The sequence below is a fragment of the Benincasa hispida genome, chromosome 2 (assembly GCF_027475165.1).
Source record: "Benincasa hispida cultivar pf3 chromosome 2, pf3_genome.v1.1, whole genome shotgun sequence".
NCBI lineage: Eukaryota > Viridiplantae > Streptophyta > Magnoliopsida > Cucurbitales > Cucurbitaceae > Benincasa > Benincasa hispida.
This window is the reverse complement of record NC_143479.1, coordinates 63,325,648-63,397,736: the sequence shown is the minus strand read 5'-3', so window position 1 is coordinate 63,397,736 and position 72,089 is coordinate 63,325,648. Positions and strand designations below refer to the sequence as shown.

The following is a 72,089-nucleotide window of genomic DNA, read 5'->3' as shown; positions in this document are numbered from 1 at the left end:
ATCCTAAAAACTCTCTGACGTGCGTTAGTGGGAAAGCCGCATCGGTTATCGTAACCGAAGAATAAAAATGAAAATTTGTTTCATTTTGTAGAGTTCGAAAAGTTCGGAAGGTTTTACATTGGTGTGGAAACGTAAACAATCGCTTAAGTCGAGAGCCTATACGATAGTCGTTCAACGCCTAAGCGATTGCATACCTCGTGCCTAAACGATCGCACGCTAAATTTCTAAACGATCGGATAGCTTTCCTAAACGATCGTGTAGTGTGCTGTGTTTGCTAAATGATCGCCTACCTTTTCCTAAATGATCATTCAGTAAAACCTACACGATCATGTAGTTTCTTCTAAGCGATAAACATCTAGCTATACGATAGCTTCATATTCTCTCCCAGTTGCTTACCGTCTACACGATCAGTTCTTTCTCCTACCTCTACCAAACTCACCAAAGACCACACTTTGGGTTCTCACTCCAAGAATACCTAGGGCTCATTTCTGGTGGTGTCGTCCCCGTTGCGTTCGTTTGTTTGCGGTTGTTCGTGCTATTGTAGTCGATGCATCTGCTGGCCGTTTGTTGATCGGGTAGAGGTCTTCCGCTGCATTAAGTTCCATAACCTGAAGAGTGTCTTCAACTGGTATGAGAACTCTTTCCCTTGTTAATTTTTGTTCAAAGCATGCCGTTAATTGTTGTTTGTTTGCATAACTATGCGTTTGAATATATATGGTGTATTTCGGTCACAGTGAAATTGGAGTGATCCGAACGCGCTCATGGAACTCTTCGTTAAGAGATCCTTCAGTATCAAATACATTTTGACAATTATATTATATATAATTAAAACAATTTAATTATATCATATATAATTAAATCCCTCTATTAATTTGAACAATTCAAATTAATCCAAAAAACTGATTCTCAACTAAATCCTTTTGAGCTACCAAGAGGACCTTATGGACCTGTAGCTTAAAGCTCTAATGGTACATGAATAATTAATTAAATTCTTTTATTATATTATTCACCATCCGTTAACTGTCGGGCATCCCACTAAAGACCGACAACTGCACTCTTCGCACTACAGATATATTTCTATGTCCATTAATCAACAGTACGATGACCTTTCACAAATTGCTCGTAAGTACAACTAGGCCAAATTATCGTTTTGTCCTTGTAGTTACATCTCACTTCTTAAGTACCATTGATCCCTCTAATGAACAATAGATCATAGTCCTACTATGACTAAATCCTTCTCGGACCAGAAGAGGGTGTGGCGCCACATTGTTCAAGACCCGGAATCAGCTCTTAAGGAAGCAATTTATCTACTTACCCCTACTTCAGGGAATGAGTAAATTACATCTTGTGTAGTTGTGTTCCCAGCTCCCCGATCAGACGAATCCCCAAAATGGTTAACTTGTTGAGTTGGCGATCTGGCCACTCTCACCCATACAAATCAAAGGACCGCCTTATAGATAAAAGTTCACAACTCATTCAGGATTCAGGTCATGTTACCTATGGTCATCTTGGTGAAATGTAAGTCTCTATTATTAACGGTGTTATATAATGACTAAACCTTTTCTGGTTCGTTCTTATACAAACTCCTTTATATAGAATATCCCAGCTCACATGTCTAATACATGAACGATCAAGATCAAATCATTTGTATCTGTTTACAATAGTTATAACACCTATAAAGGGGGTCATACTCGTAATATTGCCAGGATAAGATACACAGCCTTATCCATCTACTACAGACCATTTAGGATATCACTTAAACATGATCCACCCGTATGTCTCCACATACATGTTTAAGTTACAAAGATAACCTTGGATGCTAGTTTATTGGTTTGTGGTTAATGAAACTAAAATATCATATATTTTATAGACAAAGTGAATAAAATATCATATATTTTATTAATCAAATAAAGAGTTTGTTCATACAACGTTTACAAACTATAGAACCCTACAAGATTTAGGGCATCAACCCCAATAATCTACCATTTGAGGTGTCTTAGGATATTGTTCCTTCGAGGTGTCTTAGGACATTGTTCCTTAGACAATGTAACTTCGTGCCTGAAAGGCAATAAGCCCCTATTGGAGTTGTGCATCGAATATTTGACAAGCATTTTGTCAATATACAATGCTTGAGACAGTGCTAGCATTTTGTTCTTTCAATCTTAAAAGATCTGAATACCCAAAACAAACTGAGCCTTTCCTAAAGCTTTCATTTGGAATTGGGTCGTTAGCCAGTTCTTAACTGTAGTTAGTAAACCTACATCATTCCCAATGAGTAGGATATCATCTGCATACAACATTAGAAAAACTACTGAACTGTTGATTATCTTCTTGTATACACAAGGCTTATCAACGTTTTGATCAAAGTCATAATATTTGATCGCAGTATCAAACCTTATGTTCCAAGATTGAGATGCTTGTTTCAATCCATAAATGGACTAATTAAGCTTGCAAATCTTTTGCTTTTGACCTTGGGTTATGAATCCCTCAGGCTGCACCATATAAATGGTCTCCTCAAGATTGTCACTTAAAAAAGCAATCTTGACATCCATTTGCCAAATCTCATAGTCATAATATGAGATAATAGATAGGAGGATCCAGATAGACTTCAGCATGGCAACAGGTGAGAAAGTCTCCTCATAATTGACACCCTCTACCTGGGTATAACCCTTTGCCACCAATCTAGCCTTGAAGATTTGCACCTATCCATCAACACCCCATTTCCTCTTGTAGATCCATTTATAATCTATAGGTTTAATCCCATTAGGTTGATCTACAAGATCCCATACGAAATTGAAGTACATATACTCCATTTCAAGATCCATGGCTTTGATCCATTCATCTTTGTCAACATCCTCCATTACCTTCTTGTAAGACAATGGATCCCTAACTTCGCTATCAGCTACCATGACTAAGATTTCAGTTAAATCCATATAGCGAATAAGTGGATTCGCAACTCTCTCACTACGTCGAGGTTCCCTCAACACTTGAGGTGGATTTGACCTACTAGATGAACCTACTTCAACAACTCTTGTTGAGGTACTAGGTTCTTCAACAACTCTTGTTGAAGATTCAGTAGTTTCTTTCGAAATCTCATTCAATATAATTTTACTTCTAGGCCTATGCTCCCTTAAGTGGTCTTCCTCAAGAAAAGTAGCATTTGTCGATATAAATACTTTGTTTTCTTTAGGATTAAAGAAATAACCACCCCTCGTTCCCATGGGATAGTCTATAAATAGGCATAATCTTGAACGTGGTTCCAATTTCTTAGTATTAGCCTCAAGCACATGTGCTGGATAACCCCAGATTCTGAAATGACGTAAACTAACTTTACGACTATTCCATAACTCCAAAAGTGTTCTGGCAACATCCTTGGATGGAACGCAACTCAGGATGTACGTTGTAGTTTCCACTGCATAACCCCAAAACGAGTAAGGTAAGGAAATGTAACTCATCATAGACCAACCATGCCCATCAGGGTTCGATTTCTTCTTTCTGATACACCATTTTACTAAGATGTACCAGGTGCTGAGAGTTGGGATACAACTCCATGATCTATTATATAGTTCTGGAATGTTAAATCCATAAACTCTCCACCTCGATCAGATCAAAATGTTTTAATCGTTCTATTTAAGACATTTTCAACTTCAGCCTTGAATTCTTTGAACAGTTCAAAAGATTTAGACTTATGTTACATTAAATAAACATACCCATATCTTGAATAATCATCAATAAAAATAATGAAATATTCTTAACCTCCCCTAGCTTTTACATTCATCAGACCACAGAGGTTTGAATATACTAGCTCTAGAGGTTCTTTAGCCCTATAACCTTTTCCAGTAAAAGGTCTCTTAATCATCTTGCCTTCAAGACATGACTCACATACAGGTAAAAAAATCTTTTTCTAACTCGTTTAGAAGTCCATTCTTCACCAATTTCTCAATCCTATTGAGATTAATGTGTCCTAGTCTTAGGTGCCAAAGTTAGGCATTTTCCTTAGGAGAAATTCTAAGTTTTTTTATGTTGAATTACAACAGTTCTAAACATCTCTATGTTATGGAGGGTATTTTTTGTTAACGGTCTTAGCACATATAAATTATTTTCCAGTTTTGCAGAACATATATCAACACCTTTCTTTGTAATAAACACTTGGTTAAAAGAAAAGTTTAAATGATAATCTTGTTCTAACAAGCACTTTACAAAAACTAAGTTCCCTTTTAAATCAGGAACTACAAATACATCATTCAAAATGAGAAATCTGTTTTGTAAAGTCAATCGGAGACCTCTCATTGCCACAGTCGTCCGGTTCCAGCTTGCATCGTTATCTCACTAGTATCAAGTTGCCGTCAGGAACTAATTCCCTGAAATGAAGAACAAACATGGTTAGTGGCCCCAGAGTCAATAATCCTGGCAGAATCATCATTCTCCACTAAACAAGTTTACAAGACAAGTTAAATCATATTTACCTTATTTGACCTTCTTCTTTTTTGCCAAATATCTGGGGCAGTTTCTCTTCCAGTGCCCATCTTGGTTGCAATGGAAACACTTTCCTTTATCAACCCTGACAAGTTGTCTACCCCTTGGTGCAGCAACTCCTGGGTTAGTAGCAACCTTCCCCTTTCCACCCTTTTTCTTCTTCCACTTTTTTGGCGTTGGAGGAAGAAGGTACAGACTTAGATCTAGAGGTCGAAGCTTTGTGGAACTTTCTAGAAGATGAAACAACATTTGCTTCACCCTTCTTCTCCTTACTTTTCAACAAGTACTAGAATGTTTGTAGCTCGTTGAGCAGGGTAATCAGGTTGTAGTCAATCCTGTTCAGAATAACATTGCTACGAAAGTGCAAGAAACTTTCAGGTAAAAATTCAAATAGAATGTGTTCTCGAACAGATGCTTCCTCTTGCATATGGGCATTGAAGATGTACTTAAGAGCGTCTGAGCTATACAGACGGTTGTTCGAACATTCCCCTCAGGGACTCCATGATCTCACAGGCTGTGAGCATGGACTCATGCTTCTAGCCTTTTCGTTTGCCCTTGTCTAGCACTCATATGCTTCCTGTGAAGGAACTCTTGTGAAGAGAACTTTGAGCGGAAGCGGATTGACCAAATGCATTCATCTCCATTCATTCGAGTCAGCTCCAACGCGTTGGTTCTCTGTCTCAACTTCAATTAACTTGTTCGTACTTTAATCTGACCTCTCACTTTCTCACTTTCTCGCTCTCCAATTAACTTGTTTGTACTTTAATCTGACCTAGTTTCTGTGATGTTTTTGTAGGATGGGATTGTTTTCGCTCGACTTCACTAGCTGATTAGTTTATATAATTTGCTGAGACTGTTATTTGTATCTACGGAAATTCCCTTATCCAATCTCTATGTGCAGCATTTAAGATGTCAGCCACATTCCCCACATCATCCGTAGTTTCATCTTCTCATTCCAACGAATTTATTAAGGTTTTCTACTTGAAATCAAAAGGGAATGTTTCTTTCGATTCGCATTTCCGAGTTCCATGGAAATTTATGAGAAATATTCAGCCAAGCTTGGGTGATCCATGTATTAAGCTGAAATCAACTTCCATTAAGTGTGTGAAACCTACTTATCGATCCTTTTTTTTAAGACAATTCAATAATTACGGATTGGGAGAATCAAGAAGGGGATATTGAGGAGATGGGCTCACCTTGGGAAGGAGCAGTTGTTCACAAGAGGAATTCATCAGTTTCTCAGAGAGGCTTGGATTAGAGAAGCTTTCGACTGATGTGTCGAAATCTAGAGCATCGAAGATGGGTTACGCGTAACGAAGGCTGTGAAAGATTATCCCTTTGGAACGCCTGTTCAAATATCTGTTGACGTTGCAAGGAAAGGAAAAAAGTTGAGGCTTGACGGGATAGTTAAAACTGTCATCACTCTCAATTGTTATAGGTATTTTAATTACAAATTAGCTCCCTAGACAACATTTATATTTGTTTGCTTCCAGTCAACTAGAACATACTATATACTATACACTGAAATGCTAATCATTTTTGTTCTCTCAACAAGAATTTTAGTGAATAGGGAAGTTTCTTCTATTCTATGTTTTACATGGGTTTACTACTCACTTGCTGAACCCTTCCTTCCATAGCAGATTGTTGGTTGGATGGTTACTAAGCATTTTTTTCTGTATATGCCAAAAACAAGATATATCATTATGCACATCTTTTTTCCTTGACAATTTATGCTAAAAAAAAGACTACATTACAAAAAATACCCTTGAAATTTGCCATTTGTTTAAGAAAAATCCTTATTCTTTCAGAAGTTACAATATTATGCTACACCTTTCATCAACATTTCAAAACCATCTTTACAAGAGAAATCTTTTAAAATTTCACACAGAAGTTTGAGACCTAGGTCACTTCGTTTCAGGTCCCAACTTTTGTCCAAAATTTTATAAGATTTCTATTACAATAGTAGTTTTGAAACTTTGGAAAAGGTCAATGTTAATAGTGCAACTTTTAAATGAATTAAGGTATTTTTGAAACAAAGACAAGGTTTAAGGGTGTTTTTCCTACAATTTAACCTACAAAAAAAAAAAAAAAAGTAACCATACTACTACTCAATCTACTGAATGTCCGCGTTAGATTGCCTTCTAATCGATTTCAACAGTTCTGACTTGTCAATTACAAACAAGCCTGGTTTTGGTTGTTCTACCATCAACTGGGATGAAGTATTTGCTCTCTGTTTTCTCCTCTTACACCTCCACATCAATCTACTTCTTTGTTTAGCATGTTCATGTAGTTTATCATGGGAAAAATGAACAAAAAAGCACATCTGGTAAAAATGATGACTGTATGCTCATAAATTTGTTCTGTACCATTTATGCTATTATCAATGAGGTTTGTAATATGCTAATCACTTTGTGTTGCAGGTGTTGTGCACCTGATCCTGAATGTATTTTCTCAAATTCTCCATTATACTAAGTGAAGAACCAATCGAAGAACCTCATGTCATAAATATGGGAATCATTAGCGGGTAGGATATGTTCAAGACATGGTGGAAATAGTGATGAAGATGATGAAGAGTTAGTTGATTTGGATGATCAACTCTATTTTCCTCTCGTAGAGAAAGAAATATATATATTGAAGAACATCAGAGACATCTTATATCTGGAAATTACTATGAATGTGATATGTGATCCAGGATGCAAAGGTATGTGTCTGAATTGTGATATAAAATTGAATACTGGAAGCTGTAACTGTAGTAAGCAGGTTGTAAAGAAGAACAATTTTGGTCCTCTAAGAAATTTGACAAGGCAAATGCAGAAAAATTCCAGGACTTGAATCCAAGACCATGTGTTCCTTTTGATCAAACCCTTTCTTTCTAAAACATCTCTTATCTTGGTTGAGCTCTTTTACCAACCATCTTTTTTGTAAACTTACTCAGATTTTCATTTTTTAACCTTTGTTAAGTTAGAGCACCTGCAATGTAATACTGAAAAACTATGTCTGTTATTACTCAACCCATTTTCCTGAACCCCCCAAGTCTCCACTTTCTAATTGCAGTTTCTTAATTTTGATTGAATGGCATGAAGCAAATACTTATTTAATATTTGCCTTGAATTCCATCGGAATCAGCTTCAGCTTCACCTTCTCTTGTTTGTAAAGGTGAGGAAATACTATTGGAGTAATTTTGCTTCATTCCTTATATTCGTCAAGTTTTAAACTTCAAGTTTGTAGTCAACTATTTGTTTCAATGTTGTGTGACTTGCCTCAAATTTACTGATATTGAAAGATTAATGTAGAAAGAATTTTACTTTTGATTTTTTTGGTTGTGTTGGACTTGATTGTTAAACATAATTTTGAGTCTCTTTCACTGTCTCTGATGTCTCATGTCAAGTTGTGTACCTGATGAAATCAAAGCTTACACCAAAAAAGTTATATTGAAACAAAGATTTTAATTGTAGTTTGATTGAAAATTCTGGGTTGTAGGATATATTGGAGTTATTAGGTGTCTAGAACTTGATTTCAGGTCATAGTTTTAGAACCTTCAAGGTTCTGTATATAAAATGTCTATTTCATTTAATATTTTTAATTATTTAATAAAGGCTAAATTATACTACAATGTAACCTACGCCATAAGGAATTATTTAATTATTTGAGTTTATTTCTTTCTTTTGAACATTGATGATGGTGTTGAATGTCGGTTGAAACCGATATTGAGATAGAATTCAATGTTGGTTGAAAACTGATATGGAAGATAACTGACTGACATTGACATCTTGGTTATCTAAATCGACATTAAAGACAATCGCCATTGAAGATCTTTTATAACACGATCTTCAAAAATCGACATTGTACCTTTATAATGTCAGTTTTAAACCGACACTAAAGCCTAATTTTGTAGTAGTGTCTAAATTGATGGGGTTGACTGTTGAGTCTAGGGATGATCTATTCTTAGTTTGAGTGCCTAGTTAGCAAGACTATTGGGGAAGACATGCTTTTATTAGGAGGGTGCTTCAGGATCTCGTATTGGGATACAAAGTTCAATTGAATTTGTCATTTTAGTGCAGGTAATCGATTGAGGTGTAAGGACTGAAGAGTCAATTAGTGTATTGTTATATATCATATTTGGTGTGAACATAATATGTGTGTCCATAAGAACTACCTTGCGTCCTCCCAATAAGGCAGAGGTAATCAGTTTGGTTATTCGGTCTAAGGTTTAATTTTGTTGTTCTAATTGATTTGGAGTTGCTATGAGGGAACTCAATAAGGTTCTTCTTTACCTTTTTTCTTGAGTTGTGTGCTTTATTTTTTGTGTTTGGTGAATTTTTGTCATTATTTGTTTCCTTTCTAATTTGGTGGTATTTTGTTTGTGCCTTAACCTCTGCCAAATCTAATTCTTTTTTTAGCAATCCAATATCATTGTAAATAATTATAAAAAATCAAGAATAGTCATTGAAGCATAATTAAGTAGACTAATAACTAAAGTTTCATTTACTAAAACAATTTGCACCTATTTCCATAGATTCATATAATTTTTTCCTAAAATTATTATTAACATCGAACATTTCTGTGAAATTAAATCTTGACATTTTCTTCGATATCTACCTTTCAAACTTTGGTTATTAGATACTAAAAATTCACTTAACTCTTACGAAAATGTTCATAATATGAATTAAATTGTTAAAAAATCTAAAATATATAAACTAATTATTACATAGCAAATTTCAGAGATGAAGTTAGAGTTTTGAATGTACATAGTTTAAATTATTATAAAATAAAGTTTAAAAAATAAATTATTACTTTCACAAAAGTTCAAGTATCAAAAGTGTACTTTAACCATACTTTAACTGTTTTAACCAATTGAGCCATGATATTTTTTTAAAACAAAATGAGCAGCCAAAAACATTACAATATTTGTAAATCTTGTAATGTTTTTTTTAGATTTGCAAATTTAATAACAAATTTTCAGATATATGCAAATATAGGGAAAAAAAACTAATTTGGTTTTTGTTTTTAAAATATATCAAATTTACTTGTACTTGTGTGTCATCAATATATTTAATAGGAGGGGATTTCGAATACTAGAGAAATGTAGAGGTTAAAGTGAAGTATCATATACTCCATTTAGCTCCCATGAATGTTCTACCTAAGTTCATTAACTTAAAAAATCTGGCTACTGATTTTATCTCAGTGATTTTTTTAATTTGCTAAAAAAAAACACTTGTTTTTTTTTATGATTAAATAACTTTGATTCAAGTCTTATTAAACTCTTTAATAGACTTTCATCAATTTTGCATGCATGTAACAAATCTACCTAATTCACCTTTCCAGGTAGGTTTCTAGGTAGGGGTGCGACGTTCCCATCGACTTAAGTACCCCAACCTAACTAGAATAAGCCTTAGCTAAAAGAACCCTTATAGATACATTTGTTACATATTTAATCTTTTATTAGGAATCAATTTAATCCTATTAAACCGATTTAAAAGATTAAACTTAGATTTCTAATCTTATTAGAAATATGATTTTAGGTCTATCTGAATCAAATTTTAAAACACTTTTAAAAGATGATTAAAGTCTAAGGTGTTCATGCAACACTTTATTATTGATTTTAATTCTAATTTCATTAATTATAACACTTATAAGAAATGAAACAATTAAAACCAAACAACATTGCAAGCTAGACATACATAAGTTATTTGTAACAATTATAAATAAACCTAAGGTAGTGTCATGCTTCATGCAATGTTCATTCATTGCCAATATATAACTTTTATATAAATAAATAATGAACTAAAATATAGCATATATTTCATACAAACATTCAACCTTATATTGTAATATTTATAATATAAATGATGCATGAATATGCTATAATGCATGCATATTATAACTCTTATTCATATGATGCATGAGCATGCTTAAAGTAATTTAAATCATGCATACTAATATATTATAAAACTTATAATATAAAATGATGCAAGAAAAACAATGCATAATCTATGATGGGTTTTAAAACTATATGACATACATTATGACATATATAATAAACATACATCACATGAATATTAAACAATGTTGATGGACCAGGATAGTAAATCTCAAAACTGGAAAAATAAAGGCTAAACTATTACAAAAGTTGAGTCCACCGGTTCGAAACAATTGAACCGGGTCTTGAATCGCTCGCCTTGAAGGCTTGCAGCTTGATAGTGTAGCAAATCTCCTGATCATTGAGCAACGAGCGTCGAGTAAAAACGATTGTGTAACAATGATCCCGTAGCTTTGGACTATGCGATGAGCATGAAAGTCCACGCAACCGTGCAACGTGCTTCAGGTAGTGCATACCATGCAATCGTGTAGCAAAAGACTAAGCTATGAGCATGATAGTTTACACAATCGAGTAGTGTGCGTCGAGTATCGTATACTATGCGATCGTGTATTGATTATGCGATGAGCATGATATATACACAATCATTTAGTATGCACGCCTTAGTGTTGAGTATCAAATACCGCACGATCGTTTAACCCTCGAGTACCTTCGCGATCATGCAGCCAACGCAACACGATCGAGTAGACAACTTTACACGATCACGTAGCATTAGCTATGCAATCGTTTAGCAGATGCTACATGATTGTATAGAGAATTCTACACAAACGCATAACAAAATCTAAACGATCATTTAGCTCTAGCTACACGAAGCGACCACTGTTTCGTCTTCTCCATCAAAATGCACTGCAACCTTCATGTCTTTGGCTTCACAAACGACTCAAAACTAAAACGAATACATAATCGATTGCAAGAATTAATGCCAAAAAGTGCAGGGGCCCTTACAAATTTACTTTTATAACTTAAACAGAAAACCAAAATAGAGATTACTACCTCGAATCATCCATCAACAAGACATCCACATACATTTAACAATTAAACGCAATGCAGAACTTTAAACCCACCAAATTGTGAATGATTTCAATACAGAAGTGGTATTTGGAATTAGAACTACAACCTGGTTCTAGTACCAATTGAAGGAACTCATTTTATAGAGAACCTATAAACAGAAGCGGATCGTCTAAATCCCAGTTCGATTGAAAACAAATATTTACAGTAAAACATACAAATTATGCATCTTAACAAAAATTACACCATGCTTTTGAATAAGAAATAAAGTTCAAAGATTATACCTTTGAAGAAAAATTCTTCACATAAATCCCTCTAACAGTCACGAACTCTTCGAACAAACACGAACTCCTCGAACAACAACAAGAACACTCGACCAAACGTGAAGGACACTACCATTTGGTGACCTCGATATTCTCAGGGTGAGAACCCAGGAGTGGTGGGCTTTGACTATTTTGATTAGGGGGAGTTTGTGAGAATAGAGTAGGAAGATGATTGAGGAAGAACACACTATCGTATAGTAAGATTCTCCAATCGTGTAGAGTAAGGAGACTATCATGTAGGCTCTCAATCTATCGTATAGATCACTCACACATTGTGTAACTTAGATTTGGAATAATAATAATAAAAACGAACTAACGTCCCACTAAGGTGGTTAGAGAGAAAAAGAGATGAATTATCCAAATAATTAAATAAATATGATAACCAACTTATCATATTATATTTATAACCTATAGTTTTAATATTGCATCATATACAATATAAACTATAGTTCTTTTTCTCTATTTTATAGAATTTAATATAAATCATATTTATTTAATATAAATCATATTTATATTAAATTTAACAACTGTGAATCTCATTCATAGAAAATATATTTGAATTATATTCAAATATTTATTCCTTCAATTAAACTATAATGTATCAAATACATTATGTCAATTATATCATATATAATTGAATCAATTTAATTATATTATATATATAATTAAATTCCATCTTATTAATTTGAACAATTCAAATTAACCCAAAAACTGATTCTCAACTAAATCTTTTTGAGCTACCAAGGGGACCTTATGGATCTGTAGCTTGAAGCTCCAACGGTTCATGAATAATTAATTAAACTCTTTAATTACATTATCCACCATCCGTTAATTGTCAGGCATTCCACTAAAAACCGACAGTTGCACTCTTCGCACTACAAATATATTTCTGTGTCCATTGGATATAACCAATCAACAATACGATGACCCTTCACAAATTGCTCATAAGTACAGCTTCGCCAAATTACCATTTTGCCCCTGTAGTTACCTCTAACTCCTTAAGTACCATCGATTTCTCTAATAAACAATGTATCATAGTCCTACTATGACTAAACCCCTCTCAGGCCAGGAGAGGGTGTGGCACCATATTGTTCAAGACCCGGAATCAGCCCTTAAGGGAGCAATTTATTTACTTACCCCTGCTTCGGGAAAGGAGTGAATTCTATCTTGTGTAGCTAAGTTTCCAGCTCCCCAATCAGACGAATCCCCAAAATGGTAGGCTTATGAGTTGGCGATTGGGCCTTTCTCATCCATACAAATTAAAGAGCCGCCCTCATAGACAGGAATTCAGAACTCACTTAGGATTAAGGTCATGTTACCTATAGTCATCCTAGTGAAATGAAAGTCTTTATTAAGAACGGTGTTATATAATAAGACTAAAGATTTCGTGGTATGGTCTTATACAAACTCCTTTGTATAGAATATCTTTGCTTACATGTCTAATACATGAATGATCAGGATCAGGTCATTTGTAGCATTTTACAACATTTGTAAGATCTACAAAGCGAGCCATATTCATAGTGTCACCAGGATAAGGTACGCAGCCTTATCCATATACTCCAGACCATTTAGGTTATCACTTAAACATGATCCACCTGTATGTCTCCACATACATGTTTAAGTTACAATGATAACCGTGGATGTTAGTTTATTGGTTTGTAGTTAATGCAACTAAAATATCATATATTTCATAGACAAAGTGAATAGAATATCAAATATTATTCATCATATACAAGTTTGTTCATACAAGGTTTACAAACTAACTATAGGATTCTACGAGATTTAGGGCTTCAACCCCAACACGATCAAGGATCGAGTTCTGGACCGAATCGAGTTCTTCACAATGAGGATCGAGGGTTGAGTTTTGGACTGAATCAAGGATCGAGTTCTAGGATAAAATTTTTAGACTAGAGTTATAGAATCATCAACCATTAGAGGAAACAAAATACAATACATAATTGCATTCCATTTAGCTAGCTCAATCTCCTTCAAGTGTAGAAACTATAATCGAACAACAACTAAACACAAACAGTAATTAATTGTCAATGCAAAAACGTAAAAAGGAAAATCCAAAATCAAATAAAAAAAGAAAATAAAAATGGATCTAAGGATGAGTAAAGAGAGGAAAATCAGACTTACCAAAGTTGCTGCAACCGACGGAGACGATGGAAAATCATGTTGGATTTTATGTCCTAAAACTAGTAGTTTGTAATATCATATTCTTGTTCAATAAAACAGTTATTGAAAATCTTTAGTAAATTTAAATTATATATTCATGAATCTAATAAACTAAGGTTCTGAGGCTATTAAGTTTAATTTTGAACTTTATGTAATGACATAAATGTGGATCAAGTTCAAATATATATAACCAAAATGGTCTATAGTATATGAATAAGGTTGGACATCTTATTCTAGGGACATTATGGATGCGGCCCATTTTGTAGTTAGTACAAGCGATGTAATCCTAAGCCGTTCATGTGGAGACATGAAAATGGGGGCATCCTATATAAAGAGTTTACATAAGACTGAACCATGAAATAGTCACTTTTACGTTATAAATGTCGTTTAATGTATAAAACTAACTATTTCGTTAATTGATGACCTAGGTAACTTAACCTTAATCCTGAGCTAACTATGAACGCCTGTTCACTCGGAATTATCCTTAGATCTGCATAGGTGAGGACAGTTCATTATCGCTGACCTAATAAGCCTCCCATTTTAGGGGTAAGATCAGGTGGATAGCTAGAAACATAGGGTGCAAGATGGAATTCACTCCTACCGTTATAAGGATAGTAGATAGGATGTTTCCTTTAGTACTGAATCCAGGTCTTGAACAAGGGGCCCCACCCTCTCATTGGCCCGAGAGGGGTTCGGTTTATAGGTTGGACCTTAAACCAATTGTTCATTAGAGGATCAGTAGAACTTAAGGAATAAGATGTAGTCTCGGGGGTAAAACGGCTTTTATGACCTAGCTGAGATTACGAACAACTTATGAAGGATTAGCTTATTAATCATGGTTATATCAAATGGACAAAAATATATCTATAGTGAGGGGAGTGCAACTACGGGACTATAGTGGAATGACCCGTTAGTTAACGAATGTTGATTAGCTCCGTCTAAAGGGTTTAGCTAGCTAATCTCGGATCGTTGAAGCCCATGATCTATAGGTCCAATTATCAGCTACTAGCTCAAATGGAATAAACTTAGAACAGAATGATAGAATAATTCGAATTGTTCGAATTAGGTGAAGAGAGAGAAACCGACAAGTATATGTGATATAGTGGCTTGTTTTTCAATTTAGAAATACAACTTTAATATTTAAATGTGATTTAAATATCAAGAATATGAATACGTTCATATTCGGAAGCTCGAAAATAATAGAAATGGTTAAAGATGTAGAAAGTCAAAGAGTTGACTTTTGACTTTGAAAAGTCAAACTTTGACCGACCTTATATTCAAATGTGATTTGAATTTTGAGAAAATGAATGCGGATTCATGCTTAGGAGGTCAAAATTAGTCAACACAGAAAAAATCATAAAAAGTCAAAATGTTGACTTTTTGGTCAAAGTTTGACTTTGACCAAATGACTATTTTGCCCTTTGACTAAAGCTAGTGGGAAAATCCAAATTTTTTTTGGATAATTCCACTAACAAAATAGTGGGCTAGGTGTTGGCTTATAGTGGAGACATTAAGCCTACTACGATAGTGGATTCTAGGTTGGGATTTTATGAAATTATTTCATGCAATTTTGCATGACCCTTTTCTATAAATATGGGCTTGTGCTTTTGGATTAAAGACTTTTGGATTTTTGCCAAAATAGTTTTCTAAAATTGGGCTAAAAAAAAAAATCCAAACCCAACCAAAATCTTTTCTTCTATTTCCATCTTTTCTCTCTCTCGGGTTCTTCATCCATCGGGTCCCACAACCCGGTTCTGAGTCCAGAGAATAGTAGGTCAGCTCTAGTGGTGGTCCGTTCGTGTTCAAGTGGAGATAGACGAGTTTCGGGAGCTTCAAAAGTATTATTTCAAAATAACCCTAATTAATTCTTTTAGGGTTGCATGTTTATTTTGGGCAATTAGACTAAAATTGATTCTCATTTCCGCTGCGCATGCCGACTTTTTCATCAAATCAATTGCTGACGGTGGAATGCGGGCACACATTTTATGGCATCGCACGGAGTTGAGAATGATAAAGAGAGGAATGAGAACGATATGGGTTTCAAGTACTGAAAGTTGTGATTTGAAAAAATAAGGATTGAGATTTTAGAGAAAGAAGATTGGGATTTTGTGTGGAGAGACGTAGAAAAGAAAGAAGAGAAATATAGAAAAAAATAAGGGTTTCGTGTATTTGAAGAAGGGGTGAAGCACGCGTGCGTCCCCCAAAATTTTGCGTGTTTGGGCGAATAACTACAAAATTTTGAATGCACAACCAAAATTTGATTTTTAATATTTTTTCCACTTTTTTAGAGTTTTTATAGCCTATTTTTAAAAAAGCTATGTCCAAGAGCTATAATAAGTCATATTTGTTGAAGTGTTCCCACTGCTTGGGAGTAGGACACTGTAGACCTTAATTTTTTATGTTCATGATCTATTTCTTTTGGTGAATTCTCTACTGATAGTTTGAAATGTTGAGCAATGAGTGTGTTTACTATATTTGCTTCTTTCATATGAAAGTTTTGAATTAGTTTGTCATAGTAGTTGACTTAACTGATGTATAATTTTTGCACCTTTATGTTCCTTTCTATGTATATGCCAAGTATCCTTTTTGCATAGTCAATATCTTTCATTTCAAACTCTGACTTGAAGGAAACTGGTGAAGGTCCTTATGCGAAAGCGTGGGGATTGTTCCCAATTTTTAATTTTCACAAAATCACAAAATTATATAGAACAAAAGAAAATTATACATTATAAGATTAAATCACAGCATGCTAAAAATAACAGAATAAAAAAAGAAGAAGAACGCTTACACTTGAAGCCAATCTTCTTCGCAAATTCCCTCCATCCGTATCACAAACTCTTCGATCTAGATCTTGATCTTCAAAAACTGAAAACACAACAGAACACAACCACAAAAGAAACTCCTGCATTCGCAGAAAGCATGGGCGTTGCTATGGATTTTGGAAGAGGGAAGAAAATTTTGTAGAGAGAAAATCAGAGTTACTACTACAAAACTAGGCTTTGATGTCAATTTAAAACTGACCTTAAAGGGTACAATGTCGGTTGAAATCCGACATTGAAGATCGTGTTATGAAAGATCTTTAATGTCGGTTGTCTTTAATGTCAGTTTTAAACTGACATTATAGCTGATCAAAATTTCAATACCAATTATCTTCAATGTCGATTGAAAACCGACATTGTACATCATCTTCAATATTAGTTTAAAATCGACATTGTACACCGTCTTCAATGTTGGTTTTTTACTAAATTTTTTTCAATAATTGTCTGTTTTTTTAATGCCTTATTTTTTTAAATTTCCAAATCCATTTTTAATGTCGGTCAAAGACTTGAAAATGACATTAAATGTCTCATGTTAGGTCAAGAAATGTCCGTCATAGTATTTTTATTAAAAAAATATTGTTTATTGTGATATGTGTCTGTTATATTATGCGTGTTTGCTGTTCTGCATGGCAAGCCAACAAAACTAGCCCATTGTACAAGCATTTCTATAATATATGGACAACCACTTGTTCCTCTACAAACTACAATCTGTATCTAACTTAACTTCCATTATATTTGTAAACTAATATTTACATTCTATTAAGACAAAAAAAAAAAAAAATAAATAAATAAATTCAACCTTATACAAATCGCCCAACAAAACTAGCCCATTGTATTTGAATCTCATCGATCTCTTCTTGGGTATATGCATTTCTTCGATTTACTAGGAATATTGCATAACTGAATCTCGTCTTACCAACAAAAATCTGTCAATCTGAAAGTTTTATCTGCAAAAAACTAAATGAAACTAAATTAACAACAAAACAAATATTAAAACTAAAATATACTAATTATCCTATAGTTATCCTCATCATTTAGTAATAGGGCCATAGTACATGTGAAGATGAGGTATTTTCGGTAAAGATGACTACATTTCTAACAAACTTGCAAATGAATTAGTCCTTTCTAGAGAGAAGAAAAAAGGATACAATCCTGTTAGAAAAAAACGTGGAGGACAAATATGAAAATGAGAGAAATATTTTCCATTCAACTAAGCATGCCTTTATATAGGCTTACAAACATAACCATAGGATTGCCAATGGTTTAAAGCTATAAATGTCATCAAATGTTCATACTCACATAACTTCTATAACAAAAAAATCACTATTGGTTACAAAAAACTAAAAGTCAAAAAACCCAAAAGTCACACTAAATGCCATAAATAAAGTTTAATAATGACAACTTTTCGACACCCCTCTTTAAACTTGATTTTTTACACCAAGTAAACTCCTCATTTTGATAAAAGTCTCTAACTTGAGAGGCTTTGTGAAAATGTCCGCCACTTGGTCTTGTGACTTGATATATTTGAGTTCCACTTCTTTCTTCATAATGCAATCCCGAATGTAGTGAAATCGGGTATCAATGCGCTTGCTCCTCCCATGAAATATCAGATTTTTGGCTAAGGCAGTGGCCGATTTGTTGTCAACAAAAATTTCCATTGGACCTTCCATTTGAAACTTAAACTCCTCCACTAAATTTCTTAGCCAAATTGCATGACATACACATGAAGTTGTTGTGACGTACTCTACCTCGCATGTTGATAATGTGACTATGGGTTGCTTTTTTGACATTCATGTGAACGTCGTTTCACCAATAAAAAACACAAACCCTGTAGTGCTCTTTCAATAATCCAAATCACTATCACAATAACCAACAATATCAAAATTGCTAGAAGACATAGGAAAGACCATACCCAATCGTCCCTTTGATGTAGCGAAGTATTCTTTTTGCCATTTTGCAATGTGTTGCTGTTGGTTCCTCCATAAACCGACTAATAATTCCAACCGAATAAAGAATATCGGTCTTGTATATATCAAGTATCTCAAACTTCCAACCAATCTTTTGAAATATGTAGAATTTATCTTCTCTCCATCATGCTTGGTGATTTTGACTCCACATTTCATCGGTGTTCCAACTGGATTAGTATCATTCATATTGAACTTCTTGAGCACTTCTTTAGCATAGCCCTCTTGGGATATAAAAATCCCATCCTCACCTTGTTTGACCTCGATCCCAAGATAGTAACTCATGAGACCAATGTCCGTCATTTCAAACTTCTTTGCCATCTTTCTTTTGAACTCATCAAACATGCTAGGATTGTTTCCGATAAATACTAAATCATCAACATATAAACAAATGATTAGTATGCTTTCACCTTGCATTTTGATGTAGAGGGCATGCTCATAACACTTCATATACTTCTTCTCTTGAAAGTACTTGTCAATCTTCGAATTCCATGCTCTTGATGCTTGCTTTAAACCATAAAGTGCCTTCTTCAATCGAAGTACTTTATCTTCTTCATCCTTGATTTCATAACCCAATGATTGTTCCACATAGACCTCTTCCTCAAGAATTCTATTCAAGAATGCCGATTTGACATCCATTTTATGTATCTTCCAATGATTATGGGCTGCCAAAGCAATAATCAAACGAATAGTTTCAAGGCGAACAACAGGGGCAAATACCTCATCATAGTTGATGCCATGTCGTTGGCTATACCCTTTCACCACTAGTCTGGCCTTATGCCTCTCAACATCGCCATTGACTTTTCTGTTTGTCTTGTATAACCACTTCACTCCGATCGGTTTGTGCCCTTTTGGAAGCTTGGCCAACTCTCACGTGTCATTTTTCTCTATCGCTCGAATTTCTTCATCCATTGCATCCTTTCATTTCTTGCTTGTAATGGCTTCTTAGAAACTAATAGGCTCACAATCACCAAAAAGACAATAGAGAATTATGTCATTTTTATTTTCATTTACCTCATTAAGTTCCCATAAACTTCGAGTTCCTCTTGGGCCAATTTCGTTCTTCGAATCACTGGATGAACCTTCAGATGATGATCGATCGGTCAAATGAGGTGGCACTGGAATGGGCAAACCTTCACCCATTTCATCCCTGGTCGGCTCATTTTCATCATCTTCTTCAAAATATGGAAGGAAATCATACTCTTCCTCTTGTATATTCCAATCCCAAGAGGCTTCCTTATCAAAAACAACATCACGACTAATCATTACTTTCCTATTCAAAGGATTGTAAATATGATAACCCTTTGAACTTCAATCATAGCCAATGAAGATGAGTTTCTCGCTTTGATCATCGAACTTGGTCCTTTTTTCTTCCGAAACATGAGCATAGGCAATACTCCCAAACACCTTGAAGTGACCAATCCTAGGCTTTCTTCCGTTCCATGCTTTTTGAGGCCTCTTGTCAAGCACACTTTTGGTTGGTGCTCGATTTGTCAAATAAACCGCACAAGCTACAACCTCCGTCCAAAATTCCCTCGGCATCTTCTTTGTCTTTAGCATGCTTCTTGCCATGTTCAAGATTGTCCAATTCTTCCTCTCCACCACGCCATTTTGTTGCGGTGTTTTTGGGACTGTTAACGGACGTCGGATGCCTTTTTCATCACAAAATTGTTTGAACTCATTTGATGTGAATTCACCACCTCGATCGGTTCTCATGGCCTTGATTGTAAGGTTGTTTTCATTCTCCATACGTGCCTTAAATCTCTTGAAGATTTCAAATACTTCTGATTTTTTCTTCAAAAAGTACACCAATATTTTTCTAGAAAAAATCATCAATAAAGAGAAGAAAATATTTACTTTTACCATGAGACTCTGGTTTGATCATTCCACACACATTGACATGGATGAGTTCTAAAGGCTTCTTTGCTCTTGTCATAGACTCCTTCGGAAAACTACTTCGATGATGTTCGCCAAGCAAACACCCTTCACACACTTGGTTTGGCTTGTGAATGTGTGGTAAACCTCACACTATCTTCTTCTTCGACAAATCTTCTAGACTTCCAAAATTGAGGTGTCCTGAACCATAGATGTCATAGCCAAGAGAGATCTTCATAACACGTCTTCAAGCATTTTGGAACATCATTACATATATTCAAAGGAAACATTCGGTTTTTTGTCATGGAGACTTTAGTAATAAGTCTCTCATGATTATCCTTCAAATACAAACAATTGTTTTTCATTTGAACTTCAAAACCTTTCTCTAATAATTGTCTACACTCAATATATTATTTTTTACATTGGGAATGTAATAAACATTTGTGATATATTGATTTTCTCCATTTTTTAACCGAATGAGAATTTTACCTATTCCTTTGATGGCGGCGAAAGAATTGTCTCCAAAGGAAATATTACCTTTCTCCATCTCGTTCAACTCCACAAACATCTCGCATTTTCCACACATGTGATTCAGGGCTCCTGTGTCAAGATACCACATACTATCTTGACTCTCTTCTTCTCCCTTTAAAACTATAAATAAGGTTCCATTCTCCTCTACATAATTGGATTGCCCTTGATGGGCTTTTGATGTGCTAACGGTTGATCGGTCCTGACACTTTTGATCAATTGACTCTGTTTGAGATGAGTAACACTCATTCGCATAATGTCCATATTTGTTACAATTATAACATTTTACCTGAGATTTATCTCTTCCGGACCTTCCACCAGTCTTCCACGACCTCGACCTCCTCTTCCTCTTGAGGATTCAAACGAGTTTTGAGAAACATCGGTGTTGGCTTCACCTCTTCCACCATGGCCTCGACTACCACGACCTCTTCCACGTCCACGACTATTCTCCTCCTTGATTTCAAGTTGGAGAAGTTGTTCAACGGTCTCTGTTTGCTCTATCCTCCTTTTCTTTTTCTCCTCATAGGCTTGTAATGAGCCTATAAATTGTTCAATTGTCATGTTCTCGAGATCCCGTGTCTCATTGATCGTCGTGGCGATAATCTCGAACTTTGTAGTTAGGCTTCGTAGAACCTTCTCCATGACACGAACATCAGTGATTTCTTTACCATTCCGTCTCAATTGGTTGACGACAACCATTACTTTTGTGTGATATTCTGCTATCACCTCCGTCTTCTTCATTTGTAAAGATTCAAACTCACCACGTAAGGTTTGCAACCATACCTTTTTCACACAATCGGCTCCTCTATGAGTCGATTGGAGCTTGTCCCATGCTGCCTTTGACGTCTCCACATTGGCAATGGTCTCAAACGTATCTTCGTCCACCGATTGATACAAGATATAAAGGGTTTTCTTGTCCTTCTTTCTTGTCTCCTTTAACGCATCTCTTTGCGCTTGATTGGCTCCAGCTTTTGCCTCTTGGAAACCGTTCTCCACGATCTCCCACACGTCTTGTGCTCCTAGTAACGCTTTTATCTTGATGCTTCAATTGTCATAGTTGAGCTTGGTAAGCATTGGTAGTTGAAGTGAACCTATCCCACTGTTGACCATTTTTCTCTCAATATTATCTACTAGCTCTGATACTACTATGTTAGAAAAAAACTTGAGGACAAATATGAAAATGAGAGATATATTTTCCATTCAACTAAGCATGCCTTTATATAGGCTTACAAACATAACCATAGGAATGCCAATGGTTTAAAGCTATAAATGTCATCAAATGCTCATAACTCACATGACTCCTATAACTCAAAAATCACTATTGGTTACAAAAAACTAAAAGTCACAAAACCCAAAAAGTCACACTAGATGTCACAAATAAAGTTTAATAATGATAAACTTTTCAACATTTTGGTTATAAAATCTCATTGCTATATTGATTAGTGCTGCAGGAAGCATGAAGAGATCAACCCTCCATATGTTGAAGACTCCTGCTATATAAGAGATAAAACTTATACCAAAGAACAGGTGCTCAATTAGTCCTTTCCATGCTTAAGCATTGCTTTCTCTTTTAATATTTTTTACGCTATAAACATCTTGCATTCTCGTTTTCTTTGACATAACTGTAACAAAAGGAAGAAAATCCCCATCTAATGCAACATAAAAATATTAGAATAAAAATCCCCTACATAACATAACAAAAGGAAGAAAACCCCCGAACAAGACTATCAACCAAGCATATATTCTTGAACTAATTTACTAAAATAGTAATAGAAATTGTTTCCAGACCATGATCCTTAATTTACCACGAACATCATCATCATCAAATGATCATATTGGCATAGCCCAAAATCAAAGACTTTTACTTAAATTTCTTTTTCTTTTCTTGACTAATTCAACAGTAATTTTAAATTATACTTATGATACGAGATTTCGAATAAATTTAGTTGATAGAGTTAACTGTTGATTAATTATGTGAGTTTAGTACAATCTCTACCGCCTAATTCTTTGATTCTCTTTTTCAGACATTCATTGCAATCCGTACTTGCAGCGGATTGATAGTTTTGAAAACGGTAGAAAAACTCTGGTATGATGCGACTTTTTATGGAGAAAATGATGATTCATTCTTGTAAGAAGATACAATGATATGTATAACTTAAACATGCATACAATGAACTTGTCAGTATTGAGAATTCCACATTAGAAAAACTAAAGATACCTGACACTGTTTATAAGATAAATGAGTTACTCCTTTTATCGTCAATGAATTTTGAGATAGATTCTCATATTATCTAACATGATATCAGAGCTCATAAAGCTTAACGAATATTCGGTCCAATAAAAAGAAATTAGGATTCGATCGCTAACCAACGAGTAAGCTTGTTTATCAACAAGTAATATTTGAAAAATATTTTAGGATCAAATCGACATAGAATCTTATAATATTTGGTCTTTCTGTTTTGGTTTGAAAGCACATATAAGAAATTACATGCAAAGCTCAATGCATTCGAAGGTAACAAGATGAAAACAAATGGTGGTGTGGTAAACTTTTGATAATTATATTTTATATGTTCTAATGCATGTTGTATATTTGTAATATTATATGACTAACTTATATTTAAACTATAAAATAAAGAGAAAAGTTATAAAAAGCAAGAAAGAAACAAGAAATAAGAATTAGTTACCAAACCTAGTTTTTCTTCTATTTATTTCTTTTTAGGAACATTACCAACCACATTCTTTTGTTTCTATTGTTTAAAAAAAATAGAAAACAAAAAAAATAATAAAAAATAGAAAACAAGAAACAGAAAATAAAAAACGTTATCAAACATGTCCTTAAATGATGCATGCTTAGTCTACTTAGTTTGCAGACATAAAGTATTTGTTTCACTTGGATAATTTGCATACATGGTATTTGACCGACAGACCCAAGGTGCTACCAAAAGCAAATTTTAAGGAAAAAATTGTTGGGTTTGAAAACTCAATGACTTAAATGAAACTTAAACCCCAAACTTCAAAGACTATTAAAATATGGAACATGAAATATGGGTCCAAGAATATTGAAGATGAAAAATTGAAATTAAAATAATATATATGTATGTGTATGTACGTATGTATTTATATTATTAAAAATTTTAAAAATAGAACGTAACTCAACTGATCAAGACATAATCATATCTTCAGATAAAAGGTCAAAGGTTCTAATTCTTTCCACTCCCACATGTATTAAATTGAAGATAATAATAATAATAACAACAATAATAATAAACTTGAAATTTTAATTCAAAATATAACATTCAAGATCATGAAGGGTATATGAATGAATTGTGATTACATCCGAATGCATGAGAATGATCCTTAAGATCAAAATAGTTAAGAGATGCTCTAAAAGAATTGATAGTTATTATAAACCTATACCAACATGGTACACTTTTGTTTCAATGGCTCAATGATTGAAACTCCAAAATTGAACGTGCTTAGTTTAAACGTATGTGAGTGACCTTCTGCAAAATTTCCTAAAAAGTATGTAAGTGAGAACAAAACATATCGAAAGAACCCATATTGATTTGTGAGGATAATTTTCACTCTTAGAACCTGAGGCTTTAAAAAAAAAGTTTAATTCACTATAAGAAAATTGACATTTAATTACCTCTTTTTGAACTCTTTGTTGTATACTTCGTAAACCACATGTGTGATATACATTCAATTTAGAATGATTCTTTTAGTTTCTTTCACACATCTCCTGCATTTCAAAAGTAGAGTATGAGCATTAATAAAAAGTAAATCAATAAGCACAACTTTTTTATGTACAAAAAAGATATTAGAATGCAACCTGATAATCAGTTGACTTCTACAACTTTGAAAGATATTTTGCATCTTCTCTTGTAATTTCTAGTGGAATATTTGCTAAAGCTTATGCAACTATATCATATTTGTACAACCATTTTTTCTTCAAACTGTCTCTCCAATTATTATAAGATTGGTGAATTTGAAGCAATATTGAAGCCTCGTGACTTTCAACTTTAAATCGTTCCTGCAAAGAAAATGGTAGTTGTAATCTAATTATGTAGGAAGTAAATTAAAGGGAAAAAAACTATTATTTTCTCACATACCAATGTAAGCTCAAATAGTTTCCTTTTTGTTGTTGTAATAATATCTCTCCACCTTTTTACTTGTAAAGGAGTAAAGTTGACTTGTCTGGATAAAATAGTACATTAACTTTTAAAGATATGAACATTATCTCCAACAGCTGGCTCCATGATACTTCAAATCTAATCCCATGAGGTAGTTTAACTAGTTTGAGATTACATGTGGGACCACCTACTTTTCTTACTCTAAAAGAAGATTCTAAAATAAAAAGTAACAAATCAAACATAAATAATATATATATATATTATAAAAAAATATGTTACCTCTATTAAGAAATTTTTCATGGCTAGTAGTTGATTCAATTTTTCCTATAAACGAATGATGAAGCTTCTAAACCAAATTTTACTTTAGATTTTGTTGAAGATTGTTGATCATCAACTATTTGGTTAGATGTAGATGCAATCGTAGTATTCTCGCAACTATCTATACTATTATTGTTGTTGAATCCGATTCTTACTTTTTTCATCATTTACATAAATAATGAACTTGTTGGAAAAAAAAAACAAGCTAGATAAATAACATAATAAAAATTGAGTATTAGTTTAAGAAATAAGACATATCATATATTATAAAAGCAAAAGAGATTACTTAACATAAAAGAAAGACAAAAAAAATTAAGAATTAAATTCCTCTATTTTCATCTTCTTCGTCATCTTCTTCTTGACAATCTTCATCTATGATCAAAGGGATATTGTTAATCTCTTGGATCAACTTTCAACACAAAATACCAAATCGAGTTTTTTCTATCTTCAAGGTAAAAAAAACTTGTTCAGATTGACATGCTAATACAAATGGTTCATTTGTAGCCAATGTATGTATACACTACTACAGAAATTGGATTACTTGACGTTTTTCCAATGTCAAGTAGAGGATATACTTGACACTAATAAAAGCGTCGTCTATTCGACTGTCAAGTATAATGTCATAACTTGATACTGTAAAAGCGTCAAGAGAAATAATTCTTGACACTATTTCTATGTCAAGAAATATAATACACTTGACACTGATGACATGTCAAGTGTATTAATTTTTGACACTTATTATTGTGATTACTCTTGATATTTTTTATTTGTCAAATATATTTTTATCTTGACACAAAATAATGGTCAAGTAATCTAATTCTTGACACATTTTCAATGTCGTCTATACTTTTTTTTTTTCCAAATTAAATATTTGAATTTAATTTTCATTTCTCATTTCCTACATTACATTTGTTCCAATAAGACAATTTCATCAACTAAAATAAACAATTGCACATATTTCAGGTCTACATATCAGTCTAATATATCAAACGTAACAATTCATAATACTAAAATAAACAATTCCATTCTTATATTACTCATGTCCATATGAACGATTCCAAAATTTACAAGACCAATCGTACAACAATATATACTCTATCAACCCACCCCAATATAAGATAGTTCCAAAATTGTAAGACCAATCTATATGTGCTATGTATTCCAAAAATCAGAAGACTAAAATTCTATCCTCCACCACACATTTGAAGTATATAACCTATAATGGTTGAACAAAACATTTACACAAAAAAAGTTTTTGGCATTCCCGTGTAGCCACATATACAAAATTTATAGGAAGTCCATCAGATATAGCGGCCTAAATATTCAACCCATTCCACGCGTACTTCATCCAATTCAAGTTGCGAGTATGAGCTCCTCGTATCAATCTATAAAACATAGAAAGTGAAATATATATATATTTATTTACTATTTATATGAAGGCAGTTCATTACATTAAGGTAGAACATGAGTATAATGAGCTTTCAAGTACAATGATCCCAACACAATTCTATATTGGAAAAAAAATAGGAAAAGGTAGAACATGAGTACAAGGAGCTTTCAAGTACAATGATCCCAACATAATTCTACATTGGAACAAAAAAGGAAAAAGTAAAACATGTGTATAAGGTTCTGAACATGAGTATAACTAATTATACTTACTTGGGAATATAAGGAGCAATAACTAATGAACGAGTGTAGGTGCCTACAATAATAGATCGAACACATTAACTTACTACTAATTAATAAAGTGATAATATATCATAAACAAATAACATTTACTTACGCGATATAAGCCACCATTGATAAAGTCTTCACTTTTTGTAAGCTATAAAACTCGATCACATATTCATTCCTAAATAAGATAGAAGAACATGGAACTTATACAATTCACTTTCAAGATCGGCGGTACACTAATAGTAATCACTTCCTTATCCTTTCCCGCATTCTCTGAAACTTTCTCCTAAAACCACCAAGTTATAATTTTATAAGTAACTAATAGTAAATTTACCTCATAAATTTACCTCATAATACAATTCACCTTCAAGATCAACTGTACACTAATAGTTTCCATCTCCTTCACTTTCTTCCCTTATTCATGTGTGGTTGATGCTCTAATAACTTCCTTCTCCTATGATATAAATGTAACAGTACAAATTAAACAAGTTAAAAATTATCATAACTAATAGTTGTAACCTTAATGCATAAATTAAATAAGATAGAACATGAGACTAACTATGACCCCTTACCCAAAAAAAAGACAAACTAATGAATATTTACCTGCTACCACTTCGTTGGGCCTGCTTCTGCAAAAGAAAAGCAAATTAGCCCAAATGATGAAAAATAAATGAGGCCCTTTACCTTGATCTAATTCGAGAGGCCCTGATCTTTGCCCCAAATTTCTTTGGTTGGTAGAGAACTTGGTTGAGAAGAGCCCACAATTTTCCAGCTCATGGCTTACACGTGGTTGATCCCACTGATTTTTGTCTGATGGAAAATGAAAAAGACTTTTGATTTTCTGATGAGTGATTAATGCAAAACAAAATTTCTCTCTCTCTCTAGCTTTCAGATTCTCTCGTTCTCTACCTTTCTGTATTCTTTCCTTTCTTTTAACCCTAATGCCTTTTTGTTTAATCTGTGCGATTGTTTATGAGTATACGATGGAGGATGTTTGCAGTTTGGTACATAATGGCAGAAGAAAAGAGGTAAACGATCATACAATCGTGTAGATGATTGCTGGAAGAAAGGTAGACGATCATGCAATTGTGTAGACGATTACTGGAAGAAAGGTAGACGATCGTTTGTTCTTCCAGACGATATGAAGAAAATGGTAAAAGATGAGCTATTTTGTAGACGATGAGAAGAGAAGAAATTTACACTGCGATGTAGTGGTTCAGCTATGAAAGCCTACGTCCACGGGAAGAAGAGAGTTTTATTAAGAAAGCTAAGTCACAGACCCTTTTTCTTTACAGATCTTTCAAGTTTTCTTGAAGCTATGTATTGTTGTTGTATCTAAAATTTGTAAATGATAAGTTTAAATACTAATTTCTGATACAAGTAGTTACAATAACTAACTGTAAAGATTAAAGAAATGTGAAACAACTTCTTGATGTTGATGTATGAGCTTATATTCTTCAAATCTCCACCTTAAGCTCAACATGCAACCTCTTCTCCTTCTAGATTTAACATGTCTTCTCCCTTTTTCAGGAAGCAAGAACCCGATCGGACCAAGACAGCTAGCTAGCTTGAGTTTACTCAAAGGTTTGGTAAGCATGTCAGTTGCATTCTCGGTGGTATGAACTTTTAGCACCTTGACTTCTCCTTTCTCTATTCTGTCTCTGACAAAATGATACTTGATGTCTATATGTTTGGTCCTTAAATGATACTGAGGGTTTTTGGAAAGGTGAATGGCACTTTGGTTATCAAAGTAGATTTTAACTATTGTTTGATTAATACCAAAGTCCTTCATCAATTCTTTTAACCACAGTGCTTCCTTTATTGCTTCTGAAAGTGCCGTATACTCTACTTTTGTGGTTGACAATGTTGTGATTGATTGTAAATTAGCTTTCCAACACAACAAGTTAGGACCAAATATGAATAGATAACCTGTTAGAGATCTCCTTTTGTCTTGGTCACCTACAAAATCTGAATCACATATCCATATCATTCTAAATTTGATTCGTTAGTACTTTGATAGTTAATTTTGATTGTTTAGACCAAATAAGATATCTTAAAATCCATTTTATTGCTTCCCAATGTCTTCTTCCAGGGTTAGACATGTATCTACTGACTAAACTAGTGTTGTATGATAAGTCTGGTCTAGTAGTTATCATTAAGTACATTAGACTCCCTACTACTTGATTGTATGGAATTGATTGCATTTGAGTCAAATGTTCTATGTCTGTCTCTTTTGGTGAGTTCTCATAGGAAAGTTTAAAGTGTGTAGCTATAGGAATAGTGACTGGTTTTGCATTTTTCATATTGAATCTGTTTATAACCTTTTCAAAGTAGCTTAGTTGACTTATGGTTAGGGTTGAGCATGTTCTGTCTCTCTGAATTTCAATCCCAAGGATCTTTCTATACTGACCCAAGTCTTTCATGTCAAATTCTCTCTTTAGGAGATTTTTGACATGAGTTAAATCCTCCTTTGACTTTCCTGCTAGTAACATATCATTAACATAGAGTAATAGGTAGACTTTGTCCTTATAGGTAATAGAGTTGATATAAGAACGAATATCATAGGAACTCCTTTGAAAACCTATGCTCTCTATGTAGTCATTAAACCTCATGTACCAACATCTAAGGAATTGTTTTAGACCATATATTGACTTGTTTAGGAGACAATATAGGTCTTCCTTACCTTATTCCTCAAACCCTTTAGATTGAACCATATATATTACCTCATCTAAGTTTCCATGTAGGAAGACATTTTCACATCTAGTTGATCGAGTTCTAAATTATACTGAGCAACTAGAGATAAAAGAAGCCTAATAGAGGTTTGTTTCACTACTGGTGAAAAGATTTTAGTATAGTCTATTCTTTCTCTCTGAGTAAATCCTTTAGCCACTAACCTTGCCTTATACCTAGGCTTTTCATCTTTGGTAGAACCCCTTTGGTAGAACCTTCCTTTAGTTTATATATCCATTTAGAAGCTATAGGTTTACAACTTTTAGGAAGAGGAGCTAGGGTCTAGGTATTATTGATAGTGAGTAACTCCATCTCTTCACACATAGCTTGAATCCAAGACCTAGCATTAGGGCAGTTTACCGCCTCTTCAAAAGTGGCTGGTTCTTGGTCATTAAGAGCTATTGTGGCATTTAGAACTAGATTCATATACTTATTTTCAGTATACCTAGCTAGAGAAACTATCACTCTTCTCTGTTTATCCCTAGCTAAAGAATACTGACGTAGGTCAGGGACAACTTCAATATTCCCAATGGTCTCATTTGAGACATCCTCTTCTTCTTCTAAATCTATAGGAGGGTTTTGGTTAGTGGAAGAAACTTTAGGTGACTCCACCTCAATCCTAGTGATGTTAGGGTTGTTAGGAACTTCATAGGATGCCCTTTCTTTTTGCATGAACATTTCTTTTTCTTTGAAAGTGACATCTCTACTTATAATAAACCTCTTTTCAATAGGGTTCTATATTTTAAATCCTTTTACTCCCTTAGAAAACCCTACAAACATACACTTTACTGCCCTTGATTTTAATTTTCCCTGATTTTGATGAATATAATCAACATATCCAAATACCCCAACACATCCAAATACCCTTAGGTTATCTAGGTTAGGTGAATGTGAGGTCCATTTTTCTTCAGGAGTCAAAAAACTTCTTCGAGTACCAAGGACTCATAAGAAATCATTAAAAATATTTAATTCATTGAAAATTTCCTACCTCAATATTATTATTTGACTAAAGTTTTGTAAAAAAAAAAAAAAAGAATTTATTACATTTTATTATCACAAATAAACGTATGGATTAACCCATCAACTAGATAGATCCAAAATAAAAATCTTTTTCACAAAAAAAGAAATAAAACGATAAAAATACATAATAACAATACATACATATCAACATTTTCTGCCTAGTTTATTTAACTTAAGAGACTCAAATAATATTTCCCTAAAATAAAGTGAAAAAGATGTATGAATTGTTACTTGGATTTACAATTATTCATTACAGACAAACACAAAATACGAAAAAAATGAGGTGAATGCTCCAGTTTTTCATTCTCATATGAGGCCGGAAAGTTTATTGGCAACTGGTTGGCACGAAGTGATTTGCTCAAAGATGAGTCGATCGTTCGTTAGGGACAGTTTATAGATCATAAAATTACCACAAATGGAATGAGAAGTGGGTCCATGTAAATGATTGAGACCTCGCAAACAACAACGCTCCTTCCCCATATGGAGTTCGGAACCCAAAGGCAATCGTTGAGAGGCAGAGTTTGGTTTTTTGGGGGTGATAGTGGAAAAGTTGATAGATAAGTCACCCTTACTGCCACTCAACAGAACCGTACGTGAGATTTTCACCTCATACGGCTCATCGTTCAATTGTTTCGAAGTCATTGGATCCTTTTCCTCATTCGAGAATCTCCTCCCTTCTTCCATTCCGTCCCGAAGAGTGACCGGGACCAATTCAGTCACGTTTTCAGGACATCACATGTCGTACTCTATCAAAATTTTCAATTTTCTATTTAGATAATGGATAATGAAAAAAAAAATGTAAAAATGGAATTACGACCATTTCCTATAAACATCTTATCTAGATAAGATACCCGATTAGATTTAGATAATAGTAATCGTTAATGTTCTGGGGTTTACATATACTCATAATCGCTATTATAATTTTAATTAAGAAGGATTTTTTTATGGTTATGGAAACGAATCAATACGGATGGATTAGTAATGATTAGTTATGTATCAATTTTGATTTATTTAGGTAATAGGTAATAGGAATGTGGACACCTATTTAAGTTGAACACAGTGTAGCTTGCTGCCTCTACCCAGTAATTTTTACTTAGAATTGCATCAGATAAGAGACATTTAACTCTTTCCATGACTGTCCTATTGAGTCTTTCAACAACTCCATTTTGTTGAGGAGTGTATCTAACTGTCCTATGCCTAGTAATTCCTGTTTCTTTATAGAATTTATTGAACTCTTCACTACAAAATTTCAGTCCATTATCTGTTCTTAAGTATTTAATTTCTTTAGAAGTTTATTTCTCTATCATGAGTTTCCATTCCTTAAACCTATCAAACACTTAGTCTTTAGTTTTAAGGAAGTAGACCCAACTTTTCCTAGTGAAATCATCAATAAAAGAAAGTAAATACCTTGAGCCACTTAGGCTAGGTGTAGGAGCTGGACCCCATAAGTCAGAGCGTATGTAATCTAGGATAGCTTTTGTGGTATGTTATGCTTTAGTGAAACTTTGTCTTGTGGCTTTCCCTAAAACACAGTGTTCACATAAGGTTAGATCTTTTGAGAGACTTTTAGGGAGAATTTCTTGATTAGATAGGACTTCTACGCTTTTAGCACTTATGTGAGATAATCTTTTGTGTCATAAATCAGTCTCTGTAATCTCATTTGTGTGGCTACATAAGCTCCAGTCATCATCTCTACTCCTTTGACCACAAATAAGTCATTTACCTTTTCCCTAACTAATATTACTTTAGAGTCCTTTAGCACCTCAAAAGTTCCTATTTTACCCCGTATTCACACCCTATAGCATCTAACATGCCTAAAGAGATTAGATTTCTTTTAAGTAGAGGAACATATCTCACATTCCTAAGAAGTTTGGTGGTTCCATCTTTGAGTTTCATGGAAACAGAGCCAATGCTTTCAATTTTACAGGCTTGGTTGTTTCCCATATAAACCATTTCTCCTTCTATTTCCTTAAAGGTGTTAAACCAAGGTTTCATTTATGTCATATGGTAGGTGCATCTAGAGTCTAAAACACAATCATGTTTACCTAGAGGGTTTATATGATTAGATCTGTCTAAAGTTGAGGCTAAGGCATCTGAGTAGATGAATGAACCCTCTACAATAGATGCCTCAGGTTGTTTGCCTTTTGAATCCTTCTCTTTCTCTTGGTTCTTTCTCTTTAAAATAAAACAGTCTTTTATTAGATGTCCTTTCTTCTTACAATACTTACGCTTTATTTTCTGTTTGTATTTATTTTCTTCTAGGTTATGAGGTTTCTTGTCTTTAGAGTGGTTTTGTTTGAAGTTTCCTTTTACCAACAGACCTTCACAACTAGGTTTATCCTTTTTATCAACCTGTAGCTCAACCTCTCTAGTTCTAAGGGCTGAGATTATGGTGTCTGTGCTTATGCTATCTCTTCCATACTTTAGTGCATTCTTAATTTCTCTATACTGTTCAGGCAAAGAGTTTAGGAGCATATAAACCTCGTTTTCATCACCTAGTATTTCTCCTAGAGATTTAAATTCAGTAACTATCTTCTTGAACTCATCTAAGTTGTCAGATAGTGTTTTAGATGAATCCATTTTAAGCATGAAGAGCTTCTCCCTAAGATACATTTTGCTAGGAAGGTCTTTAGTAGTATACAACTCTTCTAGTTTAGTCCATATTCTATATGCAGTTTCTTGATCTAATACTTGTCTAAGAACACTGTCACTTAGATTAAGAACTAACGTACCATAGGCTGCCAGCTCCCAATCCACCTTTTCTTGGGCTATCACCATGGCATGGAGTGTTGATGGATCAAAGATGGCTCTGTGGGCTTTCTGCTGGCTGAGTATCACCTTAATCTTGGTATTCCACAGTCCGAAGTCTCTTTTGCCATCGAATTTCTCCACCTCAAACCTTGTTACTGACATTTTGGATGAAAACTTGTGTCTTGATTCTCCAGAATTGAGATCTTGAATGTCTAGTTGATCTGATACCACTTTGTTAGGCCTGCTACCACTTCGTTGGGCCTGCTTCTGCAAAAGAAAAGAAAATTAGCCCAAATAATGAAAAATAAATGAAGCCCTGATCTTTGCCCCAAATTTCTTTGGTTGGTAGAGAACTTGGTTGAGAAGAGCCCAAGATTTTCCAGCTGATGGCTTACATGTGGTTGATCCCACTGATTTTTATCTGATAGAAAATGAAAAAGACTTTTGATTTTCTCTTTTTCATTTTCTGATGGGTGATTAATGCAAAACAAAATTTCTTTCTCTCTCCAGCTTTCAGATTCTCTCGTTCTCTGCCTTTCTGTATTCTTTTCTTTCTTCTAACCCTAATGCCTTTTTGTTTAATCTGTGCGATTGTTTATGAGTATACGATGGAGGATGCTTGCAGTCGGGTAGACGATGGTAGAAGAAAAGAGGTAGAAGATGATGCAATCGTGTAGACGATTGCTGGAAGAAAGGTAGACGATCATTCAATTGTGTAGACGATTGCTGGAAGAAAGGTAGACGCTCGTTTGTTCTTCTAGTCGATATGAAGAAAATGGTAAACGATGAGCTATCTTGTATAGACGATGAGAAGAGAAGAAGAAATTTACACTGTGATGTACGTGGTTCAACTACATCCACGGGAAGGAGAGAATTTTATTGAGAAAGATAAGTCACAGACCCTTTTTCTTTACAGATCTTTCAAGTTTTCTTGAAGCTATGTATTGTTGTTGTATCTAAAATTTGTAAATGATGAGTTTAAATACTAATTTCTGATACAAGTAGTTACAATAACTAATTGTAAAGATTAAAGAAATGTGAAATACCTTCTTGATGTAGGTTGTTTCTTAACCTTCCTAATTGTTAATCTGACTTTCTATTGATGCAGTGAGATTGTCAGCATTCAGCAACATTAGAATTACCATATTGATGTGAAATATTTTACTCACAGCTAGAATATCAATCAACAATCTATGAACCTACATAAAATTTCATAGTGCAATTCAAAATAATTTGATTACTTGATTCAAAATAATTTGATTACTTGTTATCTCCTACAATAAGATAGAATGATTCAAAGATAAATCCAAAAACCATCCACAAATCCAAAAGAAACACCAGAAAATCGGTAATAATTATTGTAGGAGATTAAAAGTTGTATTAATTTTTCTTATCCTTCTACTACTTTAGAAGAATGAGAGTGCAAAAAGTTTGATTAACTTTTAATTAACTTCCAAACTCATTTAACATCTCAATTAGTCTGTAAAAGATAGCTTTTGTTATTCTTTTGAGAATCCCGAGAATAGAGTTGGTTGCCTTGATTGAATTTGCATATTGGGTTCATGATTATTCCAAGATCATCAATGAAGATGTAAATTTCTAAATCTTTAGGTCATCATGATGTAAACTAAACTTTTTAAGTTGAACCTCGTTTTTTAATATATAATGGATTTAAATGGGTTGATATGGATCTAATTTGAACAATAATCCTTCCAAATCTAATTATTTTTGGACATTGTCGTGAAATCAACAAATTTTAGTTAAAAAAAAAAACAAGAACAAAATTTAAACCACACATTTCTTTTCTTGATTTAAAAGTGGGAAAAACGACACATTTTTTATCCCTAAATTTTGGGCCTAGTGACCATTAGTAAAAATTCAAAGGTAAAAATATAAAATAATAAAGTCTATGGACCAAATGGACACTAAAATTGAAATTCAAAAATAAAAATATAATATTTTAAAACCTAAGTATCAAATAGAAATAAAATTCAAAATTACAAATAATAATGAAACATTTTGAAATTTAAAAACTAAATGGAATTAGATTTAGAACAGAACAACGAAAAGTATTTTTTTTCCTTTTAAAATCTTACTTTTTAAGTTTAAAGAAAACGATTGGCACGCGATTTGCAGTCAAGAATTACTCGATTGAACAAGAAAGATACATAGTGTTTACGTAGTTCGGCAAAGCTGCCTATGTCCATGGGAAGATCTGAAATCTTTTTACTTAACGAAGATTGCTTACATATTTGTTGTTTGCAGAAAACTAAGAAAATGATGTTCGAAATAAGTGATATTTATAAGGATATACCAGCTGACCATTACAAATGTTAGTTATAAACAAATAAAAATCTGATGTATTTGAGTCAAAGCTTCTTCACATATTGTCTCTTTTTTTTTCCCTTTAAATTTTAGATTAAGATCAAAATTAATTGGCAAAATCTATCTCCTTCTTTTCCTCTTTTTCTTTACATTCGTTTTTGTTGACTACTTTTTGCCCTCGTGTATCAATTAAATAATATTAAAATGATACTTTTTCCATTATATTTGAAATTAAATTGGGTGATAAAAAGGAACTTTTAAAATTTGTACGAATACTCTCGCTACTCTCGCTCTCAAAATCTCGCTCTCTCATAATCTCACTCTCTTAACTCTCACTCTCTCACAAAATCTCACTCTCTCAAAATCTCGCTCTCTCTCATAATCTCGCACTTTCTCTTACTCTTCATCTTTCTTACTCTCTCTAAATAAAAAATTATTTTTAACACATCAAATAATTATAAGTATTATGACGAATTTGATTGGGAAGTTTAGTGACAAAAAGAAGGAGATTCATTAGCTCGTTATTTAGTCAAACTTGCTGAGATGACTGAATCCGTAAAAATTATTCAACAAGCTTTGGAAGGAATTCCAGGGGGACGTTATGAAAATTTAGAAATACGATCTTTTGATAGAGGAATGTCTCCAGAATGATAATTAAACAGACTCAAAATAATAATGTTGAAAGGCAAGGTCGAGGGTTCAAAGTTCGACCTACAAATGAAAGGGAGGACCTACCTAGGTCAAATTTTGAACCCTTGACTTATTTAAAAAAAAACAACAACAATATTTTTACAAATAGTTTGAAAACAACAATATTTTCCTAAATAGTTTCTAAAAGGACAATATCCTTTTAATTTTCCTTGATAAAATGTATTGATTTTCTTGTTTTTTCTCAATAAAGTCTTATTTATCCTAGAATATATGTATAGGAGTGGAAATTTGAATCTATAGTCTTTTGAGAAGAGATAGAGAGATCTTAATGTTAAACTATACCCATATGACATATAATTAGTTGAATTTTGGCAAAATAGTAGAAGTTCACTTGTCCCACAATGATAATGAAGTCTAGGCTTTGAGCACTATAAAAGAAGTGTCTTTTGGTTTCAAGTTGTTTCACTTAGAGACATTTTAAGTTTAGGTGTGTTAACTCTAATTAAAATCCCTTTTTTATTCTCTAGTATAAGAATGAGGTTAAAAGGTGTGTGATACAAAACCTTTGAGAGAATACTCCTGGAGTGAGAATTAATTTGTGTGATTGTAAGAATGTTTCACATAGTGGAATTTTTATGTTCCATGGTTTTTTCCAGTTTGGATTTTTCCATGTTAATTTTGTGTTTCCAATTTTGTTGATTTTAATTTCTCTGTTTTTTTTTTCTTCTTATTCCTCCCATAGTAGTAGGAAGTTTTTTCCAAGAAAAGTTTCAAAAGAAAAGCGAAACATTCTATAAATTATAAATAATTATTAGAAAGTAAAAGATAATTGGAAAGAATTATAGATCACGAGAAGAAAGAAGTGATGAGAAATTAGAAAAAGAAAAAAAAAACAAATTTAAGTTGATATTCAAGAAAACAAAATATTAAGAAAAATAATCAATGAAGCTCACAACAATTATTCTGTCATTAAAACCTTCTAAACGATTTGTAGATGCACGCATGCACGTGTCATTAAAGCCTTAGATAACAAAATTATTCTTTACCAATAATTTTGTTCATTCCTTTAGTTATACATAATTAATGCTATTATCATTTTAGATAACTTTATAAACATGAAACCAATGTTATGTTTTACTTCAACAAAACTTGATTTCATATTTTTGGTACTAAGGAATTTGAGCTTTCTCTCGTGGATTCATAATTAATCTTTTGTTATATTTTAACAAATATCTTAGTCCAAAATTTCAATCGATTAATGAAGGAATTTCAAAATATATATTACAAATAGAAATCTATTTAATGTTATATATAAGTATATGGCTATTTCTCTAATTTTTTTTTTTTTTTTTTTAAAAACTACATGGATATAAGTTTTTTTTTTCCTTTTAAAAAAGAAAAGAAACATTAAAGGTATATATAAAAAGAGACTTAATTTACCTTGCTACTAATTAATTCTAAAGCTAGAACAATTATTTAATGTGTCAATCGTAACGTATATGTCTCATAATAATCATGAAATATAATGTTGTGTTACTTCAATGTGAAATAATTAATATCTAAAGTCTCGACATCTTTTAAAAAGTTATTTATTTAATTCATTGTCGATTTTTTATTTTATAGTATCTATTGACTTTTTTCTTTTATTGGAATAAAATAAAATTAGGAAAAAGAACATACATGACATGTAAAGATTAGATTAGATATATATAAACAATGGATAGATTGTAAATTGTACGAGTAATAGTAAAAGCTCGATTACATTATCCGTGCAACAAATTAAAAGAAAGCAATAGAAAACTTATTCCAATCCTTTGAATTCCTTTGCTCACTTACTCTAAATTTCCTTCAAAACCTTCCTTTCCCATGTCTTCAAATCCAAACACATCTTGCATCTTCATATAATTAAAAAAAATAAAAATGGTTTAACAGAAAGAGAGAAACATTTTAATATTTCTACTTGGATTGACTTTCTAAAGTATTCAAAAGTCAATCCAAATAGACGACGTCCTTAAGTGTATAGAAGAGATTAGTCGTCAAACCTCAAAACGTCAATCAAAGTTGACAAGAGGATCGACATTTCTTGTTACACATTCCAAAGCATTCCGCATCTTGTTTACTTTTTACCAATGTTTTCAAAGATATTTTCCAAAAACAAACAATTTTTTTTTAAAACTTAAAATGGTAGTTTTAATTTTTTTTTTTTTTAAATTTGACTGAAAATTTAACTTTTAGACTTAAGAAAGATACAAATCTTTGTAAGAATTGATAGAAAATAAACTTAATTTTCATAAACTAAAAATAAAATTAAAATGATTACCAAAATCGGGCCTCATATATCTTGTAAATTATTATCCTTTACGTTTGAATATAGTTGATAATCGTAAGGTTACTTACCTTCTCCTCGATGATCCAAGACTCTGAATTTTTGAGAGACAGCTTCTTTAATTCTTGGAAACTTGCCTAGAATTTTCTCATTCACAATTCTTAATCCTAATCGAAATTGTTTAGATTACAAAAATCTTAGCTACAATGTCAGACACAGGTTCAGAACTAAGAAAAACAAAAAACACCCCATGTTTTAATGATCACACAAAACCCTTAAGAAGAAGGAGAAGAAAAAGGAGAAGAAGAAGTTGGAGAAAGAGAAGAAGAAGAAGGAGAAGAAGAGCAAACCCAGATGTGAAATGAAGAAAAAAAACATATTTGTTTTTGGTTTTCATTTTTTTGGCTCTGTATAAACATTTTTTGACTAAGTAGAGAGTGGAAAAAGGGCAAAAAAAGAAAGGGGAAAAAAAGGAGGACGATGTAAACTTCAAAGAGGTGTTTATACAGAGTCAATAAAATATCGCCAAAAAATGAAAACCAAAAAATGTTTATACAGAGTCAATAAATATCACCCAAAAAAAAAAAAATGTTGGGCTACTCAGTCAAAAAGGTGCTTGGAGGGAATTGAAATTTTATACAGAGCCAAAAAATTCAAAGGGTTTAACTTTTAAATAGATGTTTTCTATCACATTTTCCCTCTTTTATATCAACACACACCTTTTTTTCTTCTCTTTTTCTTTTTTCTTTTTTGCCGTTTCCCCCCCTTTTTTGGATACTCATTTCACACCAAGCTTTCCTTGAAATTAAATAATTTTTAAGTTTATCTTTCTTCAATTAACTTGTTTTTCCAGCCAAAAACAAGTTACACGAAATTGTCGGCAGCGCGTTCGGCTTTTCTCTCTCAGTCCGCTTCAGCTCTCTCAGGCGGCTCCGTTTCCCTTCAGTTCAGACGGCTTCTCCAAGGCGGCTCCGTCTCTCTTCAGTAAAATGAGTCGCACCAATTTGGCCCTAATTTTGGAGAAGATGGATATAATTACAAAAATACCACTATCCATAATTACCAGAATGCCCTTGGGCTTTTAAATTCACCAAAACCCCAATAAAACACACTTAAATACCTACCTTGTGCTGCCAACATAATTAAATTCTCCAATCTTCCTATCATCCAGATTTAATATTCAGCCTATCTAATAGGTATTATGGGCTGGAAGAACCTTGGTTAACCTATAACCTTGACCAGTTCAACATCTTTCTGGGCCACAACTTCTCTCATAAAATGAAATTTGACATCGATATGCTTAAACCATGCGTGATGAGAAGGATTCTTCGCAAGATGAATAACACTCTGGCTATCACAACGGACGATAGGAATGAACTTCTATGACAACAACTCACCAACTATCCTTTTCAACCACACTGCCTCTTTTATACTTTGACTCAGTAGTAGACAAAGCAACAATTGACTATAGAGCAACCTTCCAACTGACCACATTTGCAGTGTAATCTGCATCTGTGAAGCCTTCCAACAGTGCTGATTTATCACAATCCCTGCTAAAACACAATGATACACTGATACTAACTTTCAAATATCGAAGCACCCATTTAACTGCATTCCAATGCTCTTCCCAGGATTTGACATAAACCTACTTATCATACTCATAGCATATCCCAAGTCAGGCCTAGTACAAATCATCAAATACATAATACTTCCAATCGGAAATATTAGCCATATCTAACATTTCTTGTTCAGTAACAGGACACTGAGACGAAGAAAGCCTAAAATGAGATGCTAAGGGTGTCGAAACTGCCTTACAACCAGACATATTATACTTCTCAAGCCGTTTATGCACATAACTCTCCTGCGAAATGGTAAACAAACCTTTCTCCCTATATCTTTTCACATCCATGCCTAGGATCTTCACCTAAATCTTTCATCTCAAATTCACTTCTCAATCGTTTCTTGAGATCACAGATTTCAGAATAATCCTTAGACACCAAAATCATATCATCTACATATAGAAGTAGATAAGTATATGTACCTTTCTGAGATAGTTTCCAGTACATGCAGGCATCATATGAGCTCCTGTGAAACCCCTGCTTCAGAATAAAGGTCTCAAACCTGATGTACCACTATCTCGGCGATTGCTTCAGTCCATAGATGGACTTGTGAAGATGAAAAACCATGTCTTCCTTTCATTTCACCTCATAGCCCTTAGGTTGAGCTATGTAGAGCACTTCTTCCAATTCACCATGAAGCTATGGTGACGTCCATCTATTCAGCAAACATATCAAAGTGAACAACAATATATAAGATTAAACGAATGGACGAATGCCTCACCATCGAAGAGAAAATATCATGAAAGTTTGAGTGTAGCCCTTGGCTACCAGTCTAGCCTTATACCTAGGCTTACTATCACCTCCTGTACTTGGCTTGATTTTATAAATCCACTTTGACTGAATGAGTTTTTTATTAGGAGGCCTTGAAACCAATGACCGTGTCTGATTCTTCTGTAATGAGAAGAACTTTGCTTCCATAGCATCCTTCCATTGTTCCTTCGAATCAGATACAATAGCCTCCTCACCCGCTGAAGCCTGTCACGTGTAAGCTGATAATTCTGTAGGTCACTGCTACTCGAGCTTTCTTCATCGAAAGCTCCCTCATCAATCAAAGTCCTCTACAGTTGAGGTTGTCTACCATCAAAACTGGGTGACTGATCACTAGATTCGCCTAAACTAACTGATGGTCGTGCTTTAGAATCAATTCTAACCTCTGCCTCAACCTGATCAACTGTCTGCTGTTTCTACTGCTTTTTGACACGAAATGGCTATCTCTGTTTCATTAAAGGTCACATCTCTGCTGATAATACATTTATTTCTGCCCTCTTCCAAGCAATAAAGTTTATATCCTTTAACACCCTGAGGATAGCCAATAAACATACATTTCAGTGCCCTCTTATTCAACTTCCTTTCCTTAATAAGAGCATAAACTGAACATCTAAACACTCTGAGATGATCCAAGATTAGAGCTTTTCCTTTCCATATCTCCTAAGGAGTCTTTAGGCCTAAAGCGGAAGACGGACTCCTATTAATAAGATAACAGGCTGTTTTGGCAGCTTCCCCCTAAAACTTCAAGGGTAATGAAGCATTTGTCAAGAGACATCTTATACACTCCATAATTGTTCTGTTGAACCTCTCAGCTAAACCATTCTGCTGTGGTGTGTACGTAACAGTGAAATGCCTCGTAACTCCCTCAGATTTGCAAATTTTATCAAATTTATGATTCACAAATTCGAAACCGTTGTCTGTCCTCAGATACTTTACATTTCTGCCGGTTTGGTTCTCAACCTACTTTTTCCATTCAAGAAATTTCCCAAAAGCTCCATCCTTCTGTTTCAGTGGATACATCCACACCTTCTTTGAAAATTCATCAATGATCGACATAAAGTATCTTGAACCTCCCATAGAAGGTACCTTTGTAGGACTCCACAAATCTGAATGAACATAATTCAAAAATTCCTTTGGTAGAATGCTTCCCTTTCCCAAACTTCACTCTAGTAGACTTTCCCATTATGAAATGTTCACAAAATGGGAGTTCAATGTCTTTAACGCTTCCAAGCAAACCTTATTGTGAAAGAGCTTGAAGACCTCTTTCAATCACATGAGCTAGTATGTTATGCCATAACATAGACTTATCTGTTTCTTTCCCAGATGCAACAACAACACTACCTGAAATTGCAATACCCTCCAACACATAAAGGCCATTCCTCAAGGTCCCCTCCAGCTTAACCAAATAACCCTTGATAACCTTCAGAACTCCATTCTCAGATTTATAGGAATAACCTACTCTATCTAATTCGCCTAGAGAAATTAGATTTCGTTTGAGTTCTAGAACATACCTTACATTTGTAAGAATTCTGATCATTCCATCATGTATTGCAATTCGAACTGACCTAATTTCGTTTACATCACAAGCACCATTATCACCAAGCAAAACTGATCCCCCATCATTTTCTTGAAAGACAATCAAGAAATCTCGATTAGAAGTTAGGTGAAACGTGCACCCTGAATCCATGATCCAAGCATTCTGAATGTCCCTGCTGGACACCATCAAGACCTCTGCTGAATTAACATTTGCTGCACTAGAATCCCCTGCATACTTGCTACTTGATGCTTTCTTGCTCTTATTCAAAGGGTAATTTTTCTTAAAGTGTCCTTTATGACATAGGAAACACTTTTTGGTTTTCCCTTTGATTTTGATTTGGATCTCGAATCTTTTCTTTTTCCGTTCTTTTTCTCACTTATGCCTCTGACCATGAGTAACTCTCCATCCTTGCATTCCTTTTTAATCTCGAGGTTTCTCGTTCTCAAGGCATCTAACACTATATCCATAGACAATGAATCCCGTCCATATTTAATAGCTGAATTAACTTCTCGATATGATTCAGGCAAGGAAATCAGAAGAATAACTGCTTGATTTTCATTCGACATCTTCTCACCGATGTTATTCAAATCAACTATAATCTTCTGGAATTCATCTAGGTTCTCTTCTAAGTCTTTACTAGAGTCCATCTTATATCTAAAGAATTTCTCTTTTAAATATAATTTATTTGGCAAGGACTTAGTCAAATAAAGACTTTCTAATTTCTTCCATAACTCTACTGTAGTAGTGGCCTCATCTACTAGCCTAAGCACTCCATCTGACAGATACAGAATTATCGTCGAATAGGCCATCTCATCCATATCCCTTTTTTCAGCTTCTATAATTATTGGTGGAAGGTCATTTTCGTCTAAGATTTTGGCTACCTTTTGTTGTACCAGAATAGCCCAAATCTTTTTCCTCTATAACCCAAAATCACCTTTCCCATCAAATTTAACAACTTCGAACCGTGTAGACATCAAAGCCATCTATCAAATTAAACAAAAAAAAAAAAAAATCCTGAACAAAGAATATGCCAGCACACTACCACACACCTTCCTTGGATCGACTGGAGCTCTGATACCACTTGTGAGAGTTTTTTTTAACCTAACTTAGATGACCAAACAGAACGCAAATAATCAGCAGAATAAATCGAAAGCAGTAAAGAACGAACAACAATATATATAGTGGTTCGACCAGTTTGGTTTACATTCACTTTGAAAACCAGCTTGAATTAATTTTATTATGAGCAATAAGAAATTTACAAATTACAGATAATCAACAATCATCACCAATCTTTAATTTTGATATCCACTGATACCGAGAGATCCACACACAACGTCGCCTCTGAAACCGAGAAAGCCCGCTGCAAAACAACCCAAAACAAGTGTGCTACCTACCTCTGACCAGCGAACCACCGGACGGTACCCACACCAGGCTCCCAGCCTACACGACGTAAATCGAGCAGCCTCCTCGTCGGACGCAAATATCCACCGTCGGAACCATGCCGAGCAACACCCATGCTCGAATGGAACACACGTCCAAACCAACCGTCACGTTCGCTGCTCTCGTTCTCTCAAGTCGGCCGCTGCTCTTTTCCACTTCAGTCGGTTACTCCTCTTCAATTTCCCAAAGAGTCATGATTTCTAGCCCTAAAGGTTAAAGATGGATATATTTACAAAAATGTCATTTGTCTATAATTACCAGAATGCCATTGGGCCTTTAATTTTAACAAAAACCCAATAAAACCCACTTAAATACATTGTTATTTTCTACAAATACTTTACAAAGGAGTGATAAATAAGCACAAGTTAAACACTTACATTTAAAAAATTCAGTGTTCCAAAACTGAAAAGATAAAGAGTAGAACAGTATCCTTTTTGTGTTTAACGAAGCTAGCTGGATTTGTTGAAACTCTTTCGATGAGAAATCCAAACCCAATTTTATTATGGATGATGTATAATATGTTATTAAGAATTATGTGTATGTGATGAAGCCATGGTATCAAGGATTTTTATGTATGTTCTAGAACTGTACAATGTTGAATCTTAACATGTTAAGACTGTGTGAATATCCTCATTGATTAGTTAGATGCTCACCAGTTTGTGTTTCCTTCGGGATTCACCAGTTTTGTGTTTCCTTCGGGATTCACCAGTTTGTGGTTCCTTCGGGTTTCACTAGTTTTGTGTTTCCTTTGGGATTCACCAGTTTTGTGTTTCCTTCGGGATTCACCAGTTTTGTGTTTCCTTCAGGATTCACCAGTTTTGTGGGCATACTTAACTACAATAGGATAGGACTCAGTCTCTTGTCTGTTACATGTATTTATGTGCCATATGTGGGTATCTAGAGGACATAGATGCCTAGTCTGACCCCAGTGGTAGGGTTACTTACTGAGTATTTCATACTCATTCTTTCTTATGTTGATGTTTCAGGTAAGGATAGAGATGCACCGGCGATGGCGCAGTGGAATTCATGATCGAGCCACTGGGACTAGTTTTTACGCTTCCGCATCATGAGACTTAGAGTTCTTTTCATGTTTCTCTTAATGTTTAGTTTTGATGTTTGAAACTTATTATTAAGAATTTTTTTTCATATGTATTTATTAACCTTTATGATTTATGGGTACTCTATTATTGTTTTTAACAATTGCATTTAATAAATGTCTTTTGAACTTCTCTTGTTTTAATTAGCATTTATTTCAAATAACTAAGCGTCGTTTTAAATTCTTTGCATGTATTTATTTTAGTAATGACCTTACCTAAGTCCTAGGGGGTCGGGTCGTTACAGTTGGTATCAGAGCCCATGTTTTGGGTTCTGTAGACTGACTTACTATGTAAGTCTAGATTGTTCCTGTGGCCCATGAACGGATTCCTCGTCATCGCCAGGTATGTCCTATCAATTACAAGTTTTATGATAGTGGTGCATTAAAATATTTTTTTAGCTTAAATGCACTAGTTATGTTCTAATGTTAGGATAGTGACTCGTTAGAAGTTATTATAAGAGGATTATCAGGTACGACACTACAAAAGGAGGAAAATAAAATAAAATAAATTATGAGGTCACTTGGCATTAGTTTATCTCATGAAAATTATGTTAGAAACGAACAAATACATATACTTCAGTTCAGAGATCTTAAAGGTTGATGAAACTATGTAGAGTTATGACAGCTTAGAAATAAAGGTATGTATATGTTTAAGCCCCGGGATAAAATTGTCTTGGCAAGAATTCATTAAGGACTAGTGTTATGTTTTGTGGTGCAATTGGAGACATTATAAATAAATTCCTTCACATGGAACATTCTCGAAAATAAGGTTAAAAAAAAATTGTTTTATGGATATGAAGGACAAGAAGAAGAGACGATGGATTTATTAAAGGTTTTAAGATATTAAAAACCCAACATTTTGAGAAGAAATTTAGAAAGGATTCATAAGTCATAATCACTTGGATAATACTACGACTTGATGGAGTAGATAAAGGATATGTGGTGATATGAAGATTTATTTTGGAATATTTGGCTAAGTTGATGTCATTAAAGGAAGCTAAAATAGTTGGACATGACCTTGGACTTAAAGGGGATAAAGTAAGATGTTATTTGTTTAGGTCGAAGGATTATTCTAGTATACCTAGACGAAAACCAGAGCCTTATTGTGGTGAGAAGATCCAAGTTAGGCAAATTTGAAGAAACAAAAGTCTTTTGGAGTTTAAAAGTATGCAAATTGGCAAAGAAGAATCCTACAAGATGGAAATTCTTAGTGAGAGATAAGTGTGAATGAGAGGAAAGTATCCAAGAAAGTTTACTCTCTTGGAAAGAGAGAAATTTAATGTGTTCGAAACTCCTAGTTAAGTATGGTTTGAAGGCTTGATAAGATAGGTTACAAGGTATTGGTTTTGGTGTAAAAGAAGAATACCTCATTATCATGTGGAACTTTAGGACAATATGTGTTAGATGGAAAGATGGCTTAGGTAGGTGATTGGTATGGAACTTTGTTTTAACACAAGAATTTGTTACCGAAATAGAAGGTTGAGAAAGAATAAGTTAAAAGGGAGTTACTAGTAACGGTAGATGTTTGAGAACTATTGATATGGTATGTTGAGGCTTCATTAGTTAAGACATAAAACATTGAACTATGATGCAAATGTTGGGCATTAGTAAGATTTAAGGGATTTTGACTTTGTGTGCAAGTGTTGGAAACATGAACTAGCAAGACCATCAATTGGATTGAGAAAAGAAAGTAATCCAATTCGAGGTAGACAATAATGGTATATGCACAAAAGTAAGTAAGTTGGACCTTCCAATATAACTATTAGTATAAGGGATAGACTTGGCAATAAAGTTGAGTTGATAGTAAGAAGTTACTAAAAGTGGGTTTGGAGCATTACAAGATAGTATGTATTCTTTTGCATGGGAAATGAGTTAATTAGCTTTATGGAGTACGAGTAATCCAAGCTAGGACTTATGAATCAAAAAGGTTTTTTTCATAAAAACCGACTTCAGGGATCAATTATGGTTATTACGAGGTTATGGAAATATGTTATCAATTGACTGGCGCTTTAGCATCCAGGGACTTCAAAACCTCATTTTTTTTCAGAGGGAATGTTAGACTCATCCACAATAGGGTCTAAGAAATGATATGTGATTGTTTTAAAGCTAAAGAATAATATGAGGATTGGCCCAAGCCAGTTTTATAGCCCACGATAGTATAGAGCCTTATGATGAGTTTCTCATGAATGTAAGGCTTAATTAGATAGAGTTATTCTCAGACATGTAGACCCTAAGAAAGACATTGCAGTTGGCGCTTCTAGAGTAGAAGCAGTTTTTAGTTGACCAGGTTTGTTCTGGTATGTATCTTCAGATGACATATTATATCGTTTGATCAGTTTCTCCACTACACCTATGAAGTTTTCCTTGTGACAGAATGGTAAGCTCAGATATCTGTTTTCAGTATATAAGAATTTCTTAACTTCATGACCGTTTTCACAGTTCTCAGCTCGGACATGTAGAAGTGTTGCTGATTTTTTCAACATCTTAAGTTTCATAGTTATTTATGGAAGGGGTTGTTACACCTCTTTCGGTACTAGTTTCAGCTATGTCAAACGATGACCCTTGTTTTGCATCTAGTTTTTTTTTTTTAAGAGTCTCCAGTTAGTATTGAGTACTCAATTGGATTTTGGTACAATTTTTTTACCCATAGACTGATGGTCAAATAGAACGACTGAACCAGACATTGGAAGATATGTTGTGTGCTTGTGCATTAGAGTTTTTAGGGAGTTGGGACTTTCACCTGCATTTAGTGGAATTCACATATAATAATAGCTATCAGACTGCCACTGGCACATGGCCATTTGAGGCCCTATATGGAAAGAGTTATGAGTCTCCAGTATGTTGGGGTGAGGTTGGTGAGAGGAAATTGCTAGGACCTAAGCTAGTGAAAACCACGAATGAGGAAATATAGAAGATCAAGGCTTGTATGCAAACAACTCAGAGCAGACAAGAAAAAACTATGCTAATATGAGACGTAAGGACCTAGAATTTGAAATTGGTCATAAGGTATTTTTGAAAGTAGCACCTATGAAAGGTATTATGAGGTCTGGCAGGAAAGGGAAGCGGAGTTCGAAGTTCATTGGGCCTTTCGAGGTCTTAGAGTGAGTTAGCCCTGTAGCTTACCGATTGGCATTGCCTCTAGCACTGTCTTTAGTTCATAATGTCTTCCACATTTCAATTTTGAGGAAGTATGTGACAGATCCATCCCACGTAGTCGACTACGAGCCTTTGCGATTGAATGATAACTTGAGCTACAAGAAGAAGACCATAGAGATCCTTGCCAGAGAAGTAAAGACATTGCGCCGACGGGAAATTTCTTTTGTGAAAGTCTTATGGCAGAATCACCAGTTCAGGGAAGCCACCTGGGAGCGAGAAGATGAGATGAAGGCCCAATACCTGGGGCTTTTACAAGGATGAAATTTTGAGGACAAAAGTTCTTTGAGGGGGGAAGAATGTAACATCCCGCACCTTTTTATTTAATAATAATGTAATTTTTCCCTTTTCAGTAATTATCCTTAGTGGAAGGGCACGTTTGGAATTTTTGAATTTAAAGTATAGGTGCGAGGATTTAAGTGTTGGCGTGGAAATTATTCAAATTCTTTTCAATTTTCAAACTTAATTTGAAAATTTATGGCAAGAATTTATTTTTCTTGGAAAAGGAAAGAAATTTAAATGGTATAAGGTGGAATACGAAAAGGATTTAATTATAATTGTACTATTTTCATTTTATTATTATTATTATTATTTTAAAAATAAAAAAGAATAACCCTCTCCCTCATGCCTCACTCTCATGCGAAACCTCCCCCCCTCTTCATTTTTCTTCTTCCTTCAGCCGCCGCCGCCCAGATCAGACGCTGAACATCCGCTGCCAGCCACGAATCCTAGTCGCTTGCCGATCACCTCCACCGCTCGCATCTCTCTCTCTCTCGACAACCCTTACCTAATGGTGTCGTCCGCTAGCATTGGTGACCCAAACCGCGTGATCTCTCCCTTCTCAATCGCGTGTCCGTGCCTCTCCTCGCCGCCGACTCTTTGCACTAGGGTTTCACATGCCTCTGCTCCTGCCGTGTCGGTCATCGTCGACTCTCAACCGTCTATGGGTGCCAGATTTAAGATCGTGGGTTCGATGTCATTGCTGATCCGTCTTGTCGTCCAGAGCCACTTCTTCGTTCGGTGTTGCTTCTTCGCCCGACATCACCCAGCTCCTACCGTCGTCGGGGTTGTTGTCATTTCTCTTTTGGGTAAGATTCTTAGTTTTAGGTGTTTTCCTAGAAGTTTGGGTGTGGTTTGTTTTGGAATAATTTTTGTTAAAATCCGTTAAGTTTGGACTTTCAGAAGCGATATTCAGAGGATTTTGAGGATGTTGCTCATCGAGAAAGAGACTGATTTTTCGTCAGGAATTGTTAAGTTTGGGTGAGTAGTTGGGTTGTTTGTCTTTTGGGTTAAGGGTACCTATAAGAAAATTAAGTTACTAATTTGGGACTAAAATCATGTTCAGATTGGCGTTTTGGTATGAGTTCTAAAATTTGCTAAGAGGAAATTTTGGAGTTGAAATCTTGCGAGTTTCGTTTGGGTAAGTTTTAGTGACCGTCTGATTAATTTTTATGTTGGGTCCTGATTCCAAAGACTGAAATTTAGTATTATGTCTGTATTAGGGGACTTAATTCAAGGTTTATTTTGTTGAAGAGCATTAGCTTGGATTAGTATCTAAACTTGACTTCGAGGTAAGTAATCTTACCACTAGAACTGCCCACGGGCCAGACTTTAGTTGTATGCTAGCATGATAAGTGTATGTTATGGTAAATGTTAGCATGTTGATTGACAGTATGACCTGAATCAAAGTATGTTCTGGCACGAATTCTGATTTGTTTACATACACACCTAAGTACTCGATCGTTAGTATGTGATAGTATGTGTTTTCATATATCGATGTCTGATCTGCTGGTGTTGAGGCATACTTGCATGTTGTGGATTTATGATTTAAGTTATACATGGATGATGTATAATATGTTATTAAGAATTATGTGTATGTGATGAAACCATGGTATCAAGGATTTTTATGTATGTTTTAGAACTGTACAATGTTGAATCTTAACATGTTAAGACTGTGTGAATATCGTCATTGATTAGTTAGATGCTCACTAGTTTGTGTTTCCTTTGGGATTCACCAGTTTTGTGTTTCCTTCGGGATTCACCAGTTTGTGTTTCCTTCGGGATTTACCAGTTTGTGGTTCCTTCGGGTTTCACCAGTTTTGTGTTTCCTTCAGGATTTACCAGTTTTGTGTTTCCTTCAGGATTCACCAGTTTTGTGTTTCCTTCAGGATTCACCAGTTTTGTGTTTCCTTCAGGATTCACCAGTTTTGTGGGCATACTTAACTACAATAGGATAGGACTCAGTCTCTTGTTTGTTACATGTATTTATGTGCCATATGCGGGTATCTAGAGGACATAGATGCCTAGCCTGACCCCAGTGGTAGGGCTACTTACTGAGTATTTCATACTCATTCTTTCTTATGTTGATGTTTTAGGTAAGGATAGAGATGTGCCGGCGATGGCGCAGCGGAATTCATGATCAAACCACTGGGACTAGTTTTTACGCTTCCGCATCATGAGATTTAGAGTTCTTTTCATGTTTCTCTTAATGTTTAGTTTTGATGTTTGAAACTTATTATTAAGAATTGTTTTTCATATGTATTTATTAACCTTTATGATTTATGGGTACCCTATTATTGTTTTTAACAATTGCATTTAATAAATATCTTTTGAACTTCTCTTGTTTTAATTAGCATTTATTTCAAATAACTAAGCGTCATTTTAAATTCTTTGTATGCATTTATTTTAGTAACGGCTTTACCTAAGTCCTAGGGGGTCGGGTCATTACAAAAACTGAAAAAGGAAAAAAATGCGAAAAAGGTAAAAAACGTAAAAGAAAAAAAGGATTGTTTTGCGGTCAGATCCAATGAGATAGAGTGTAGATCCAGCAAGATGTAGTGTAGATTTGGCACAATGGAGTGAAACCCACATGTGAACAGATCTGGTACAAAGCTTAGCCTTGATGATGGTGTGGATGATCTCGACGACAACGAACAAATCTGATACCAGCTTCGTCGTCGTCAAGGTCTGAGCAAATTAGGTGAACAGACCTAGTACCAGCCAGCCTTGACGACAACCTCAATTTGGATGGACGATGCGTGAACAACATTGGACTCATCTTGACGGCGTGGACGGACCTCGACGGTAGTGGAGAAGACAAAGATGATAGGCTGCTGACGGGTGGGAGTTGTGTGAGAAAAGAGTGAATAAGAAAAAAAGAAAGTGGGGGGAGGGAGGTAAAGCCTTGAAAGGAAGAGAGAATTAAGGTTTCTAGAAGGGGATGGAAAGGAAGAAGGGAAGTGGAAGAGAAATGGAAAAAAGAAGAATTTGGATTTGGAGTTATTTTTATTATTTATTTTCTAATTGATAATTGGGGAAAGAGGGAAATAATATTTAGGAGGAAAATGAAAATTGGGAGGGAGAGAAAAAAAATGAAGATTAAATAATTGTTTGGGATTCAAAAGAGAAGGTCACCTGCAATATCGGTTTTAAACTGACATTATAGGTACGCCTTCAATGTCGATTTAAAACCGATATTAAAGATCTATTTTTTTTTTTTGAAAAAACCGACATTGTACATCCACTTTTAATTTTTTTCTACTGACATAAAAGCCCAAAATTCTTGTAGTGCATGTCTATCAACACATCACTCCAATTTCAGATTCTGAAAATTGAAGGGTTGGAACATATCTGAAATTGAGGGAAACCGCTTCAATTTCCTTCGACTAGGTTTTTTTATTACATAAAATAGAGAATGAAATTGCCCGTCATTGAATCTCTATGATATTTATTTAATCTGCCATTAAATTTTCTTTTTTTTTGGTATACTAGTGTTTCAATGCCCTTACTATTTTTAATCTAGCTCAAATATATTTTTTCCAAAAAAAAGAGAGAGAGAGAAAAAAAAAAGCCCTCATTTCTTTCTGTCCTTTTCTGGTTGAATTCATAAATCTTTTCTCCACCTTTGTCCAAATCTCTCTCTCCCTCCCTCTCTCTATAAACTACTTTTTCTAAATAAACATGGCTTAGTCTTAGGTTCATGTAACGACCCGACCCCCTATGACTAAAGTTAGGTCGTTTAAACGACACTTCTTTATATTGAAATAAATGCTAAATAGATAAGGAAGTTCAAAAGTTCTTTATTAAATGCAAACGTTAAAACAAGAATAGGGTACCCATAAATCATAAAGATTAATAAATAAATATGAAAAAAACAATTCTTACTAACAAGTTTCAAATATCAAAACTAGCATTAAGAGAAGTATGAAAAGAACTTTAAATCTCATTATGCAGAAGCGTAAAAACTAGTCCCAGTGGCTCGATCACGAATTCCACTTGTCCATCACCGGTGCATCTCTATCCTTACCTGAAACAACAACATGAGAAAGAATGAGTATAAAATACTCAGTAAGTAACCCCACTACTGGGGTCAGGCTGGGCATCTATGTCCTCTAGATACCCACCTATGGCACATATACACATGAAACAAGAAGGAGACTGAGTCCTATCCTACTGTAGTTAAGTATGCCCACTACCTCTGGTAAATCCCGAAGGAAACACAAACTGGTGAATCCCGAAGGAAACACAAAATGGTGAATCCTGAAGGAAATACAAAATCTAATGGGCATCTAACTAATTAGTACGAAATTCGCACGATCTCAACATCAAAATCATCACAGTACGAATCTATGACATACATGTAATCCTTGATACCATGACTCTCCCACATACACATATACCTCAACAACATGTTCTATAACATTCATGTATACCTTAACATCATAGTTCTACAACATACATGTATACCTTAACATCATCAGGTCAGATACAATCATATGGAAACACATACCATCTCTTACTAGAATTCAAGTATCTATGTGTATATTAAAACAATTCAGATCTCGTGCCAGAATATACTTTGATTCAGATCACACTATAATTTATCATGCTAACATTTGCCAAAACATACACTTATCATACTAGCATACAACTAAAGCCTGGCTCATGGGCAGTTCCAGTAGTAAGATTACTTACCTTAATCAAAATTCCACAGATAAAATCAAATAACCAAACGATGACCGCGGTTTGAAGTAACGGCCCTAACATACGAATACAACCATTAAATTTCAGTCCAACAATAATTGCGAAATCTCATATTCAAATCCACAATACCCAAAAGCTTACCCAAAGAACTTGATCAACAGTCACTCCCAAGATTTCGACTCTAAAATCTCCTTCTAACATATTTTAAATCCCAATGGACGACGACTTGGAACCTTAAAGATATAAGGGTTAAGTCAAACTTAATTCAGTAATCAAAGCGTGCCCACAAACCAACAATAAGGACCATAACTCTTACCAAAACTCTTGTCGAATGATCTTGAATTTGCTCGACAGTCGCTGCTGTAATTTCCCAAACTCAAATCTAAAATCAAAATAATGCGACTAATTTAATCCTTAATCCAACTTAGTGGGCATCCAAAATCTTTCAAGAAACCCAACCACCAAAATAGATCTTACCAAAATCTAAGAGTCAAGCTGCTGGAAGACGACGCGACACGTGGCGGTTAGGAGGCTGGATCGGTGGTGGCGCGCGGTGGTCAAGGGGCTAGAGCGGCGGCGACATTCGTGGCTAGGAGTGGCGGCGACTCAGACGACTCTCTAGCTAGGCGAGCGGCGCGACTCTGACGGCGGCTCTCAGGCTAGGCGAGCGGTGCGAGGTCGGGTTTGGGCAGTAAGGGAGGCGACAGCGAGATCGAGTTTGGGCAGTGAGGGAGGCGGCGGCGAGATCGGGTTTGGGCAGTGAGGGAGGCAGCAGCGAGAGAGGGTTTGGGCAGTGAGGGAGGCGGCAGCGAGAGAGGTCGTGACCAGCAAGAGGAAAATTTGGTGGAGAAAGGTTTCGTGCGTGAGGGAGAAGGGATGGGCTTCTTTTTATTTTATAAAATAATAATAATAATAATAATAATAATAATAATTACTAAAAGTATAATTACATTTAAATAATTTCCTTAATCTGCTTTATACTATTTATTTCCTTTCCTTTTAAAAAAAAATTAATTCTTGCCATTAATTTTCAAATTGAATTTCAAAAATTGAATAATTTTCACGTCAACACTTAAATTCTTGCACTTATACTTGAAATCTAAAATTCCAAAAATGTCCTTCAACTAAGGACAATTACTGAATTTTCAAATAGTAAAATTATTGAAAATTACATTATTATTAAATAAAATATGCAGGGTGTTACACTTCAAGATTTCATGTATAATCTTTCCTTAGCTCTTTCTATCTGACCTCAGCAATGCATATGAATTTTCCTCTTTCCTAAGCTCTTTCTATCTGACCTCAGCAATGCATATGAATTCTCCTCTTTCCTTAGCTCTTTCTATCTGACCTCAGCAATAATGCATATGAACTTTCCAAGTATCTTCTTTCAAAAAAGTGAGAAGACAAATCCTTATTCCCTTCCTACAAATCCCAAATACCCCAAACTTCTCTTTTCTTTCTTACTTGAATTAATTTCAAATAAAATGGAAGGAGACAGAAAGAGGGACTTTCAAAACCTTCACAATGAACAAAATGATCTACCTTCTCAAACTAACCCTAAAAGAATCTCCAGCAACTCTACTATTCCTACATCTGGGTTTGCTCTTCTTCTTCTTCTCTTTCTCCAACTTCTTCTCCTTTTTCTTCTCCTTCTTCTTCTTAAGGGTTTTCTGTGGTCATTAAATCATGGGGTGTTTTTTGTTTTTCTTAGTTCTGAACCTGTGTCTGACATTATAGCTAAGATTTTGTCCCATCCATTTTGGCCTCAAATGGAAGCTTCTATTCGTCGAGTGGTAGTTTTACTTCTCTATCTCTCTACTTTTTTGTCTTTTCACAATCAATGTTCAAACTATATTTTCATTATTCATTCTTTTCTTTTCAGGTTACAGAGGAATTCGATAGCAAATTTAAGTCTCACTTTCATTTCCTTCCACCAATTACATCTCCAAGGTTAGTATTTTTCGAATACAAAATCAATTACTTTGATTTGATAAATATTTGAAGCCTTCATTTGGTAATCATTTCATTTTTTATTTTTTGTTTTTTAAAATTATACTTATTTCCTCTCCATTTCTTACCATGATTTTCATTGTTCTCAAGTACAATAATTGAATTCTTAGTCAAATTCCAAAAACAAAAACAAGTTTTTAAACTATTTTTTTTAGTTTTCAAAATCTGACCTGATTTTTTAAACCATTGATAAAAAGTACAACAAAGGAAGAAATTTGGAGGTGGAAATAGTTAATTTTAAAAAATAAAAACAAAAAACCAAATGATTATCAAACGTGGTATTGATTTTTGGTTTTTAATTTTAAAAATTTAAACTTATAATAAATAATACTTCCAAGACAAATGCCCAAGTTTTGAAATAGTTCTTAAAAACTTTTTTTTTTTTTTTTTCAGAACTTGGCCATTGAGAATTCAATAAAAACTGAAACTCACAATTGAAAACTTGAAAAAAAAAAGTATAAATTAAAAAGAAATCGTTACCAATAGTGTTAAAGTAATTAATGTCTTTTGCATTGCTTTGTTTCATTTCATCATTATTGTTTGCAGCAATATCCAAAGGAAGAAACGACCAAGTTTGAGTTATGTTTTCTCAACCAAATTGCTTCCACTATTTTTACCAAGAAAGAGATAGAAACGGGAAATGGAGATGTATTACGCATTGATGTCAATAATTTCAATGCCATCGTCTCCGACGGTCCTTTGTCGATGGCACAAATTGAGGTCGTCGTCCTCGATGGAGACTCAGATGAGTTCATCAACCAAAACATTTTGTCTCAAAGGGATGGGAAAAGACCATTAATTATAGGAAATGATTTGAAACTTCATCTCAAAAATGGAGTTGGTTTCATCAAGAGTTTGAGCTTTACTGACAATTCAAGCTGGGTGGGATCTAAACAATTTCGATTAGGATTGAGAATCGTGAATGAGAAAATTCTAGGCAAGTTTTCAAGAATTAAAGAAGCTGTCTCTCAAAAATTCAGAGTCTTGGATCATCGAGGAGAAGGTAAGTAACCTTACGATTATCAACTATATTCAAATGTAAAGGATGATAATTCACAAGATATATGAGGCCCGATTTTGGTAATCATTTCATTTTTATTTTTAGTTTCTAAAATTTAAGTTTATTTTTTATCAATTCTTACAATGATTTGTATCTTTTTTAAGTCGGAGAGTTGAATTCTCAGTCAAATTTAAAAAATATATTTTTTTAAAACTACCTTTTTAAGTTTTTTAAAAAAATTGTTTGTTTTTGGAAAACATCTTTGAAAGCATTGGTAAAAAGTAAACAAGAAATTTAGAAGTGAAAAGAGTGTTTATAGGTTTTTTTTTTTTTTTTTCAAAAAGATCAAATGATTATCAAATGAGACATTTTATGCCTTGAGAAGTAATTTATGGAACTTCGACGTTCCCTCTGAAGATCTTTCTCAAACCTTAATTTACTCAGGAAAATATTGTTTAAATTTCTCCTTTTCCCAACTCCCTCTATTCATAATGGAATATCATAGCTTTTAAAATATTCTATGGACATTCCTATCATCCTAGCTTTGTTTTTTGTTTTCTTAATATAGTTTCTTTTACTTCAATTCCATAGCGAACAAGAAGCATCACCCTCCACAAAGGGAAGACGATGTATGGCGATTGGAAGGAATCAGAAGAAATGGTGTTTATCACAAAATCTTGACTTCTCAAGGCATTAAAACTGTTGATGATCTCTTAAAAACCAATCTTGAAAAGGGTCCTCTTTACTTGACAAAGGTAATCTAAAAGAGTATTTAAAATTCTTCATCATTACCTAGAAAATGTTAACAATATTTCCCTTTTCATACGTTGAAGTTACTTAGTAAGAATGTCTCAAACAAGATGTAGAATGCTTTGGAATGTGTAACAAGAAATGTCGATCCTCTTGTCAACTTTGATCGACGTTTTGAGGTTTGACGACTAATTTCCTCTATACACTTAAAGATGTCGTCTGTTGGATTGACTTTTGAATACTTTAGAAAGTCAATCCAAGCAAATATACTAAAATGTTCATATTTTTCCGCTAAACCATTTTTTTTTAGTTATAGAAAGATGCAAGATTTGTTTGGATTTGAAGGCAGGGGAAGTGAAGGTTTTGAAGGAAATTTAGAGTAAGAGAGCAAAGGAATTCAAAGGATTGGAATAAGTAATTAGTTGCACAGATAATGTAACCGAGCTTTTACTATTATTCGTACAATTTACGATTTATCCATTGTTTATGTATATCTAATCTAATCTATACATGTCATTTATGTTTTTTTTTTCCTTATTTTATTTTATTCCAATAAAAGAAAAAAGTCAATAGATACTATATAAAAAAAAGATCGACAATGAATTAAATAAATAACTTTTTAAAGGATGTCAAGACTTCAAATATTAATTATTTCACATTGAAGTAACACAATATTATATTTCATGATTATTATGAGACATATACGTTACGATTGACACATTAAATAATTGTTCTAGCTTTAGAATTAATTAGTAGCAATGTAAATTAAGTCTCTTTATATATATACCTTTAATGTTTCTTTTCTTTTTTAAAAGAAAAAAAAAACTTATATCCATGTAGTTTTTTTTTTTTTTTAAAAAAAATAGAGAAATAGCCATATACTTATATATAACATTAAATAGATTTCTATTTGTAATATATATTTTGAAATTCCTTCATTAATCGATTGAAATTTTGGACTAAGAATTTTTGTTAAAATATAACAAAAGATTAATTATTAATCCACGAGAGAAGGCTCAAATTCCTTATTACCAAAAATATGAAATCAAGTTTTGTTGAAGTAAAACATAACATTGGTTTCATGTTTATAAAGTTATCTAAAATGATAATAGCATTAATTATGTATAACTAAAGGAATGAACAAAATTATTGGTAAAGAATAATTTTGATATCTAAGGCTTTAATGACACGTGCATGCGTGCATCTACAAATCGTTCAGAAGGTTTTAATGACAGAATAATTGTTGTGAGCTTCATTGATTATTTTTCTTAAGATTTTGTTTCATGAATGTCAACTTAAATTTGTTTTTTTTTTCTAATTTCTCATCACTTCTTTCTCCTCGTGATCTCTATAATTCTTTCCAATTATCTTTTACTTTATGGTAATTATTTGCAATTTATAGAATGTTTCACTTTTCATTGAAAATTTTGTTCGAAAAAACTTCCTACTACTATGGGAGGAATAAGAAGAAAAAAAAGCAAAAAAATTAAAATCAACAAAATTGGAAACACAAAAATTAACATGGAAAAATACAAATTAATTCTCACTCCTGATCCTGATTGCAAGAGTACTCTCTCAAAGGTTTTGTACCACACACCTTTTAACCTCACTCTTACACTAGAGAATAAAAAAGGGATTTTAATTAGAGTTAACACATCTAAACTTAAAATGTTTCTAAGTGAAACAACTTGAAACCAAAAGACATACACTTCTTTTATAGTGCTCGAAGCCTAGACTTCATTGTCATTATGGGATAAGTGAACTTCTACTATTTGGCCAAAATTCAACCAAATTATATGTCATATGTGTATAGTTTAACATTAAGATCTCCCTATCTCTTCTCAAAAGACTATAGATTCAAATTTCCACTCCTATACCATGAAAATAACAAGGTATTTAAGTGGGTTTTATTAGGTTTTTGGTGAATTTAAAAGCCCAATAACATTCTGGTAATTATGAGCAGTGATATTTTTGTAATTATATCTATCTTCTCCAAAATTAGGGCCAAATTGGTGTGACTCATTTTGCTGAAGAGAAACAGGGCCGCCTAGGAGAAGCCGTCTGAACTGAATGGAAACGGAGCCGCCTGAGAGAGCTGAAGCGGACTGAGAGAGAAAAGCCAAATGCGCGGTCGACTTGAAATGAATCGCTGCGGCCATCCAAGAGTTCCGTAGCCACCTGGAGGAAAGGTGACTTCAGGCAGTAGCCGTCTGAAGGCAGAGATCCGTGGCGTGAACGTGGATGTCGCGGTTCGCTCTGAGAAGTTCGCCGATCTGAGCAGGCGACGGTTCTGTTTCGCTGCGGAGGTTGTGTCTGGCAGCGGTGAGACAGACGCGCGAGTTTGTGCGTGGTTCAGATTGTTCTCTATGGCAGAGACGACATCTAGTGCAGATCTCTCGGTATCCGTGGATATTAAATTACAGATTAGCGAATTGTTGATTATCTGTAATTTGTAAATTTATTATTGTTCATTAATAAAATTAATTCAAGCTGGTTTACAAGGTGGATGTAGACCAAATTGGTCGAACCACTATTCTTTATTGCTTGCCTTCTGTTTGACCATCTAAATTAGGTTAAAAAACTTTCACATATACCCATATTCTAGAATAAATAAGACTTTATTGAGAAAAAACAAGAAAATCAATACTTTTTATCACCCAATTTAATTTCAAATATAATGGAAAAAGTATCATTTTAATATTATTTAATTGATACACAAGGGTAAAAAGTAGTCAACAAAAACGAATGTAAAGAAAAAGAGGAAAAGAAGAAGATAGATTTTGCCAATTAATTTTGATCTTAATCTAAAATTTAAAGGGAAAAAAAAAAAGAGACAATATCTGAAGAATCTTTGACTCAAATACATCAGATTTCTATTTGTTTATAACTAACATTTGTAATGGTCAGCTAGTATTATGAAACCTGGATCTCCGTTTTCCTACTTAAGTAAGTGATTAAGGGGTTAATTAGGAGAAAGTTAAATCCTATGTTATGTAAATAATCTAATAATTTTATAATTGTCATAATAACTGTAATAATTGTCACCTTCTGTGGATCAACAATTAGTAAGAGTGAATGTAAACTATAATGGTTCGGTATTATAGTTATGATAACCATATTTGATCCTGGAGTACAAGTAAAGAGGACCCTAAAAGGATAAAAAGAAGAGAAAACCTTGAAGACTTAAATCCTGAATGTAAAGAAATGATTGAAGAACTGAGGAAAATATAGAAAATTATTTGGGAAAATTCGTGTGGAAGTTACATGGAGATAAACCATATTCACAGTAGCTAACGAGATTGGAAAGAATGAGAGTGGAGAGAGCGACACCAGCGAAAGTGGAGACAGCGAGAGACTAAGAGAGAGCGAAATTGGAGAGAAAGGGTGGAGAGAAAGAAGGAGAGAGCGACGCTGGCGAGATTGAAAAGAGCGATGCTAGCGAGATTGGAGAGAGCGAGATCCTTAGTGAGAAACCTGGAGAGAGTGACACTGCCGAGATCCAAGCTAGCGAGAAGGCTGGAAAGAGCGAGATCCTTAACGAGAAACATGGAGAGAGCGATACTACTGAGAGCCAAATGAGTGAGAAAGCTGGAGAGAGCGAGATTGTGAGCGAGAAAGTGGGAGAGAGTGAGAGTGGAAAGAGCGAGGTCAGCGAGAAAATGGGAGAGAGCGAGAGCAGCCTGAACGCCTCATTCGAACGTCACGCCACGTGATCGAAGGAAACCGCCTGTGCATCGAATAACCAGGCATTTATGCGTTGAATTTGGCCACGATTTTATAGATTATGCATTGAAAACCCTAAATTGAATACAAACAAAGATTGAAGACGTAAGGGCAAACATCAATTAAAATTTAGGTGTCCGATTAAGAGAAATTCTTAAACCCTAAGAAACTGTGTTGGATGCGTTTGGGAAGAACACATTGAACCAAAGTGAAGTCAGCTTAAGTTGATAAAAAGAGGATTAAACATTTGACCATGTAGCCAAGTAGGTGGTATGAACACCATAGGAGGTTTGGACGACTATAAATAGAGTCTTTGGGATTTTATTTTCAAATCACAAATCATAAAATTCGTAAAAAGAGGGGGAGAGTAGAGTGCATTGGACAATGAGGGTGGAGGATAATGCAAAAATTTGAGACGAGAAGTCTCCCAATCTACTCGAGCGTTTGATGTAATTCCAAAGCCATCTGAAAGATAAGAGAGTCTAGTTTTCATGGTGAGGCTACCGGAGAAAAAGCTCTAAGGAATTAGGCTAGAGAATGAGAAAAAAATAGAGGGGTCGAGCTATCGGGTAAGCTGGGCCAGTCTTGATATTTGGATGATTCCGGCTAAACCATGAAGAGTTATGAGCTAAGATTTTATGGTAAGTTTCTTGATACATTTTAGAATATTTTATAGAAGAAAGTATCTCAAAATAAGGTTTAGAACTATGAGTAATCTAAGTTGTAAGTTAGATCTAGATTCTAGGGGTAAAAAGGGAGCCCGAGGTAGAAAAGGGAACTATTAAAAAGGCTCCTAAGTAATTAAGGTAAGTGTTATAGCTTTGATCATTAACACATAGTCTGAGTGTTATAGCTTTGATCATTAACACATAGTGTGAGTGTTATAACTTTGATAATTAACACATAGTGTGAGTGTTACAGCTTTGATAATTAACACATAGTGTGAGTGTTATAGCTTTGATAATTAATACATAGTGTGAGTTTTATAGCTTTGATAATTAACACATAGTGTGAGTGTTATAGCGTTATAGTTTTGATATATCGCGAGTGTTGTAGCTTTGATAATTAACACATAGTGTGAGTGTTATAGCTTTATAGTTTCGATATATTATGAGTGTTATAGCTTTGATCATTAACACATAGTGTGAGTGTTATAGCGTTATAGTTTCAATATATCGTGAGTGCTTTGATAAATAAAGAATATTGTGTGTTTATACAGTGTTGATAGTAAATACATATTATGAGTATTCACTTAGCTTTATACTCTGATATTGGAATATATGCATCTGTAGATACAAAATACATGCTTTTGGTGATAGGATGATTGCCATGATATTGTTTGTGTGTGACTGTGAAAACTGAGATTATGCCCGGGATATAGTTAGCATGCTTAACAAAAGGTGCTTGGCAGGAAAAATATGATCGGCTTTGATCGGCGGGAAATAATAGTCGATGACGACCGGCGGAAAATATGGTTAAGTACCTAAGCATGACTAGCGAGATAAATAAAATGGTCGATGTGCACATTGGCGGGAATTGGGGTCATAGGAAAGTTTCCATAGATGATTGTATTATTTGATGACAGGATATGCTTGCTATGTGTTGATGTTGGAATACAAATTAGTAACTACATGATTATGCCATTGATTGCACTTGAGTTCAGTATGAGTGCCAACATGTGATTGGTTTCCCAAAATGATGATTTTAAAAATGATTTTCATCTTAAAAAGAACCACTCACTGGGCTTAGTAGCTCACACCCTTCAGAACATTTTCTTAATCCTCCCCCCCCCCCCCCCCCCCAAGTAGTGGAAGATGAGAAGTTCCAGGGTGCTGCTAAGGTCAAGGTCTGTCACGTGCCCCAATTACACTTCCGGAGAGTTTTTACGGTTGTCATTGTAAACTTTGTTGTTAAGTCCTTAAGTTGTATAAACGTTATATCACTATCGTAAGAAAAGATGGGCCTACTTAATCCGTTATAGTTTATCTCCTCGACTTAATTATTCCACTGTATATAAGTTATAGTATGGTATCAGAGTTATTCCACAAGAATCATTAGGCAGTAAGTGTCAACTCAAGGGTTGATAACTGTTGCAGTCGCATCCCTCTCCCAGGCTAAGAAGGTGGTCTGGGGGCGAGGTGTGACAAGTATATCCTTATAAATATCACTGATTTCAAATTCAATAACAGAGAGTCATCATCATTTTCTTAGTTTTCTACAAACAACAAATATGTAAGCAATCTTCGTTAAGTAAAAAGATTTCAGATCTTCCCATGGACATAGGCAACTTTGCCGAACTACATAAACATTGTGTATCTTTCTTCTTCCCTTATCTTTCTTGTTCAATCGAGTAATTCTTGACTGCAAATCGCGCGCCAATCGTTTTCTTTAAACTTAAAAAGTAAGATTTTAAAAGGAAAAAAAATACTTTCCGTTGTTCTGTTCTAAATCTAGTTCCATTTAGTTTTTAAATTTCAAAATGTTTCATTATTCTTTGTAATTTTGAATTTTATTTCCATTTGATACTTAGGTTTTAAAATATTATATTTTTATTTTTGAATTTCAATTTTAGTGTCCATTTGGTCCATAGACTTTATTATTTTATATTTTTACCTTTGAGTTTTTACTAATGGTCACTAGGCCAAAATTTAGGGATAAAAAATGTGTCGTTTTTCCCACTTTTAAATCAAGAAAAGAAATGTGTGGTTTAAATTTTGTTTTTGTTTTTTTTTAACTAAAATTTGTTGATTTCACGACAATGTCCAAAAATAATTAGATTTGGAAGGATTATTGTTCAAATTAGATCCATATCCATATCAACCCATTTAAATCCATTATATATTAAAAAACGAGGTTCAACTTAAAAAGTTTAGTTTACATCATGATGTCCTAAAGATTTAGAAATTTACATCTTCATTGATGATCTTGGAATAATCATGAACCCAATATGCAAATTCAATCAAGGCAACCAACTTTATTCTCCGGATTCTCAAAAGAATAACAAAAGCTATCTTTTACAACCTATTTGGGATGTTAAATGAGTTTGGAAGTTAATTAAAAGTTAATCAAACTTTTTGCACTCTCATTCTTCTAAAGTAGTAGAAGGATAAGAAAAATTAATACAATACTTTTAATCTCCTACAATAATTATTGCCGATTTTCTGGTGTTACTTTTGGATTTGTGGATGGTTTTTGGATTTATCTTTGAATCATTCTATCTTATTGTAGGAGATAACAAGTAATCAAATTATTTTGAATCAAGTAATCAAATTATTTTGAATTGCACTATGAAATTTTATGTAGGTTCATAGATTGTTGGTTGATATTCTAGCTGTGAGTAAAATATTTCACATCAATATGGTAATTCTAATGTTGCTGAATGCTGACAATCTCACTGCATCAATAAAAAGCCAGATTAACAATTAGGAATGTTAAGAAACAACCTACATATAATAAATATTCATTAGTTGGTCTTGTTTAAGAAATTTTGTGAGTGTACTCAAAGGGAAAAAAAATTTGTGGATGGTTTTTGAATTTATCTATCTGATCGCTGGAGATAACAAATAATCAAATTATTTTGAACTCTATTGGACTATGAGATTACTCAAACCTGGAGTTTTTGTCCCTTTTTGGACTCTATCTAGCATTTTTATCATTGCTTTTGGAGATCAAAGAGAAAAGAAAGTGACCCATTTTCCTTTTCAGTCAAGATTTTGCTTTGATAAAAGATCTCAAAGAAAGTTAAGTTGGGAAATTGTACCACTTGCCGGCCTTCTGTTATTTTCTACCAAAGTAGACCAGTTTTCTCCTTGATTATTCTCTTTTTTTTTTTTTTTTTCCTGCTTAGTCTTTGTTTTTTGTTTTTTCTTTCTCTATCTTTTTTTAAACATTTGGGACACAAAAGTCACCAATTTTCATTAAAATGAACTGCTTTTGAGGGACATGTCTGCTTTCAATCAAACATGAGAAACACCTTTTGTCGTATCATATTTTAGTCAAATTACATTTGGAATGTTAGTCAAATGCAAATGATGGAATATCAACTGTCTCGGTAAAGGAATTAGAATCGATGATCATGGACTAACTAATGTAAATATAATGTACACATATTAGCTACAAATGAACCATTTGTATTAGCATATCAATCTAAACAAGTTTTTTAACCTTGAAGATAGAAAAAAACCCGATATGTATTTTGTGTTGTGTAGAAAATAACAAGGTATTTAAGTGGGTTTTATTGGGTTTTTGGTAAAATTAAAAGTCCAATGACATTCTGGTAATTATGGGTAAAGGGCATTTTTGTAATTATATCCATCTTCTACAAATTAGGGCTGGATTTTTTGTTTGGAGAAAAAGGCAGTAGCCGTCCAAAAGAAAAAAAAAGAAAAGAAAACGAGAGGGAAGCAGTTAATTTTATTTTAAAAAATTTTAAAACCTTCATAAAAATTTACTTGTCAACAATTGTATATCCTTCGAAAATTCTCTTACAAACCTTTTAGCACATTTATTGACAAATCTTAGAAGATTGTTTTTACTAATTCATCTACTTGAATAGACAGTGACATGGATGGAAGTAAAATTATATGCCATAAAAGTACAAAAAAAAAAAAAAAAAACTATCGAAATTCTATAACATCAAACTACAGTCGATCAACTAGAAACCAAATTTTTACGCATCCCTGCCATCATTTCTTGAAATCTATCCTCAAAACGATTTTTTAATTAGCTTATTTGATGCATATGTGCTTCTACCTTAACCTTTTTTTGTTGTTCAAATTCTTTTCTTTGTCGTTCAGATTCTTGAAGCCGTTGTACGGACTCATTTAGGCGACGCTCAAGATTACGTATAGTAGACGATGATCCAAACAACTCAAAAGGAGTAACACCTACTCCATAACCACGAACACACCGGTGTTTCTACAGTCCAAATACTCGTACGAAAATCTCATCATCATTCATGTCAAGTATACCATTGATCACTTGAGAAGCATATAATTTAAGTTCCGACTACAAATACAAATTCACATACTATAATTCAAAACTAATACATATAAATTCAAATGTTTACAACAAATACATGTCACTTCATGAAAATCCATACATCATCTAGCAACATCAAGGTTTCTCTTATCATTAATCATCAAAATATACTCCATCATTCAAATTAATATGACAATTTGCACTCAATTACAATAAAATAAACATTGATGGCTTAACATAATATATAACTTTAACACAACTTTTGACTGTTAATGGGGTAATTGTGTTACATAATATAATTGGGCAAGAAATAGACCGTCATTTGATCCAATTTGTAGTGTTCTCTATTTCGATTCAAATGTTTTCTTACTAACGTGTAAAAAACACGAAAAAGAATAAGATCAACAAAGAATTTACTTACAAAAACTTAGAAAAAGCACTAAAAGCTAATGTGTTCTATGCTTCTCTTTATCCTATCACAGCAACAACTAAGTATGGTTAGATATTTCCAAATTGGAAGATTCTAAAGAAAACCCAACATTTATATACTACATAAATTCTATCCAAGTTCAAATCCAAACACACATTAAGGAGACTTCTTTAAATCAATCATTTTCAAAATAGAGCAATAGATATGATAAATTAATGACCTTTACTCAAACTCTAACAAATAACATCATATCTATCCATTATTTTGTACTTACCATTTTCTCCTATGTAGTTTCATTCATAGCCAATCCATTATTGCTCAAGTGAGTTAATTCCCAAATTCTAATTTGATTTGATTCTTCATTAGTGACTCAAGCCTATTTAAGTGAAAAATATTATATATTAGATAATTTGACTAAATCAAAAGAAGTTTATATAATTTTTCATTTAATTACCTCTTTTTGAACTCTTTGTTGTACTTTATGAACCACATGTGTGATATAAATTCAATTTAGAATGATTCTTTTGGTTTCTTTCACACATTTCCTGCATTTCAAAAGTAGAGTATGAGCATCAATAAAAAATAAATTAATAAGCACAACATTTTTTATGAACAAAAAAGATATTAGAATACAACCTGATATTTAGTTGACTTCTACAACTTTGAAAGATATTTTGCATCTTCTCTGGTAATTTCTGATGGAATATTTGCTAAAGTTTATGCAACTATATCATATTTGTACAACCATTTTTCTTCAAACTGTCTCTCCAATTATTATAAGATTGGTGAATTTGAAGCAATATTGGAGCCTCGTGACTTTCAACTTTAAATCGTTCCGGCAAAGAAAATGGTAGTTGTAATCTAATTATGTAGGAAGTAAATTAAAGGGAAAAAAAACTATTATTTTTTCACATACCAATGTAAGCTCAAATAGTTTCCTTTTTGTTGTTGTATCAATATTTCTTCACCTTTTTACTTGTAAAGGATTAAAGTTGACCTGTCTGACTAAAATAATGCATTGACTTTTAAAGATTTCAGCATTATCTCCAACGGGCCGGCTCCATGATACTTCAAATCTAATCCCATGAGGTAGTTTAACTAGTTTGAGATTACATGTGGGACCACCTACTTTTCTTACTCTAAAAGAAGATTCTAAAGTAAAAAGTAAAAAATCAAACATAAATAATATATATATTATAACAAAATATGTTACCTCTATTAAGAAATTTTTCATTGCCAGTAGTTGATTCAATTTTTCCTATAAACGAATGATGAAGCTTCTAAACCAAATGTTACTTTAGATTTTGTTGAAGATTGTTGGTCATCAACTATTTAGTTAGATGTAGATGCAATCGTAGTATTCTCGCGACTATCTATACTATTGTTATTGTTGAATCCGCTTCTTACTTTTTTCATCCTTTACACAAATAATGAACTTGCTGGAAAAAACAAGCTAGATAAATAACATAATAAAAATTGAGTATTAGTTTAAGAAATAAGACATATATATTATAAAATTAAAAGAGATTACCTAACATAAAAGACAGACAAAAAAATTAAGAATTAAATTCCTCTATTTTCATCCTTTTCGTCATCTTCTTCATGACAATCTTCATTTATGATCAAAGGAATATTGTTAATCTCTTGGATCAACTTTCAACATGTGAGAGTTTTGAACCTAACTTAGATAGCCAAACAGAACGCAAAACAATCAGTAGACTAAATCAAAAACAGTAAAGAACGAACACCAAGATATATAGTGGTTCAATCAGTTTGGTCTACATCCACTTTGAGAACCAGCTTGAATCAATTTTATCATGAGCAATAAGGAATTTACAATTACAGATAATCAACAATAATCACCAATTTGTAATTTTAATATCCACTGATATCGAGAGATCCGCACACAACGTCGCCTCTGAAATCGAGAACAACCCATATAAAAAACCGACGAACCACGCGCAGAACCGCACGTACCTCTCTGTCGCTGACAACCGACGAGTCGACCTGCACCCACTGCGAACCCACCAAAACCGAGACGGCCGCCCAGATCAAACCGAACTCCTACCCGACACCTACTGTGAAGGACGAGAACCTGCGCGACTCTTTACTACTAACGTCAAACCCGGACAAGGTGAACGACCCTCGAACCCCTGTTACTGACGTCAAAGCTGGAGGAAAAATGGTGAACGCCGACTCCCTCGGTGGTCTGTTTGTCATGAAAGGCTGCTGCCTTTTTCGTTCAAAAAAAGTCTCCAAAAAAAATCCAGCCCTAATTTGGAGAAGATGGATATGATTATAAAAATGTCATTTGCCCATAATTACCAGAATGCCATACGGCTTTTAATTTCTCCAAAAACCCAATAAAACCCACCTAAATACCTTGTTATTTTCTATAAATCTCCCTCATAACAAGAATATTTAAGTGTCAAGCTGATTCTCCAATCTCCCTATTATCCAGATTTAATATTTAGCCCATCTAATCGGTATTTAAACCTATAGGCTGGAAGAACCTTGGTTAATATATCTGATAAATTCTCAACTGTATGAACCTTGACCAGTTCAACATCTTTCTGGACCACAAATTCTCTGATAAAATGAAATTTAACATCGATATGCTTAGACCGTTCGTGATGAGATGGATTCTTTGTAAGATGAATAGCACTCTAGCTATCACAACGGACGATAGGAATGAACTCCTGCGACAACAACTCACCAACTATCATTTTCAACCACACTACCTCTTTTACAGCTTCACCCACTGAAATATACTTTGACTCAGTAGTAGACAAAGCAACAACTGACTGTAGAGCAACCTTCCAACTGACCACATTACCAAATAAACGAAAAATGTGACCTGATAGAGACCTTCTTTTGTCAAGGTCTGCAGCATATTCTGCATCCGTGAAGCCTTCCAACAGTGTTGATTTGTCACAATCCCTACTAAAACACAATGATACACTGACACTACCTTTCAAATATCGAAGCACCCATTTAACTGCATTCCAATGCTCCTTCCCAGAATTTGACATAAACCTACTTATCATACTCATAGCATATCCCAAGTCAGGCCTAGTACAAATTATCAAATACATAATACTTCCAACAGCATTACAATAGGGAATATTAGCCATCTCTAACCTTTCTTGTTCAGTAACATGACACTGAGACAAAAAATGCCTAAAATGAGATGCTAAGGGTGTCGAAACTACCTTACAACCAGACATATTATATTTCTCAAGCAGTTTATGCACATAACTCTCCTACGAAATGGTTAATAAACCTTTCTCCCTATCTCTTTTCACATCCATGCCTAGGATCCTTTTCAGTTCACCTAAATCTTTCATCTCAAATTCATTGCTCAACCGTTTCTTGAGATCACAAATTTCAGAATAATCCTTAGACACCAGGATCATTTCATCTACATATAGAAGTAGATAAATATATGTACCTTTCTGAGATAGTTTCCAGTACATGCAGGCATCATATGAGTTCCTGTGAAACTCCTGCTTTAGAATAAAGGTGTCAAACCTGATATACCATTGTCTCGACGATTGCTTCAGTCCATAGATGGATTTGTGAAGACGACAAACCATGTCTTCCTTTCCTTTCACCTCATAGCCCTTAGGTTGAGCCATGTAGATCACTTCCTTCAATTATCCATGAAGGAAAGCTGTGGTGACGTCCATTTATTCAACAAACATATCAAAGTAAACAGCAATAGATAAAATTAATCGAATGGACGAATGCCTCACCACCAGAGAGAAAATTTCATGAAAGTCAATCCCTCATTTTAAGTGTAGCCCTTGGCTACTAGTCTAGCCTTATACCTAGGCTTGTTGTCACCTCCTGTACCTGGATTGATTTTATAAATCCACTTTGACTGAATGAGTTTCTGATTATGAGGCCTTGGAACCAATGACTATGTCTGATTCTTCTGCAATGAGAACAACTTTGCTTCCATAGCATCCTTCCATTGTTCCTTCGAATCAGATACAAAATCCTCCTCAAAAGTAAGAGGCTCTGCTTTAATACTGTCAATTGCATAAGTAAGAGCATAAGCAACTAAATCAGCATAACCATACCTCGTAGAAGCCTGCCTCACCCGCTGAGGCCTGTCACGTGTAAGCTGATAGTTCTGTAGGTCACTGCTACTTGAACTTTCTTCACCGAAAGCTTCCTCATCAATCAAATTCCTCTATAGTTGAGGCTGTCTACCATTAGAACTCGATGACTGATCATTAGATTCGCCTGAACTAACTGATGGTCGTGCTTTAGAATCAATTCTAACCTTTGCCTCAACCTGATCAATTGTCTACTATTTCTACTGCTCTTTGACACAAAATAGCATCTTTGTTTCATTAAATGTCACATCTCTGCTGATAATACATTTATTTCTACCATCTTCCAAGCACCAAAGTTTATATCCTTTAACACCCTGAGGATAGCCAATAAACATACATTTTAGTACCCTCCTATTCAGCTTCCCTTCCTTAACATGAGCATAAGCTGAACATCCAAACACTCTAAAATGATCCAAACTTAGAGCTTTTCTTATCCATACCTCCTGAGGAGTCTTTAGGCCTAAAGCGGAAGATGGACTCCTATTAATGAGATAACAGGCTGTTTGGGCAGCTTCCCCCCACAACTTCAAGGGTAATGAAGCATTTGTCAAGAGACATCTTGTACGCTCCATAATTGTTCTGTTGAACCTCTCAGCTAAACCATTCTACTGTGGTGTGTACGTAATAGTGAAATACCTCGTAATTCCCTCAGATTTGCAAAATTTATCAAATTTTTTATTCACAAATTCTAAACTGTTGTTTATCCTTAGATACTTTACCTTTTTACCAATTTGGTTCTCAACCTACTTTTTTCATTCAAGAAATTTCCCAAAAGCTTCATCCTTCTGTTTCAGTGGATACATCCACACCTTTTATGAAAATTCATCAATGATCGACATAAAGTATCTTGAACCTCCCATAGAAGGTACCTTTGTAGGACCCCACAAATCTGAATGAACATAATCTAAAATTTCTTTGGTAGAATGCTTCCCTTTCCCAAACTTCACTCTGGTAGACTTTCCCATTATGCAATGTTCACAAAATGGGAGTTCAATGTCTTTAGCTCCTCCAAGCAAACCTTGTCGTGAAAGAGCTGGAAGACCTCTTTCACTCACATGTGCTAGTCTGTTATGCCATAACATAGACTTATCTGTTTCTTTCTCAGATGCAACAGCAGCACTACCTAAAACTGCACTACCCTCCAACACATAAAGTCTATCACTCAAGGTCCCCTTCAGCTTAACCAAAGAACCCTTGATAACCTTCAGAACTCCATTTTCAGATTTATAGGAATAACCTGCTCTATCTAATTCGCCTAGAGAAATTAGATTTCGTTTGAGTTCTGGAACATACCTTACATTTGTAAGAATTCTGATAATTCCATCATGTGTTTCAATTCGAATTGACCCGATTCCTTTTACATCACAAGCACCATTATCACCAAGCAAAACTGATCCTCCATCATTTCCTGAAAGTCAATCAAGAAATCCTGATTAGGAGTCATGTGAAACGTGCACCTTGAATCCATGATCCAAGCATTCGAAATGTCCCTGCTG

General features: G+C 34.0%; 1 protein-coding gene, 1 long non-coding RNA gene and 1 pseudogene across 8 annotated transcripts; 2 read left to right on the top strand and 1 right to left on the bottom strand.

The window, feature by feature from the left end:
• Window positions 1–4,871: 4,871 nt before the first annotated feature.
• LOC120071538 (large ribosomal RNA subunit accumulation protein YCED homolog 1, chloroplastic-like) lies at window positions 4,872–7,574 on the top strand (annotated as a pseudogene). Its single transcript, XR_016527820.1, has 4 exons — window positions 4,872–4,992; window positions 5,378–5,548; window positions 5,613–5,914; window positions 6,897–7,574. The product of XR_016527820.1 is annotated as a large ribosomal RNA subunit accumulation protein YCED homolog 1, chloroplastic-like (transcript).
• A 30,758-nt stretch (window positions 7,575–38,332) lies between these two features.
• LOC120071785 (uncharacterized) lies at window positions 38,333–39,927 on the bottom strand. The gene is made up of 2 exons (XR_005480344.2): window positions 39,049–39,927; window positions 38,333–38,546 (listed from the first exon to the last, which is right to left on the bottom strand). It is a non-coding gene; the product is annotated as an uncharacterized LOC120071785 (long non-coding RNA).
• Window positions 39,928–54,840: 14,913 nt separating this feature from the next.
• Window positions 54,841–59,863, top strand: LOC120071617 (calmodulin-binding protein 60 B-like). Of its 6 annotated transcripts, none has more exons than XM_039023966.2 (6): window positions 54,854–55,173; window positions 55,288–55,369; window positions 55,459–55,526; window positions 56,133–56,589; window positions 57,178–57,341; window positions 59,339–59,863. In XM_039023966.2, exons 4-6 carry the CDS (start codon window positions 56,292–56,294, stop codon window positions 59,399–59,401), a joined length of 525 nt encoding a protein of 174 aa, XP_038879894.1. In that variant the 5' UTR covers window positions 54,854–55,173; window positions 55,288–55,369; window positions 55,459–55,526; window positions 56,133–56,291; the 3' UTR covers window positions 59,402–59,863. The 6 variants fall into 6 exon arrangements, 4 of the variants coding, with proteins under 4 accessions (XP_090166817.1, XP_038879894.1, XP_090166816.1 ...); XR_016527648.1 differs by lacking the exon at window positions 59,339–59,863 and adding exons at window positions 57,420–57,515; window positions 57,653–57,861 and having other exon boundaries at window positions 54,855–55,369; XR_016527647.1 differs by lacking the exon at window positions 59,339–59,863 and adding exons at window positions 57,420–57,515; window positions 57,647–57,861 and having other exon boundaries at window positions 54,855–55,369.
• Window positions 59,864–72,089: the final 12,226 nt, after the last annotated feature.

What these genes read in the sequence shown, in the direction of transcription:
- LOC120071617 (XM_039023966.2), top strand. Translation starts at nt 56,292, where the DNA reads ATGGCACAAATTGAGGTCGTCGTCCTCGATGGAGACTCAGATGAGTTC. An exon ending in CTTGGATCATCGAGGAGAAG is followed by an intron (nt 56,590 to 57,177) that starts GTAAGTAACCTT and finishes TCAATTCCATAG; the next exon opens with CGAACAAGAAGCATCACCCT. An exon ending in GTCCTCTTTACTTGACAAAG is followed by an intron (nt 57,342 to 59,338) that starts GTAATCTAAAAG and finishes CTCCAAAATTAG; the next exon opens with GGCCAAATTGGTGTGACTCA.